At 45.5% G+C, this 72,089-nt stretch overlaps 4 protein-coding genes and 1 pseudogene across 4 annotated transcripts; 2 read left to right on the forward strand and 3 right to left on the reverse strand.

Moving 5' to 3' along the window:
- Window positions 1-5,460: 5,460 nt before the first annotated feature.
- Window positions 5,461-11,948, reverse strand: LOC141041505 (protein FAR1-RELATED SEQUENCE 5-like). Its single transcript, XM_073507778.1, has one exon. It carries the CDS (start codon window positions 8,452-8,454, stop codon window positions 6,322-6,324), a length of 2,133 nt encoding a protein of 710 aa, XP_073363879.1. The 5' UTR covers window positions 8,455-11,948; the 3' UTR covers window positions 5,461-6,321.
- LOC141040679 (uncharacterized) lies at window positions 8,725-11,343 on the reverse strand. Its single transcript, XM_073506794.1, has 5 exons — window positions 11,158-11,343; window positions 10,609-10,689; window positions 10,251-10,463; window positions 9,618-9,824; window positions 8,725-9,237 (listed from the first exon to the last, which is right to left on the reverse strand). The coding sequence occupies exons 1-5, from the start codon at window positions 11,341-11,343 to the stop codon at window positions 8,725-8,727; spliced, it is 1,200 nt and encodes a 399-aa protein (XP_073362895.1).
- Window positions 11,949-36,119: 24,171 nt separating the features above from the next.
- Window positions 36,120-37,196, forward strand: LOC141040680 (F-box protein At5g49610-like). Its single transcript, XM_073506795.1, has one exon. It carries the CDS (start codon window positions 36,120-36,122, stop codon window positions 37,194-37,196), a length of 1,077 nt encoding a protein of 358 aa, XP_073362896.1.
- A 12,874-nt stretch (window positions 37,197-50,070) lies between these two features.
- LOC141041506 (uncharacterized) lies at window positions 50,071-50,884 on the forward strand. Its single transcript, XM_073507779.1, has one exon. It carries the CDS (start codon window positions 50,129-50,131, stop codon window positions 50,666-50,668), a length of 540 nt encoding a protein of 179 aa, XP_073363880.1. The 5' UTR covers window positions 50,071-50,128; the 3' UTR covers window positions 50,669-50,884.
- A 5,515-nt stretch (window positions 50,885-56,399) lies between these two features.
- LOC141040681 (protein FAR-RED IMPAIRED RESPONSE 1-like) lies at window positions 56,400-62,282 on the reverse strand (annotated as a pseudogene).
- Window positions 62,283-72,089: the final 9,807 nt, after the last annotated feature.

Consider the following 72,089-nt stretch of genomic DNA (forward strand, 5'->3'; position numbering starts at 1 on the left):
TTTAGGGTTGAATCTTATAGATAAACCAAAGAGATCAGAGCTATAATATGGTACTTACAGGGCTTCCAAACGCGGCCAGCAAGTCATGAACATGACAAACAAACGATTAAGATTACAACGGGGGAACACAAAGTCATTACTACAAGTCATGAACATGACAAACAAACGACATCATACCTGGAGCAACATTATCCAAAAAGCACCCCCAGTAATGAACTCCATATAAGATGAGAAGATAGCATAGTGCACAATGAACAAGAACCACGTAGTGAGCAACCAGCAGGGTCGCACATTCAAATTTAAGGAGAGATTAGGTGTCTGCTGCTGAATGCATCCTGAACTCTGACGGATCAAGGTATGACATATCAGTTCAAGAAACCCCAACATATGAGTTTAGGCCTACCAAGTGCATCACTGTAGCTACAGAGAATTTCTGCATGGCGTATGATATCGAGGGAGCTTCGCAAAAGTTTCTTCATGCCATTCTGTAATGGACTGCAGACTGCACATTACATATCTTAGAGATTACCACAATCTCCACAGAGTTCCGTATCAAATCAAGGAGAGAAAAGATTAATTTCCAGTTTGAGTTCACAAGATTCAGTAAATAACATACTAGAATGAAACATATCAGTTGTTTTCGGTGCTTTCAGTGAATATGGCAAGCAAAACGGATTGCATGAGGATGAGGTTCCCACGTGAAAGCGTACCAGCCCAGGAAACTGTCACAAGATCAGCTTTTTATACTTTCCAAGAAACTAATAACAGAAATTCAGCATGTAAATTCTGGACATGATATGATCTATGGTGGAATTGCGCCTAAAAGGCAGCGAAGCACCACCTTCCGAGGCAGTAAAACAGCACACAGCTACAGATGCTAACCTCGGTTATGACAAATATACCTATGCTGCCATGTGTTCTGCAGTAAGGCTCTAGCTAGATCCACTGACCAACACAGTTGACATTTTTTTTGACCGGAACGGCAGGTGCTCTGCCTTTTCATTTAAGGAGGGGGGGAAACTTTACGGTAGTAGTGAAGCTACTAGTAAAAGCCTAAAAAAGAATAAAAGACCCAGTACAAGCAAGGCCTGCCTCGCTGTACAGTTCAAAAAAACCTATTGCTCCCATGCCTCATCAAAGAGGCTGATCTCATCGTTAATCTTCGAACACACAGGGGGTTCATTTGTTGACTTTTGAAAACTCTTCGATTTCGCTCATTCCAGAGGTTCCATGCATGCCACGTAAGCTGAGAAGATGCAATCATCAGTGCCCTCTCCTTTTTTCCTGAGAGGCAGGATCGTCTCCCACTAGGTCCCAACAGAGGTTGAGCGCAGCGCTGCCTGGCTTGCCAGTGGTCTCGTATTTTGGTATGCAGTCTAGACCTGCTTGGCGAAGGGGCAACCCAAGATCGGGTGGTGAGCAGACTCGAGCACCTGCCAAAAGTGGAGCAAGTATCCTGATGATTCCAGCCTCTCACAAGCAGTCGATCCGCAGTCCAAAGTCTGTTCTGCAGCAGCGTCCAGACAAAGAATCTAATACTTGAAGATGGCAAAACTTGCTCCAAACTTGAGGCAAACCCTCATGCACCTTAACGACTCCGAGCTTTAGATAGCAAAGATGAGTAGGATTTACCAAACTGCACATGAGGGAATTAAAATTAGCAGATGTTGCAGATATCTGTAGGAGATGAAGATTATGTGCCTTTCGGAGCACATCTTGGCGCTTGCTGCCGTGACGCACCTCCCTCCTTTTCCGACGAGAATAGAATCTCATTAAATTCACCAATGACCACCCACAGGAGATTAGATTGAGCATGCAAGTAACATATTAGCTGGTACGTATGATCCTTGTTATCCCAACTCGGCTCCCCATACAATCCCTAAAGCCTTCATTCTCTTCCATTTGATTCCTCCACCATCACATTGATGACACGAAAAGTGGTAGTCCGGGAGTAGATTCTCACCTCCTTCTTCCAGACTAAAAGCAAACCATCTTTCCTTCCATCAAGGCTTGGCGCAACGATTTTGTAATCCATCCTCGTTTTCCTTCTCAAGTTCTCTGCCCTATCCTCATCCAAATGCGTTTCAGACAGAAAAAACGCATCTGGATTATGTCACCTCTGGATGTCCAGAAGCAAAAGAATTTTCGGGGTTCCCAAGAGACCCCGACAGTTCCAACTTATTATTTTATTTGCTCCCAGCGATCCTCCCCGGAGGAGGACGTCGATCGATCGTTTGGTGCATCCAAGGAGGACGCCGATGGAACAACATGGTAGTGTATTACTGGAATCATCTCTTCTGAATTTAATGCAGCATCTTTGAATGGTCCTTCCACACGCACACACACGATCGAACCTTTCGCACTTCGGGTGGGCAGGTGTTTCAGTAACACCCCCATAATCACCCCCATTGCTAGCAGCAAATGACATCGGCAACGTCGCACAATCAGGCGGCTTTGTGGGGAATCTTTATAATAAATCTGATCTTTTTGCAAAAAATAAACCCAGCTCGTGTAAGAAGAACCGAAACGAACAACTTATATAGTTTTTTTCAAAGAACAACTTATGTAGCTTTAGTGGTGTGCACGGGACACACGGGAAAACCACGTTTTGATTAAGTTCGACAACCCCCAGCCCCCCATCAGGTGCACATTCCGTCCCAGGCCAATGATTTTCCTCACATTCCTGAGCCACGGCCTATAGCTTCGGACTCGACGTTCGTGGCTATCTGTGTTTCAGTGTCAAGGGTCACAAGCACGGGCATACAGCCCTCAAAGGTTTTCTAATTACATAGAGTCACGCACAGAGGTTTTCTAATTGTATTCAGAATGAGTCGGTGGAGAGGCATGGTTTATTCTTACCCGGAGTCACGATTGTGCGATTATTACGAAAACCTAATAGAATCGGGCGACTGTCCATATTACAATTGTTTTCGTTGTGAGATTTTAACTCAAATGCACGAACCGCCAAGTGTGTCAGTGTTTCAGGTCAGAGGGCACCTTCGTGTCTTTTTGTGCTCCAAATGCATCCGTTGATCTATCACCAGGAGTGGCACGGTCAAGATGCTCAGGGAGGCATGCTTGTGTTTTACGTGGAGTCACGTTCGTGCATTAATTGTGGAAACCCAATGTTTCGACGGGTGTCTCCTCGCATCCGGGTGTGAACGCCACGTGGCACCGCTCCAGAAACCCAAGGGTCCGACGGGCGTCTCCTCCGGTGACGCCGCTCTGGCTCGTAGACCGAGGCCAGGCTCCGGCTATTTAAGCAGGACGGGGTCTCGAAACCCTAGCCACACCCTCTTCCCCCCTCTGCCTGCCGCCAGGCTATCCATTCCTCTTGCTGCTCTCCATCCTGACCCTCTCCGCCATGGCTGCGCAGGAGGACACTACTGCAGAACCCCGTGCCCAGACACTGGAGGGGATCAAGGATGGCGAGGGTTCCTCATCTGTAAGTTCACTCTGCTTCCGCTTCTTTCCTTTTTTCTTTCTTTCGGCTACTTGATTTAGTTGTGAAACGTGAATAAGCCAGACGGAATCTCGAAACCCTAGCCACACCCCCTTCATCCTTTTATCCGCCTCCAGGCCATCCACTCCTCTTGCTGTTCTCTATCCTGACACTCTCCGCCATGGCTGTGCAGGATGACACTACTCCAGAGAGCCGTGTCCTGACGCAGGAGGAAATCTCGTCTGGCCAGGCTTCCTCATCTGTAAGTTCACTCTGCTTCTGTTTCATTCATTTTTTCTTTCTTTCGGCTACCCGGATTAGTTGTGAAACATGGATCATTGTGGTGAACTTCATCCTAAGTTGATGATAGTGCGTCCTGCCATCAATCTGACACCTTCTCTTTTGTCCAGGTGAAGAACCGGTGGGAGGCTACGGAAGCTCACCTCTTGAAGATCGTGGAGATATCCACGAGGTTGTATGATCTTCTGGATGAGAAGACGAAGGTGAAGCTCAAACTTGAGTACGACAAGCTCACGCTGGAGACATACGTTATGATAAAAGAGGTCAAGGAACTTCGCGCCCAGCGACCCTGATCGCTATATCTGAAGCAATTAAGCAGTGGACTAAAAAGTTTCTTATTTTGTCTTGCGTCACCTCGTAGTCAGTAACTTTCATAACAAACGTGTTTTGGTTTCCTGGGTCAAGTTTATGGGTACAGATGTGAACATTAATGTAATGGCCAATTCGAGAGGCGCTGTTTTGAAAAGCACGGGCGTGAAGTCTCTGCAGCCAAGGTTGTTTGTACCAACTAGAGTCATGTCTTGTGCACACATGAAGGCGTGGACATTCCTACCTTTCTTTGTTTAAGTGTTTCGGGTCACAGGGACGAGCATGAAGCGCTCAAAGGCATGGTCGGTGGTATTACATAGTCACGCTAGCCTGTGACTCTATCAGACGGAGACGCAGGGGCGTTTAGCCCACAGAGGCACGCAATGGCCTATGTGAGGGACGCTGTATTTAAAATCTTATTTCCTTGTATTTAAGAGCACGGACGTGAACTCCCTATGGACACGGTTCCCTATTGAGTTGTGTCACACATCTTTCTTGATGTTCCGTATATTATTTCGATATAAAAGGCGTGGACATTCGTGGCTATCTATATTTCATTGTTTCACAATGAAGCACGGGCACACTTTTAAACAAAGCACAAGCACGTCTCTATTTGCAGAAACAACACTGTCGTGGTTCTACAGGACGCTATGTTCTAGGCTGTGTGCAGCATGTTTCCACCCAAACGTTCACCACAGGGTAACAGACATACACAGAGGAAGTGCCGTGCAGTGATAACAAACGCACAGTCTTACAGATACAAGAGGCACGAGGAGGCATATTAATTAACATCATCAGAAATGAATCATTATATATGCGCACACATATAGAGAGATGCATAAAAAGTGGTATTAACTAATAATAGAACTTAACAACAGGCATACAACATTAGACTCAAACTTATAGTAGAACACACACAGTAACTAGAAGTCCTGATCATGACAGATCGACTGGGTCACTGAAAACTCAAAAGTAGTAACAAGTCAATGCTAGGTGGTTGCTTGAAGCATCAAATAGAGCCACGGCTTTGATGGTACGAGATGCACTGTTGTACTTGCAGACCAGGCACGGGCGTGCCCCTCCATGATTTAATTATTTACCGCACACATTCACAAAGCGTGCCTGTCTTTGTGAATCTGTTCGACGCAGGAAGCACGGTTGTACAGTCATCTTCCCTCTGCAAGCGGCAAAATTTTCCACGGGCACGTTGACAATTAAGTCACTAGAAGATTCAAGGCCCTGCCTCTGCTTTGCAGATGATTCTGCTAAAACGCGGACAAAACCAAGTAAGTGAAGTGATGGCAGAAGCACGACTTTTCAAGAATGAGACACACTGTTCTACATGCCACACAGGCACGACCGTGATTCCATGTGCTTTCGTAGCATGTAAAGACGTGATTCTCTCACAGCAAACGTCATGAACCTACTGCCAGGCCCTATATCCATTTGTGAAACAGAAAAACAAACACAACCGTGACCCGTTCTGTTTGAAATCTTTGCATGACAGAAGCACAGCGTGAAGGCACATGAGGCACGGTTGGACACGCATCGCAAGCACGGTTATTTAAATTACTTACAGACATGCATTCATAACAGAAGAACATGTGTAAGAACAGGCGAGGCACCGTTACCACGAAAGCCACAGTTATGCAGCCCCAGAAGCACGACCCAGATTCTGTGCTTAAAAATGTTTTCGTTCCATAACGGCGGGCGTGACCATGCAACCATGAGAGTCACGGTTGAACACTCACCGGTGGCATGGCCGTGGCTGCCTGTGGCCTTAGGTTATTTTTATCTCTCTGTCACGCAGCAGAGAAGCATGCTTGTATGCTTACAACATCCACGTTCAGAAACCGACGCGGCTGCGGAAAATAACAAGGAAACCTATGCCTTTGATATTTTTCTCCGCTGAGTAAAAAATACATAAAGAAGCAAAAGGCGTTCTTATTTAAATTTGTTTTGTTTCTGCAGCAAATTAACTTACAAGCCGTTCTTATACCCACAACACAAGAAAATAAACAATCGACACCCGCCCGCCCTCCCCACCAATTGCTTGCTATTTCATCGCTCCACGTGCGGCCTTGTTTTTGAATGTTCAGCGATCCATTCTTCCTTCTCGACCCTTGTGCAACCCCACCTTTCTGCGTAGCTATTCAACCTATTTACCTGTAAAATTAATATTCATACATAAAAACAAAGCGAAAGATTGCGGTCGCCACTATTCTTTTGCTTACGTCCTGTTTAAGCTGCATTATTACCTTTTAATTTTTCTATTCGTACAGTTCTCCCGTACCAAAAAGTCTCCACTCAGACCTTTCCTTTCTGAAAATGGACTGTGCAGATTCCGTGCCTTGTCCCGGGCTTCCCTGCACGCATTCTGTGTGCCTGGCTTGTGTGATGTTCGATTCTGGCATAGATGCAAGACTTTGGTGAATGCTCCCTGCTGTCAGTGGGGTCGTTGGAGTTGCTGGCGTATGACGTCTTCCTCCTGGGCTTGGAGTGCATTGTCCTGAGCCGTTTGATGTCCTCGATGGTGTTGTCGGTGTTGTCGGCCATTTCATTGACCTTGCCCTCTTCTCCTCCTGCGATTTCCTCTTCTCCTCTTCAATCCACATCCTCTCCTGGACTTCTGGGTTATCCAGGCAGTTTGTTTTCCTATGACCCTTTACTCTACAACGGCCGCACTTGGATGCAGCTTTGTTGCCTTTTCCTTTCTTCTCAGAACCAGCTTTGATTTGATCTCCTTTTTTCGTGCCCTTTGAGCCACTCATGGGAGGGTTCTTGAGAGTTTTGGCAAGAATGCATGTGTCTGGTTCCTCGGCAAGTGCCGCCATGACTTTTATTTTCATATCTACCATACACTCACGAAGCACACTGTATGCCTTCTCTTTTCTGCAAGCATTTGAACGGATATCCGACAACTCAGCGTAAGCGAGGAAGAATCTCATAGTTTCATCGTCTTGTGCGGTCATGCTATCACCTTGACTTGTAGACAGAACTTTCAGACTCTCTGATAGATTCCTGGTCCATCTGGGGATGACAAAGGATTTTGGAAGTTGATTGATCATGCCTGTTTGGTCCATCACCTTAAGCACATGGCAGCACTGAATGCCATCCCTACTCATTTTCTTGCAGCTGCAACTGTATATTTCTTTTTGCTCATCCACATCTACCCTGAACTCAGACTTGTCAAATTCCTCGCCCGGATATGGTTTCCACACTTTTTCTCCAGGCTCAGTAATCTTTTTAAAAAAATACGCCCTCCCCTTTGTCAGGTCAGAGCACTTGAAGTAAGTCCGGTTCCATAGCTCCATCTGGAATTTCCTAAAAATTTCATTTGTGTATACTTGACTTGCTTGTCTTTCAATCGGAAAACCCGTCTCTAGTGATGGTGCCTTCTCTTCTGTTCGGTGTCTTTTCTTGTCAAGAGTGGCGAGGCAATTTTGCTGAATCATGTGATACGCATCAACAAACCTTTTTATAGTGTCCTTGTGGTCGACGTAATTCTTCCACATTGAATTCGTGCTCTCACTGCGAGTGGTTGTTGACGAGAAAGGATAGAAGCAGTCCTTGAAGTAGGCCGGCACGCAAAAATTTCGGAGTTCCCATAGCATGTTCAGGTGTTTGTTGCCTTCCACCTTGTGCATAGAAATGGCTTCTTTCCAGGCACGATCAAACTCGTCTTGATCTAGTGAGTTTTTGACGATTCGAAATAAATCATCAGACATCCCTGGGTGTTGCGCAAACACTGCTGCATTATTTTCCTTCTGGTTGTTCCTAATATGCCACCAGCAGAACTTGTGCCTCGTTCTCGGAAGAGCTTCCTCTATTGCAGTCTTCATCGCCTGGTCCTGGTCTGTTATTATGTATTTCGGCTCTTTACCTCCCATTGCCTCGACAAACATGCTTAGGAGCCACTTGAATGACCCTATTTTCTCATCCTTCAAAAGACCTACTCCAAACAGGACGGTCGACCCATGGTTGTCGACACCTATAATTGGTGCAAATGGCAAGCCATATATATTCGTAGAGAATGTCGTGTCAAAAGACACGAAATCTCCATATAGATCATAATTCATCTTACACAAGGAGTCTGTCCAGAACAGGCTGCGCACTACATTGTTCTCTGTCTCTTCCACATGGTGGAATCCCGGCCTCCGCCTCTGCATATCGGCAAACAGTTTCATGGTGTCTGCGATATCAGTGCCGCGCTCTGCAGCCCTATCCCGGCATGCAATGTTGCTTATGTCAATCGTGTCGAACATAATTTCTCGCCTCGGTTTCCCCATGGCAGTAAAAATCCGCATAACCTTCCTTGGTTCTAACCTCGCCTTCTGCAGCACTTGTATAAAGAATTTCTCCTGAGGTGTAATCTTCTTATAGCATCTCATGAACTTCAGCATCCAATCAGATGGGTGAAGCTGGTGGTTGTGCTCTAGACGCACGTTCTTCAGATACCATTTCCTCCTATCTGTATCCCTCTTGGCTGTTATTTGGAGTGGGCAGCTTGTCCGGATCAAGCAGTTGTTCCTTCTCTCCTTAACATGTCTCTCAGTTGTTTTATTCTGCCCATCCTTGGTGCACTGAAACACCTGCTTGTCAAGTTGCTGATCATATGTCGATCTTCTGCTCGTTGATCGCTTGGCAGCAAAGCCAGCCTTTCTAGCATATCTTTAGAAAAAGAAAATGCACTCATCCAAAGATCCGAATACCATACCACCTTCTGGTTCGACCGCTTCGGTGACCTCCTGAATCGTTGGGTATATGCCTTCTTTAAACATGTCGTCCATTTCTTTCTCTACAATGGTCGGCGGCGCCATTATGATTCTGTCTACCGTGTCTTCGTTCGTCTGATCGCATTCACTTCTGACGACATCAGTTTCATCGCCAACCACAGGTCCACTTACAGCAGAGCTGCTGCTGCTCTGTTGTTTGTCACACGCAGCAGCGTCGTTTCTGCATGGCACGGTCAAATCCATAAATGAGTCTGCCTCTCCACTGTTGCATTGTGCAATGCTGCTACCTGTTTCTCCGGCACTCATGCAACCAAGGGATTGTGCTGCTTCTACCATGCAATCCGTGCTAGCGCTGTACGATACTTGCTGCTGTGAACGTTGCGTTTCCTTCGAAATGGATGGAGAACTATGATATTTCTTTGCCTCATCTGTTATCCCCTCCGCCAAATCCTGAACACATGGCACGAAACAGAATTAGATGTCCAGAGCAGCATATGCATTTTTTTAATTTCTAAACAAAAGATTTATATGACTCATCAGGGCTCATCTGGTATACCAAAACCAGACCCGTGCCTCTTCACTGAGTATAAGCGGTACACCAGATGCACTGTTCACATTACACCCAGCAGCACGAATGTGACCATGCTACACACACATCTGCACAAAGAGGCACAGATGTGCTTCTGTTTACACCATAACCGGAGAGGCACAACAACATCGTATACAAAAGAACAACTGCAGATACAGCCATCCTCCTGTTTTGCACTTTACCCTGTTCTTCCATAAAACTGTTTGTGTGTTGAATTGAAAAAGCATAGTTCCGACGTCACCTTTGTTTTCCCATGCCTCTCTTGTCCAGCAAAACTTGGCGACAACCTCCGTGCATTGGTGATTTCGCTGACGATTCTGAATGCCATCGGAGATCCTTTGGAAGGACCCCTCGTGTTGAACGCCACAGGTGATCCTTTCAAAGGACCTTGCCTTATGTTTTCATCGATCCGTGGACTACCACGATACTTGCTTCCTTGTTCGTACACCTGCGTGTGGAAGATACTACAATTTAAATATAGCAGACGAAAACAAAGAAAAAATTGCTCACAAAAAAATATACATTTGCTTTAAATGTTGTTGGACGTTTGTATATGCTGTCACCTGTATTGCTGTATGGTAGAGTTTATTGCTCCTATGTTGGATTTTGTCGTTGGGCTCTTCTTGCTTGTGCAAACCGTACCGAATCCTTGAACACCAATGCTTTTGTTGCCAATGATCCTTCTGCTTGCATCAAAGGAAATTCTGTTACCCTGTACCTCTTCATTATGACCGCCTACAAACGCTGGGCCGTCACAACGCCCACTCTGCGCCTTTGTGGGCATCTGTGTCTTCAAACCAAAAAATAATTAGAGGCATGTGCGAGTAAAACTTCCACGTACGTTAAAACCAGCGTTTCAAGTTTTCGCCGTTACCTGCACAATCTGCTTAGTGGAGTCTCTGCTGCTTAGAATGCTCCTCTTCGCAGGTGTCTGTTGCACACCATGCTCCTGGTTGGGACGTTTGCCAAGAACTTGTATCTCACTCTTGACTCCAATTATTCCAGCCCGCATGGCATGTGCGTGTTTGGCAGCATCTGCATCCTTGATCTTCTTCTCGTTTTCTAGTAATTTTTTTCTTCCACCTTTCTATACTCAACTGCAGAGTAGATGCACAGGATAAATAGATATTACATCATTCATCCAGGATATATAAATCATTTTTGTTGTTGTTGACAGCAAACGTCCCAGAAATAAAAGACCAAACACTAATGTTCAACTGCCTTACTATTACCTGCCTCCCATAATCCTTGCTGATGTCGTTCAAAGACCGACCGTCCCTGTTGTCCTGACTAGATGACGCACTCCTGAACATCTGCCCGAAAAAGAGACGAAATAAATATAAAGGTTATAAACCTGCAGTATCAGTGTTGAAACATTTCGAAGTCGATCTCAATCTTTCTTACTAACCTTTTACACTTACAACGCAAGAGAGATATATTTTTAGTTCTATATAAGTGACATATATAAATATATACATATATTAATTTTTAATTAAACTACAACCTCAACCAAAGTGAGATCCTCTGATGCTAATTTGCTTGTGCAACACTTAACACAAAGATAACCATGAAACCTAACGAAAGTCACTTGACTGTCGACGACACTGACAAGTGGGCTCTCAGTTACTAATTCCTCTAAGTCTCTCACTAACTTGTGGGGTCGGCCTTATATGAGTCCTACGAGGAGTACCTCCATCTGGGGTGAGAAAATGTGGTACGTGGACTTCAAACTCATACTGACATGCGGGCTCTCAAATAGTTCCTCCAAGTATTTGACTAACTTGTGGGGCCGTCCACAGATGAGTTCCAGATCTCTCTCCATCTAGCATCGGTGGCGACAGGCGAGGCATATTCTGGCTCTCCAAAGGAAAGCCAATCCTGATCCCTCCGCAGAGTTCGCTCGTCACCGAAAAATTATCGGCCTCCTTCATCTCACTCGCCATGGATCTCCTGTTCAGGTAATCCATTGCATCCTCACCATGATTATGCCACCGATTCAACGTTTGAACAAAATAAATTACTGGTGCTAGCAATTCCGCGGGCTGCGTACACACCGCATGTGCGCAACACAGCAGGTGGGGCGCGATTTGAATATCGGTTCCGGATCCAATTATCTTCAGCTGGTCCGTGCTCAAACTGTTGCGCCGTCTTAACAGCAGAAGGGTTATGGATTTAAAATTAGGACTCAGCTGACCTCACTTTAATCATGCCAACTGCATGCTTGCGCCGTGGTTTTGCTAAGTTGAGTTATATCTCTAGCCATGCAAAACTTAAGCACTCTCGTGACCACAGATTATATTAGTTGTAGAGCTCAATGAAACTGCAGTCAAAATTCACTATTCTGATCCCTAACATGAGGACACATGTAAAATTATTTTTATAGATCCGCAATCTATAGAAGAGATCCAAAGGACTTACACTACAGGAAACAGCTATTTTGCCGTCTGCCACGGCGGACGGCAAAGGCACGAACGGCGGACGGCAAAAGGCTCCGGCAAAGTAGGCTACGGTAAACAGCTGCTTTGCCGTCTGCTTCCTGGCGGCTGACGGCAAAGGCCCTTTGCCGTCTGCGGCGGACGACAAAGAGAGCGGACGGCAAAACTTGTGCTCTCAGTCCGTTAAGTGGATAACGGCAGGCCTTTGCCGTCCGCCAGCGGACGGCAAATTTTCTAGTGTCTTTGCCGTCCACCGTATGATGTCATCTACACGTCACCACATGGCAGGCCTTTGCCGTCTGCCGCTGACGGCAAACTCTTTTACTCTTTGCCGTCTGCCACTGTAGGCAAATTGACTAAATGGGTCAGCTCCCAGGAAGCACAGCTAGATGCCACGTGGCCTCTTTGCCGTCGGTGGCAGACGGCAAAGAGCCCGTTGCCGTCGGTGGCAGATGGCAAAGAGCCTGCATATTGGCTCTTTTTTCTGTTTTTTATTAAATCCAACAATTTTCATCACAAATATATATGACATATACAAATATATTTCACAGCAAACATATAAGATATATATGATGTATATGACATAGTTCCATCACATAGATATCCAACATGCAGAGTTCCATCATACATAGTTCCATCACATATGTTCCATCCAACTACCAAGTTCCATCATACATAGCATAGTTCATCCAACTACCAAGATACATGCATAGTTCAGCGATACAAAAGAAACAGAGAAAGGGATAAGGAGCACTCCATCTATGCAAGCTTTCGTCAAGTGAATGAAATCTGCAAAATGAAAAATAAGAAAGTTATAAATAGGTGACTAGAACAAGAAGAAGACTAGAACAAGAAGAGTATGTTATTTATGGGCTAACTTACGTGAAATGGATCATATATGAGCTAACTAAGTTGAAATGGGTCGTTTATGAGCTAACTAAGGTCAAATGGATCGTTTTTGAGGTAACTAAGGTGAAATGGATCATTTTTTAGCTCACTTAGGTCAAATGGATCATTTATGAGCTAACTTAGTTGAAATGGATCGTTTTTGAGCTAACTTTGTTGAAATGGATCATTTATGAGCTAATTTAGTTGAAATGGATCTTTTTGAGCTAACTTTGTTGAAATGGATCATTTATGAGCTAATTTAGTTGAAATGAATCTTTTTGAGCTAACTTAGGTGAAATGGATCATTTAAGAGCTAATTTAGGTGAAATGGATTGTTTTTTAGCTCACTTAGGTCAAATGGATCATTTATGAGCTAAATTAGTTGAAATGGATCGTTTATGAGATAACCTAGGTAAGATGGGTCATTTTGGAGTTAACCTAGGTGAAATGGGCCATTTTAAAGCTAACGTAGGTAAAATGGATCATTTAGGAGCTAATCTAGGTAAAATGGGTCACTTTTGAGCTAACTTGGATGAACTGCATCATTTATAAGCTAACCTAGGTAAAATGGGTCATTTTGGAGGAAAAGAAGCTAACTCTAGGTCATTATGGTAAGCATATTGGAGGAAATAAAGCTAAGTCTAGGTCTTTATGCATTTGTTAAGCAAAACACTAGAGAAACTTAGTGTGATCAGGGAGGTGTAGGAGCGGGGTGGCTAGTGCCGCTACCTGGAGAAGGATCGTGCGATGCGTTTCTGGAGTTAAGCTGCACCAAAGATCATTTCCAATGTCTCGTTAGCATTATGACACTCAAATGTTAAGACTAGCAAGTAATGTCCATTCAAATTAAACTCACCGTGCTCCCAGGAGCAATCACTGGCATCGGTGGAGCGGGCTGACCGGACTTCTCGCACACAGACTGCACATTTGGTTTTCACAACAGAGTCATACTAGTTAGTAATGAGACTCAAATGTTAAGACTAGCAAGTAATCTGCAGAAGAAACTTACCACAAGGAGCTCGTACATGGCCCTTGCCTGCATGTCATTCCGTGCCCTCTCCTCCTCCATCATCTTCCTCGTCCTCTCCTCCATCTCCCGCTGCCTCTCCGCCGCCTCCGCCAGAAGTTTCTCCGTTCTATCTCTCTCAGTCTGTATAGCAGCCTGCAACACCACTCACATGACCATTTGTAATCATTGATGGAAGCGCACACAATGTAATGGAGAAAGATAACTGAGTACGTATCACTAACCTTGATGGCGAGTTGCACTGGCCGTTCACGAGGCCTTATCTCAGGAGCGGAGCTCGACTGGCGCGCCTTGATCTCCGGGAGAGTGCTAGGACAACGGATAAGTCCATCTCCAATGGCTATGGAGCCATGGGACCTCCCGCCACCAGATATCATCACCAGCTCTGGATCGATGGGACCTTGGCTCGGGTTAAAGTCCTCCCCTTTCCTCGCCTTCCCCTCATCTCTATATCTCACAAGCTTGTTGTGGGAGGAGATGTTGGTGAAGTTGTTTGCATCATCGAGGTCAGACTGAGAGAAAGCCTTGACTTTCTTGAAAGAGGCAGTGTGGGCCATGGCATACAGGTCGTACACCTCTGGCACCTTATCCGCCTTATTGTAGCGTGCCTGAAAGAGAGAAACAATGAAAATTAGTAATTAAAGGGCTCAAGCTAGCATGATGAATGAATTGCATGAATCATGAAGCAAACCACATACCCAGTTGCGCCCGAACTGATATAAGTTGGAGCTGCCTTGATGGTGTGGCACACCTTCCATTTGGGCACGTTTGTCCTTGGCCTCGTTGTGGAGGGCTAGCCATTCTTTTGAGCACCACTCATCGACCAACACCTCCCAACAATCCATCCGATCCGCACACCATCTCGGAGGCGCCTAAGTTAGCAAATAGAAACTTGAGCGCTACGGCTAAGAATTACTAAATGAAGGAACTTAAGTAGAAGGCCTTAAGAATTACCTTCATGTACTGCTCCTTACTCAGGAACTTATCGCGGCACGCCGGCTTGGTCTTCTTGATACCACGCAAGGCGTAGTAGTCTCGAACAGCCTGCACCCGAGCCTCGTGCCGTAAGTTCTGGAGTAGGCGCTTGCAGACGTTCTGGATAACATTTGCCGCGTCCTCCTCGTATCCCTCCTCACACCTGTAGAATGTCTGCAATCAAATGAGACAATATTGATTAGTACAATTAATAACTAGCTAGTTGAAGATTTTTAAATGTGTAAAGGAGAAATTACCCAGAACGTCCTGATCACCATGTCTACCCTCGTGTCGCACACGACACCATCGATAATGACATCCGGCGGGGCCAGGGCAGCCACGTAGTGCTCCCAGCTCAATCCAAGCTCTGGAAGCCGACCCTCACCAGGCAACGTGACAGACCCCGGGAAGTTTTGCCGGCAAAGAACTCCAAGGACGGAGTTGGGCCGGCGGACACTATGATGGTGGTCCCAACCCCTGCAGCATGACAAGGCCAACGCATTAGTTATTTGAAGAAACGTGAATGCAGAAGGTACAAAAATATTAAATGCACTTACGTATCTCTCCCCATCAGGGAAAATCAACCACCTCTGCTCGCGGGTCGCCGGCACGGACGGGAGCCGTGTAGCACCACGCTGGTAGACGGTGCCCCCCTCCTCCTCAAGATCAGTCGGCTCCCCGCCATCATCAGCATGGCCACTCGGCTCCTCGGGCTGATCCGGCCAGGTACCCCATCCGGACGTGTGCTCCTCCGGGGTCTCGTGGGCCGAAGGCCAGTCGACCCGAGGCTCGTGGGCCCAAGACCCGTGGACCGGAGGCTCGTGGACCGGAGTCTGTGTAGCCTCCTCCTCGGACGAGTCCACCCTAGCAGTCACGTGATCGGGTGAAACAGCTGGGGGTGGCGGCGAGGAAGGCGCCGTAGCAGTCACCCTACCTCCTCTCCCGCGACCACGTGCCCCACCTCCTCTCTTCCTACCTCGTCCCCTGCTGGGCACCGCGGTCGACGAAGAAGGGCCTGGCGGTGTGGACATACTGTCCAGCAACGCTCAGCGGAGAGGTGCGTCTGGAATCGAATACCTCAGACCACGCACCGACGAAGAAGGGGCCTTGGCGCGCTCCCGACCAGCGCCCACCATCTTTCAACACCTGCCATGACAAACAGTAAACGAAATTAGTACAACATAAAAAAAAGACCGACATGAATAATAATATGTGTATCACTTAAGTGTATCATCATCAAGTACAACATTAAAAAATTTAATACCTGACACTACTAATAATCTCGATCAGTATCATGAATAAATGCATAATCATCATCATCACTATAATCAGTGACGGGCTCATAGGGTTAAGTGGCATCAACATGTGGAAGGCCACCTTGACGTAATCGGTCAAGCAATGACAGGTCATCCGCAGCAGTAACCTCTTCTTGTTCCGGCTCTTCTTGTTCCTCCTCTGGGGTGATGTCGGATTCACTGTCGCTGTCTACTTCAATGTTTTGGGGGTGAAGTATAGCGGTTCTTGAAACGCTTTTTGGAAAGACGTGTCTCTTGGAAGAATTCTCCTTCATATGTGTCTGGGTTAATGTGAGTTTCATAATCCTCTTCCTTTGGGGGAGATAGTCTAGCACGTGGCGGCACTTCATAAACGACATCCCAACCTTTCAGATTTGGATTAGTTTGGCAGGCCCACGGTAGATAGAATACTTGGGTCGCCTGTTGAGCCGTAATATAGACATCAGCAACATCTAAATGGGTGCTTTGGTTGATTTCAACTAGCCCTATATGTTCATGAGTCCTTCTAGTCTCCTTCGGCTGAAACCAATAACATTTGAAGACTACGACATTCGGTGGGTTTTCACCATAGAATAGAAGTTCATAAATCGCTTCAACTCTCCCATAATACTCGGTACCTCCTTCGCCGATAGCAGATACACAACAATTTGTAGACTTTCGGTCGGCCATAGATAGCTCTTTGCCATAGGTACGGAAGCGATACCCGTTGATGTCGTATTTGTCAAATGAACGGACCTTATAGTCAAAACCATTAGCGACTTGTCTCAATTCGGCGTCCATAGACTCTGAATTAGCCTACAAGTTTAATATGAAAGGATTGTTGCATTACACACAAATTAGCGAATGAAACCGGGATAGCCGCCTACAAATTAGCCTACAAGTCTAATAGAAATTACCGTTTGTTTGAACCAAGAGATGAAACCGGGATAGCCGCCTCCTTGCTTTGCGAGAAGCTCATACTCTTCGACAGAATCCTTTTGGATCACCGCTCCATATGAGAATAAGGCAACGTATCGACTGTATGAAATATCCAGGAATAAGAGCAGTTCAAAGGAAATAGAAGTTGCGAAACTATGTACCGAGAACTTACTCGATGTACGGCCGCACTTCTATCAGGTTGTTGAAGATATACAACGAAATGGTCTGCCATTGTTCGTTATCCAAAGATACTGGATTTGAAACACTGGCTGGTGCGAGATTCCCTTTGAATAGGCTGAGGTTGGATCCACCCTTTTTAGGGTCGTCAGCATTGTACCGAGGCTTCGGATTATGCAAATGATGATTTTTGGCTTCGTAGTGTGCTGTCACGAAGTTTGCCGCCTCCTCAGTGATGAATGCCTCAGCCATCGATGCTTCAATTCTACGTTTATTTTTACATTTTTGTCGAAGCGTCTTCTGCATCCTCTCAGTTGGGTAGCACCAACGATTTTGCACGGGCCCCCCCAATCTTGCCTCGGTCGGGAGATGCAAAATCAAATGTTGCATTGGATTAAAGAAGCCCGGTGGAAAGATCTTCTCTAACTTGCATATCAACTCCGGCGCCAACTCTTCCATTTCTTCTAGCACGCCAGGCGATAGTTCTTTCGCACAAAGAACACGGAAGAAATAGCTGAGTTCTGCCAGTACTAGCCATTCATCCTCAGGGATGAAGCCACGCAACATCACCGGCATTACCCGCTCAATCCATATGTGCCAATCATGACTCTTGAGACCAAATATCTTCAATTTATCAAGACTGGCTCCCCTCTGTAGATTCGCTGCATACCCATCGGGGAACATCAACTGCATTTTCACCCACAAGATAATTTCCCTCATAGCTGGCCTTCCAAGATTGAACCATGCCTTTGGCTTCGTCTAGTTCTGCTTTCCTTTCGGTTCTTTCATGTTTTGTAACGGCCTATCACATAGCGCCTCCAGATCGACTCTAGCCTTAGTATTATCCTTTGACTTCCCATCTATGCCGAACAATGTACCAAAAAGTGCCTCGGCGATATTCTTCTCAGTGTGCATCACGTCGATGTTGTGTGGGCAAAGGAGGTCTTTGAAGTAAGGCAGATCCCATAAGCATGTTTTGTGAGTCCAGGCGTGCTTAGAATTATACCCCTTGAAGTACCCTGGACGCTCTGGATCTGGCTCGAGAGCGTTTAACTGATCCAGGGTCTGTTGGCCTGTCAATGCAGGTGGTGCAGAGTTTTTGACAACTCTACCTCTGATGAAGTTCTTCCTGTCTTTCCTGAACTTATGGCGAGGATTCAGGAACTATCTATGCATGTCGAAGCAAGAAAACTTGCAACCGGCCTGAAGCCAACAAAACTCAAGAGCTCCCTTGCATGTGGGGCACGGGAACCTTCCATGCACACACCAGCCAACGAATAGCGCATACGCCGGCAAGTCATGCGTCGAGTACATGTACCAGACACGCATTATGAAGTTCCGTTTGCTATAGGCATCGTATGTCTTGAACCCATTATCCCAGGCTTCTTGCAATTCGTCCTTAAGCGGTTGCATGTACACATTCATATTTTTCCCCGGATAGTTGGGCCCTGGAATTATCAACGTCAGGAAAATGTTCTTTCTTTGCATAATCTGTCCGGGGGGGAGATTGAGTGGAAAGACAAATACGGGCCAACAACTGTATTGGGCTGCCGTCATACCAAACACACTGAACCCATCCGTGCTGATGCTGACTCGAGGATGCCTCGGATCTGCAGCTTTGTCACCATGTAATTCATCAAAAAATTTCCACGCAACACCATCCGATGTGTGTACAATCATCAGATTCCCATCTGCATCTAGTTCGGTTCTTTTGCCCGTTTTGTGCCATGTCATCTGTCTGGCCGTCTCTTCGACCATGAAAAGACGTTGAAGTCTTGGTACGATTGGCATATACCGAAGAACACTAACGGGGATTTTGGTCTGTGTCTTCTCACCCATACCGTTGTCTACCACAACATACCTGGAAGACTTGCAAATGGGACAATAGTTCAAGTCCGCATAGTCAAGCCTAAACAAGACACATCCTTTCTCACAGGCATGTATCTTATCATAGGGCATCTTTAGTGCACGGAGGATTTTGTCCGACTGGTACAGGTTTGCAGGCATTACATGGCCTTTGGGTAGAAAGCGTCCAAATACTGTCATCATTGCATCGTAGCATTCTCTGCCCAAGTTGAACTGAGCCTTCAGAGCCATTACTTGTGAGATGGCATCCAACTGACAAAGCTCAGTGTGCTCATGGAGCGGACGTTTTGAAGACTCCAACATTTCATTGAAGGCCTTTGCAGATTCCTCCATCTCCTCGTCCGAATCCCGAGCATCATCAAAGTCTTGCACCATGTTTTCCATCCCGGTACCATGCTCGTCGGTGCGACGACGATCCACCTCAGCTCGGTCACATTGGGCAGACTCACCATGAAATGTCCACACCGTATAATCGGGCGTAAAACCACTCTTCTGCAGGTGTTTGCCCATTTCAGCCTCTGTCCTCTTTTCCCAATTGCCGCACCGTAAACAGGGGCACCAGGTTTTCCTCTGGCCATTTGCAAATGCGGCTCGCACAAACCCCTTGGTTTTTGTGAACCATTCAGTGCTCCATTTGTTCTGACCAGTGTGACCGGTGTACATCCACGCACGATCACTCATCTTGACTTTCAGAGCTACTAGACACACAACAAATATATATATATAATTCACCATGTATATATTCATCAGTTGATCTACTTTGTCAATTTTATTACGTCCATGCAACCTACACTCTAATAGGTAATGATAGGTCCTAATCCCACCCGAGTATGTTTAGATTGGGTTCATTTTCCCAGGCTATGCTCCGGATCCTACGCAAAATTTCGGCAGCACCTCCCCGCTGTTCTCCTGATACACGTCTCTGCAATAAACAGAGAGGATGTGTACCCGGAGAACAACAGGGGAGGCACTGACGAAATTTATGCGTCGGATCCGGAGCAAAGCATATGGGAAAACGAACCCAATCTAAACATACTCGGGCTTTCCATGGATAGCGTTGGACAATTCGAAAGAATCAAGGTTATAAATATGCAAATGCATGCATATTTATAACTATGACGCTTTCGAACGGGAGACACATATTGGTTACGCATACTGATGATTCAAGACACATATATAGCTAGCTATCAAGTTTCATCGGAATAGATCAAATAATTAATGGGGGAGGAGGACATGTAATTTGTGCTCACCCACGAACGAAGGGGCAGAGCTCGTCAAACGCACGGCGAGGTCGTCGAACACCAAACCTCGCAGCGACGAAACAACTGCACATTTAAAACTACCCGATCAACACAATTATATATGATGTTTTTCATAACAAAATCGAAAGATATATGACCTAACTAATAATTCACAAATATATGACCCCGTCGGCTTCTGGAAGGCCAAAGAACACCTTTTCGGGAGGTGTCGGGGGTCGGGGTGTCGTGTCGGTCTCGGGGTGCCGTGTCGGGGTCGGGGTCTCGGGTCGGGGTGCCGGGTCGGGGTCGGGGTGCCGTGTCGGTGTCGGGTCAGGCTCGGGGTCGGGGTGTCGGGGTCGGGGTCGGGGTCGGGGTCTCGGGGTCGGGGTGTTGGGGGTGTCGTGTCGGGGGTCGGGGTGTCGTGTTGGTGTCGGGGTGCCGTGTCGGGGCCGGGGTGCTGTTTCGGGGTCGGGATGTCGTGTCGGGGTCAGGGGGTCGGGTGTCGGGGTGGAGTCGGGGTCGGGTGTCGGGGTGTGGTGTCGGGGTTGGGGGGTCAGGGGGTCTTCTCATTCTTCTACTACTTCTACTTCTTCTCATTCTTCTACTTCTTCTCATCCCCCGTCTTATTCTTCTTCTTCTTCTTCTTCTTTCTCCACCTCCTCCTCCTCCTCCTCTTCTTCTTCTTCTTCTTCTTCTTCTTCTTCCCCCTTCTACTTATTCTACTTTTCGTCTTCTTTTTTCATCTTTTTTCACTTCCTTTAATTATGACTATTTAACTAAAACCTAACACTAGTCTAATATAATCCAATCTAATTAATCTAATCTAGCTAACTATATAACCTAAACCTAAACTAAAAACCTAAACTAATTAAAACTAAACTATTTAAACTAATTAAACCTTAACTAATTAAACTAATTAAGCTAAACTAATTAATTCTAAACTGAAAAAACTTAAACTAAAAAACCTTATCTAAACAGAAAAGAAAAACAAAAAAACAGAAAAGAAATGGTAGGGGCTCACCGTGGGGGGCGGCGACGGGTCGGAGAGGGGGCGGCGACGGGGCGGCAGCGAGGCGGCGCAGCGATGGGGAGGGGAGGGGCAGCGATGGGCGGCGCTCCTCGGGGGGCGGTCGACCCGCGGCTGCAGCGGCAGCGGCGGTTGGTCGGGGGTCGGGGGCGGGGACGGGCGCGGCGGTACGGGGACTGGACGGCCGCGGCGCGGCTGGCCGACGTGGAAGGAGCGGCGGGGCAGCGATGGAGGTTGGGGAGGGGTGCGGGGCGGCGGGGAGGCCGGCTACGCCGGACGGGGTCGGCGACGGCGGCACGGGCTGGTGTGGGCGGGGCGATGCGGAAGAGGCGGCGAGGGTGCGGTGCGGTGGAGGTCGGGGCGCCACAGGGGAGGGGTGTGGGGCGGTGGGGCGGCCGGCGGGGTGGCGGCACGGGCTGGTGTGGGCGGGGTCGGCGGCGGCGGCGCGGGTGTGGTGGGGACGAATGGGAGAGTGGGGAGAAGAGACGGGGCGGGACGGCCGTTAACGTAGCCGCCTCTTTGCCGTCTGCCAACGGTCGGCAAATTTTCTTTGCCGTCCGCTTGCGGACGGCAAAGAGGTGGGGCCGGTGGGCTTGAGTTGGTTAAACAATAACTGGACCCACCCACCTCTTTGCCGTCTGCTAGCGGACGGCAAAGATTCTTTGCCGTCAGTTAGCGGACGGCAAAGAACTGGCTGATGGCAAAGACTTCGTTTGCCATCAGCCACATCTTTGTCGTCTGTTTTCTTGTGGCTGACGGCAAAGACCTTCTTTGCCATCAGCCAGCAGACGGCAAAGAGGTGGCAGACGGCAAATAAGTGGATTCCAGTAGTGTTACGTCCGTTTTTGCACAGCAGTTACTAACTCAGAGTTAGAATCCGTCTTAGCTAACCACCCTATTGATGATGGTCTCACATGGACTGCTAACAACTGTCTTACATAGCTGACCTAGTAATGATGACGTCTCATGACCTCTTATGTAGAGTTCGATGAGATGGACTCCACCCCACAGCTGTCGGAGTCTCAGTCTCAGTCTGTCGATGACACGGAGATTGTCACCCAAGATTTCATGGTTCATGACCAACTAGAGACAGAGAGACTAAGGATCGAGTTAAAACGTGCAGCGCACAAAAAGCTTGTTGAGGAGTACAAGACAAAGAAGCAGCTTGCTGCCTCGAAGTAGGTGTTTTTTATCATGCATGTCGCATGTGTCGTTGAAATTTCTTTGGAAATCAGTGCCTCTCATTCTAGCTGCATTTTTAATCACGGCTTAAATATTTGTCTCTGTTTTGCTGACTCGGCATTTATATGTAAGCTTCTGCCAGAAAAGCATGTGGTTCAACAATACATTTGCTAAAGGTCATTTCTTATCTTTGTCCACAGAGCTGTTGCAATGGGTGAATACGAAGAAGAGTTCAGCACAAAACTTAGCTTCCAGAAATTCATTACTGTCTGTGAAAAGCTAACAGAACCACAAAAGTAGCTTGTGAGAGATATTGGTTTTGGATACCTTCTAGATCTGCGCTGTCGTGAGCTTCCAAGGTGTTTCGTTCGTTGGCTTGTTCGCTATTTTGATTGCCCTTCCAGGTGTTTCATACTGCCTAGTGGATACAGATTCCTTATCAACTCATACACCATGCACCGGATCTTAGGAATTCCACTGGGCGGGCAGATTATCCCTAGAAAATGCTCAGAAGCTTTCAAATGTCAGGTTAAGTCTGAAACTCGGTGTGCTGGGCACGCTCCAAACATCAGAGAGTTAACTGATCTCATAACCCCAGAGCTGACAGGAGACGTGTTTCAACGGGTTTTCGTGATGTTTGCAACAGCAGTATTTCTATGCCCAACGACATATGATTGCGTTAGCCCCGACTACTTAGCCGCTCTAGAAGGACCAGCAAGTAACATATCATCATATGATTGGTCCAATGCTGTCACAGAGAAACTGGTGACATCGCTCCAGACCTTCAAGGACAAAGGATTCGCACGCGCCCTGTGTGGCTGCCTCCTGATTCCAGTGGTTCTTTCACTAACTTGTACACTTCTTTATACCCACAAGCAGCTACAAGAACATGATTAATTTTTACCTCTTCCCCACTTGCAGATAACGTATTTTGAGTACCTGGATACGAAGATTATGGACCGGGAACCTGACACTCCTGCAAGACTTGTCATGTGGGACACAGAGGCCATTAAGAATTATTCTAACATAGACAGCCTGTCAACAGAGGACGGAATTTTTGGGAAACACACGGTGAGTCAACTTTTCATCATTTTCCTTTGGCGAAGTTTTCGACTCAACATAATGACTTAGCTGCCATGTATTAATTTGACTTGACTGTAATTGTTTCCTTCCACATGGCAGCTGAAAGACATTAGGCGCATGCCTTTCCAACCACCGCCTGGCTTTCAGGCGCCATTTTTCCAAATGAGTCCCAGACTAGAAGCCTACATAGAAGAATTTGTGCCTCAAGAAAAACATTGTTCCGTAAGTGATTTCCAGCTTCTGCACCTGATTTTATGTTTGAAATGATGTTCCCTAAGCTCTTACGAAACAGATACATGTCCTATTGTGTTCATCCAGACAGTTTCGTATAGTACTTTAGCTGTGCTTTTGTGTTAAAACTAGAAGTGCTTCATATAGGACGTTAGCTGTCCTTTCATGGTCATCCAGACAGTCTCCTATAGTACCTTAGCTGTGCTTTTGTGTTAAAACCAGAAGTGCTTCCTATAGGACGTTAGCTGTGCTTTTGTGTTAAAACCATAAGTGCTTCCTATAGTACGTTAGCTGTGCTTTTGTGTTAAAACTAGAAGTGCTTCCTATAGGACGTTATCTGTGCTTTTGTGTTAAAACCAGAAGTGCTTCCTACAAGACGTTAGCTGTGCCTTTGTGTTAAATATAGAAGTGCTTTGAATAGGACGTTAGCTGTGCTTTTGTGTTAAACATAGAAGTGCTTCGTATAGTACGTTAGATGTGCTTTTGTGTTAAATATAAAAGTGCTTCCTATAGTACGTTAACTGTGCCTTTGTGTTAAATATACAAGTGCCTCCTATAGTACGTTAGATGTGCTTTTGTGTTAAAACTAGAAGTGCTTCATATAATACGTTAGCTGTGCCTTTGCGTTAAAACTAACAGTGCTTCCTATAGTACGTTAGGTGTGCCTTTGCGTTAAATATAGAAGTGCTTCCTATAGTACGTTAGCTGTGCTTTTGTGTTAAATATAGCACTGCTTCCCTGCGGCGGTAGATCAACCATGCTTCGTAAGGTACGTCGGGTGTGCTCTTTCAAGGAATGTGTTCACCACGATTCATGGACTTTGTTACCCGCGCTTCCCGCAGCACATCATGTGTCCTTCTGCGCACATTATTCCATGCCCTTTCTGCAATTATTGACAGAACATACAGTAGTTCACAAGATATTTTTCATTTTCGGTATTAATAACTTCTTTTCATTCTCGGCATTAATAATTTCTGATGGTTTTTGTTTCAGTTCCAGGCCAAGGCGAAAATTGCCAAAGTTATCAATGAAATGTACACAGAACTTTTCTCGCGGTTTCAACCAGTTCTCGAGCAGAAATTGGAGAAGCTCCTTTCACCTGGTAGGGATCTTAGTGCAAAAGAAACCAAGACCAGAGACCGGGGCGTTTATTTTAACTTGCAACAGGACAACTCAAATGAAAAAGAAACTTTTTCATCACTCCCTCCAACATATTCTACGCTTCCAAGTTCTAGCACAACAAGCAGTCAAAGTTCTTCCAGCAGTGGCTCGACCAGTGTCCTTCACGCCACATCATACTCCCGGGAAAATTTAAAGGGTTGCTGCGATACCCCTGACCCAGAATCCCAGAATCCGTACGACAAAGAACAGTCCCAAATTCATCTATCTTCACGCCTAAAATCATCAACCCAGATTAAGTTGCTACTGGAGGTGAACAGGATCGACCACAACAAAGAGGACATTGATGAACAAGCCAAGATTCATTTGGACAAAGTGCATAACCATCTGCACAACTGCCTTGATGGCTTGCCGGTTCATGAGCCCTTTGTGTCAACAACTGAGATGCTAGAGAGCGGGGCAATTATAATGACAGGTGAAAATTCGTCTGAGTGTTCTGCACCGATTGAAACCCAAAATTCTGCTGGAGGATCTGCAGACCACAACTCTCTGACAAGCCCAATGGAAAAACTCTTGGAGGAAACAACAAAACCTACTGCAACAGAAACATCAGCCTCGCACTCTGCGGTTGACAAACAATTACTGACTGATCCAATCTCAACAGATACACTTGGAGCACCTGTTTATCACATTGGGAAAACGTCAGCAGCTACTGCACGGTCCAACGGTGTGTGGGGTGAACGTATGTTGATGTGTTGTCAACGAGAGTGAACTTACATTATTGATAAAAAATGAATTATTATTCAAATTAATGAGCGGCATCAAATGCATGGTGTAAATAGCACTGTCATCCCTGAAAATTGAGAGCATTAATGTCTGTGAATAGAAGGTGAACAGTAGATATGGGATGTGTAGTGGAACAAAAAGATGCATGGTTTAAATGAGGCAGAGCTACAGTTAAAAGAAACTTACTCTCTGTCTGAGTTACATACACTTTGCACAGGTTTGACATGAAAGGAGGCCATGGTGTGAGGATAGTTGTTGTAAGCAGAATGGTAAGCTCTCTTGAAGTTTTCGATGACAATGTCTGAGTGTTCCTTTATACCGTCGCAATTGATATAAGGACACAGAATTTCGAAGCGACGCATTGCAAGATTCGCGATGATGAGGTAGATAAAATGTGGATCCTTTCTCACAGGTATTAAGATCTAAAACAATTAACATGCAATAATATCATTGTAACGAGAAAAACTACTGCAACAGAAGCATCAATGGCGTGTGGGGTCGGGAAGACAACAAGGATGCATCATGTCCCTCATAGACAGAACTCGGCGGTAGAGCTCGTAGCTGACATACCCATCCGAAAACAAAAAGCGGATGAGAATGAAGATATACGTAAAGGGGAAAAAGTACTATTGTTGCAATAAAACAAAAATATAAAGACAGAAAATCATAAAAAATGAATTTTTCACTTACAATTGCCGCATATTTCAGGTGTTCAAGGGAAAGCGGCTTCCATTTCCAGTAGTCATGCAGACCTTGTGGAAAAGACAACTTCATACTCAAGTAAGATTTGTTTATGACGGCTCCTGCCAAATCTGCCATGGAATCCCTTAGATTGCCTCCTTTGATCATGAGCTCCTCTTGAAGGTCGATGTGACACTCTCTTGGGATTTTGAGGTAACTGTTTGCAAGAAGATCCCTATCGTTCCTGACGTCGACACTAGCAAAAATTATACCTTTATTCTGAAGGAAATCCTTCAGAGCAGCGCACTCCCTCCTGGCCTTGCACAAGTGATAGACAAGAACATGCTTGCGCATCGCCAGTTGCATAACGGCAACTTTTCTACTACGATCAAAATAATCCTCTCGTGTGTACTCCAGATCAAGACCAACAAACTTGTACCTGTCCTCACACAGCCATTCCTCATAGAGAGTAAGAATCTCCTCCACCTTATAGGGCTCGTTGGTGTATAACACCTCGAGCTTGGTATTACCATCGGCATCTATAAAGAGGCGCTCAGTAGTGTTCCTGAAGTCGTCCATGGAAGCGAGGGTGAGACGACAATGGAGTTTGACTGTGCTTCTCGTACGAGGCGAGGATGACGGGAGCTAACTGCACTTCTCTGCAGAGAATAAGAAGCGATACACTCCCGCAATAGACCACTACTTAACCTTGGGGAGAGACGACTTGGATACCATGCGCCCATTAAATTGCATCGGGAACGGTGTGAATGGACGCTTTTGCTTCTGCAGCTTATGAAACCATGCACTTCAAAAGTCACGGCTGCCACGTTGTAATCGAGGAGCCTCTAGATTAACTCTAGAACGGTATCTGGCACAATGAATACTAACAATAAATAGTCATCCCATCGGTCACCAGCACATCTTTTGACCGAGAGAACAATGAGAGGAAGCAAACAAGATGACCCCGTCGTACAAATACTACACGGGGACTGAACAAAAATAGAAGCACGGTTCGGCCAGCACAAAAGCCACACGCGTGCCTCCACTTTGCTTAAAGACAAACCTCGGTAAATCAACGGACCTGCATCTCTATGTCTGCATAGCACCGAAAACATTGCCAAAACAAAAGCACGTCCATGCTTCTCACATACAAATAACTGTGCGCTATCATACATATTCCCGCCTGAACCCAATGTACATAAAAACAGTGGCTCCCTGGTTCAACGACTGCTTGAAAAAAATTGCAATAACAGAGTCACGAACCGTGACTCCATTCCAGATACAAAAGTGCCTCTCATTAGGAACCATCATGCCTCTCCTCAATTTGCCTCCCCCGACGTATCGACCATGCCTCTCCTGCTACAACGACCGTGCATCTAATAACATCATCACCGTTCCTCTCCTAAAGACACACCCAACCATATCTGATTAAACATGTGATTAAAAAATTAAAACACAGAAGCACGAGTATGCTTTTCAGTATGTATAACCGTGCCTCACAAAAAGTATGTGAGGCAGGATAGGCACGTAAAAGACTCCACTGGGAGGCAGCACAGCTGGACAACTATAATGGGAGGCAGCTGGACGAGTCAAACATCTCGTGTCGCTACAACACCTCGGAATGCACGCACACCATTCGCAGAATAAAAAATAAAACAAGAAGCACTCATTACTACTCTTGCTCTCTCCCGTCTCCTTTATATTTCAATAAGCTCCGAATCCCTCAGCCACATCACAACTCATTTGCCTTCTCCGTCGCCTGCTTCTAGGGTTCGTGCTTCTAACCCGCACACAATCGATTAATTTCTAAGCCATGCTTCTCTCGTAGATTGATGGCCGTGGGTGCTTGCCCTAAGCTTCCCATCACAACCCATCTGCCATACCCGTCCGCCTACTTCTAGGGTTCGTGCTTCTTCCCCGCACATAGTCTCATTTCAAACAAGTTATTGTAGAGTTTTTATTGGGTCTCTTGATTAACTTCTAAGCCGTGCTTCTCTCGTAGATTTGCTAGCCGTGTGTGCTTGCCCTAAGCTTCCCCTACCCCAATCTCCGTTCGTCAACCCTCGTTCTTCTTCTCTCCCAGGTAAAAAGCATATGCGTAAGCAGCATGCTCCGATCCGTATTTACGTTTTACGTTTAGGTTTTTCATTTGATAGTTATTGAAGCATCATATCCGGTAGAACGACTTCATTCTCTAAAGGAATATAAAAACCATCTGAAAATCTAAACAAGTGTTATAAACTCTGTCATACTGCTTTTCTGGAAGGAGTAGATGAGAAGATTTCTGGTAAATTTGTAGTTGTTGCCTGCCTTCAATATGACTAACATAGTTGAAGCTAGTCATTGTCTACCTTCGACGTTGAAGCTTGTTTTCAAATTGTTATGATATTCTTGTTTTCTTAACATAGTTGTTCTGAATTATTTAGGTATTATTTGCCGTACCTGCCGCCAACCAGGTGGCCCTTGCGAACCACACCCTGAAGTTCTCCAGGAGTTTGAGATTATTCTTGATGAAAATTGCTGGAGCCGCATGGTTAGTAAGCATCACTAACATATTAGTTGCTTACAACACAGTAGAAATCGTCACTGTCACTCATACCCCCTTGCACCTACACTAGGTTCCCCTGCTGCCACTTCTTCGCACCTGCCTTGTGTTTTCATTTTCCATTAGTTTGCCTGCCTATGCCCTGATTAATATAGTCCATTAGTTTTGCCTGCCTATGCCTTGATTACTATAATGCATCTTCAGTTCTAATTAAACTTAGTCAACATATGCCAAAAATCTGTATCCATTAATTTATAATACAACTATGTTGTTATCTGTAATTCTTATCAAAAATTCATATCCAATTTAAGAAAACTTTTAACATTAATAGTACGCGAGTTCAAATTTATACTTACAGGTTGTTATTTGCACTATTTTTTCCAGTATGTACCTTGTAATATCAGAGCTTTTCTCGCTGAATACATTGAAGAGAGGAAGAAAGAAGCAAGAAAATTGCGTAAACAGCAGGTAGAGCCAGCCCTTCTTACACATGAAGGAAGGTCTTACAATGCTTTGTTTAAGCATAGGGCGAACTACACAAAGTTCTGCGGGCTAAGTGGAACATCTTTGCGGCTGATTATGAACTTCGTGCTGGAGACCGCATAGAATTTGAACTACCAGGCGAGGGTCTCAATCTCGAATTACAAACATATCGGGATGACAAAAGGCTGCTTCCTTTACCCCACGTTGGTAGGTATTTTATATTAGAAACTTATCTTCTTTCACTGTAATTTTATATGCATGAATCGAACTGAATAATATTAACCCCGTGTTGGATATAACTTTATCTAATTAACTTTAAAATCTTTTTCTTTTTCTAGCTCTCGACGATCTTTCTTCTGACGATTTCGACCATGTTCACTGCTGTGTCTACTCTAAGGATATTGAGCTTACCTATGATGAGACACGATTCTTTCTACAACACCTTTTCGGAGATACTTTCATCCGTTGCCGTCCATTTGTCCACGTATTGACTCCCACTAACACCAAAGACTGCGTCATGGTTGGTTACAACTGTCCTTGTTAAAATACCAAACGTATTTTGCTCATATGTAAAATTATAAAGAACCTATTTATTCAAACCTAAAACAACAAAACTTTTGCTGTTCTCTTAATTTGTTGTTTTATCTGTTTACACACAAACCTGAACATGCCAGGAATTATATTACTTTCAATATGGAATTTCTTAATGTTTGTGCACTCACCATATTCAGCCATTCTTTTATTGTCCAAGTGACAAATCAACGATTTTAATTTCTATTTAATTTCGATTTCTTCTAGAAAATTCCGGGGAGCATTGTCTCGACACTGAAGAGATGGGTGGACATGCCAACCAATGGCAGGGTGACCCTTGAAGCTCCTGATGAACCTACCCATGTCATCACTCCTTCGTCGTACTACATCTCCAAAAATGACGGCAGGATGGTAATAGAAAAGTCTTCTTTCAGAGACTTCATATCAGCTGCATCCTTTGTTGAAAAGAACGTTGTTCTAATCACTTTCAAAGAGCGCCATGACCGTACTGTGTCCATCATCATTCAGCGCATTCTGTAGATTCCGTCGGAACCAGCACCTAAAATGGAAGCAAGCAGTGTATCTCCTAGGATGTCAGCGCTCATTTCATGATGATGCCTCCAGCAGTAAAACGCTGGTTACTATAAGTTTGCTAGTTAGGATGGTAGAGTAATGTAACTATTATGGACCATGTGCTTGCTTGAACTATCAGAATGATCTTTTGCAACTTATGTTGCTCTTACGGACACTCAACTTGTTGTTTCAACCATCGGAATGATCCTTTGCAACAAATACTATTTGAACTATCGGAATGATTCATGCGAAAAAATCATAATTCAAAAAACCAAAAAACTGAAAGAATCATTTTCAAAAATCAAACGAAACAAGAATCAGTTTTTGATTCAAAACCTATAGCAATACCATGTTATCAAACTTATTCAAACCATCTAGTGAAACATATCTCAATTCAAAACCAAACAGGACTCCGTTTTCAAGTCCAAACTATATTTACTTCAACTTTTCCTAAACACACACTTGTGCACCGAATAATATAACAACAGTGCCTCCCGAACCAAGGAAGATTGTTAATTGAAAAAAATGTTTTCACAACAAAGGCACGACCATGCATCTGCTGAGTGTTCTACCGTTTACAGGACTACTTTCATAGCCAAAGATGGAATACGCACGCAGCACCCAACGAATAAAAAAATTCAACGAACAAGATAAGTGAAAATCTTAAAAAAACCCAGATAAAACAAATCCATGTTTCCGAAAATCTACGCCTGGAACCGCCGGGTGACTAGCAACTGCTCTTTGGTGGTTTCCTTTTTTGCACGACAAAACATCCCTTTCCCTTTTCTGACTCCATTTGCATCCTCTTCCTCGAAAGTTTCTCGCCGGCCGCAGTTCACCACCGCACACCTCCTGCCATGGACGATGGGAAACTAACAACACTCACCGAACACATCTCCACTAAGGATAATTTTGACCGCTGTCCAGTGATCTACTCCTAGATCACTATTGAACTCCGTTGCCAAACTCAGTGGTAGGGTATACAATAGATCTGGTACACAGCATGACATACTTTGTAGAACCTATCGCATAGGGAATGACTTTCCTTCTCTTTCTATCTTCTGCTGTGGTCGGGCTTTGAGTCTTACTCAATTTCACACCTTGTAACACAGGCAAGAACTCTTTCTTTGACTGTTCCATTCTGAACTACTTCAAAATCTTATTAAGGGATGTACTCATTGAAAAAACTTATCAAGCGTCTTGATCTATCTCTATAGATCTTGATGCTCAATTTGTAAGCATCTTCACCGAGGTCTTTCTTTGAAAAACTCCTTTCAAACACTTCTTTATGCTTTGCAGAATAATTCTACATTATTTCCAATCAACAATATGTCATTCACATATACTTATCAGAAATGTTGTAGTGCTCCCACTCACTTTCTTGTAAATACAGGCTTCACCGCAAGTCTGTATAAAACTATATCCTTTGATCAACTTATCAAAGCGTATATTCCAACTCCGAGATGCTTGCACCAGTCCATAGATGGATCGCTGGAGCTTGCATATTCTGTTAGCACCTTTAGGATTGACAAAACCTTCTGGTTGCATCATATACAACTCTTCTTTAATAAATCCATTAAGGAATGCAGTTTTGTTTATCCATTTTCCAGATTTCATAAAATGGGGTAATTGCTAATATGATTCGGACAGACTTAAGCATAGATACGAGTGAGAAACTCTCATCGTAGTCAACACCTTGAACTTGTCGAAAACCTTTTTGCGACAATTCTAGCTTTGTAGATAGTAACACTACTATCAACATCCGTCTTCCTCTTGAAGATCCATTTAATCTCAATGGCTCGCCGATCATTGGGCAAGTCAATCAAAGTCCATACTTTGTTCTCATACATGGATCTCATCTCAGATTTCATGGCCTCAAGCCATTTCGCGGAATCTAGGCTCATCATCGCTTCCTCATAGTTCGTAGGTTCGTCATGGTCAAGTAACATGACCTCCAGAACAGGATTACCGTACCACTGTGGTGTGGATCTCACTCTGGTTTACCTACGAGGTTCGGTAGTAACTTGATCTGAAGTTACATGATCATCATCATTAGCTTCCTCACTAATTGGTGTAGGAGTCACAGGAACAAATTTCTGTGATGAACTACTTTCCAATAAAGGAGCAGGTACAGTTACCTGATCAAGTTCTACTTTCCTCCCACTCACTTCTTTCAAGAGAAACTCCTTCTCTAGAAAGGATCCATTCTCAGCAATGAATATCTTGCCTTCATATCTGTGATAGAAGGTGTACCCAATTGTCTCCTCTGGATATCCTATGAAGACACATTTCTCTGATTTGAGTTTGAGCTTATCAGGATGAAACTTTTTCTTATAAGCATCGCAACCCCAAACTTTAAGAAACAACAACTTTGGTTTCTTGCCAAACCACAGTTCATAAGGTGTCGTCTCAAACGGACTTAGATGGTGCCCTTTTTTTTACGTGAATGCGGCTGTCTCTAATGCATAACCCCAAAACTATAGTGGTGAATCCGTAAGAAACATCATAGATTGTACTATATCCAATAAAGTACGGTTATGACGTTCGGACACACCATTATGCTGTGGTGTTCCAGGTGGCACGAATTTGTGAAACTATTCCACATTGTTTTAATTGAAGACCAAACTCGTAACTCAAATATTTGTCTCCGCGATCAAATCGTAGAAACCTTATTTTCTTGTCACGATGATTTTCCACTTCACTCTGAAATTCTTTGAACTTTTCAAATGTTTGAGACCTATGTTTCATCAAGTAGATATACCCATATCTGCTCAAATCATCTGTTTAGGTCAGAAAATAACGATACCTGCCGCGAGCCTCAACACTCATCGGATCGCATACATCAGTATGTATTATTTCTAATAAGTCAGTTGCTCGCTCCATTGTTCCGGAGAACGGAGTCTTAGTCATCTTGCCCATGAGGCATGGTTCACAAGTATCAAGTGATTCATAATCAAGTGATTCCAAAAGTCCATCAGTATGGAATTTCTTCATGCGCTTTACACCAATATGACCTAAACGGCAGTGCCACAAATAAGTTGCACTATAATTATTAACCTTTCATCTTTTGGCTTCAATATTATGAAAATGTGTATCACCACGATCGAGAACCAACAAACCATTTTCATTGGGTGTATGACCATAGAAGGTTTTATTCATGTAAACAGAACAACAATTATTCTCTAACTTACATGAATAACCGTATTGCAATAAACATGATCCAATCATATTCATGCTCAACGCAAACACTAAATAACATTTATTTTAGGTTCAACACTAATTCCGAAAGTATAGGGAGTGTGCGATGATGATCATATCAATCTTGGAACCACTTCCAATACACATCGTCACTTCACCCTTAACTAGTCTCTGTTCATTCTGCAACTCCCGTTTCGAGTTACTACTCTTAGCAACTGAACCAGTATCAAATACTGAGGGGTTGCTATAAACACTAGTAAAGTACACATCAATAACATGTATATCAAATATAGCTTTGTTCACTTTGCCATCCTTCCTATCCACCAAATACTTGGGGCAGTTCCACTTCCAGTGACCAGTCCCTTTGAAGTAGAAGCACTTAGTCTCAGGCTTAGGTCCAGACTTGGGCTTCTTCACTTGAGCAGCAACTCGCTTGCCGTTCTACTTGAAGTTCCCCTTCTTCCCTTTGCCCTTTTCTTGAAACTAGTGGTCTTGTCAACCATCAACACTTGATGTTTTTCTTGATGTCTACCTTCGTCGATTTCAGCATCACGAAGAGCTTGGGAATCGTTTCCGTTGTCCCTTGCATATTATAGTTCATCACGAAGTTCTAGTAACTTGGTGATATTGACCAGAGAACTCTGCCAATCACTGTCTTATCTGGAAGATTAACTCCCACTTGATTCAAGTGATTGTAGTACCCAGACAATCTGAGCACATGCTCACTGCTTGAGCTATTCTCCTCCATCTTTTAGCTATAGAACTTGTTGGAGACTTCATATCTCTCAACTCGGGTATTTGCTTGAAATATTAACTTCAACTCCTGGACCATCTGATATGGTCCATGACGTTCAAAGCATCTTTGAAGTCCCGATACTAAGCCGTTAAGCATGGTGCACTAAACTATCAAGTAGTCATCATACCGAGCTTTTGTCAAAACGTTCATAACGTCTGCATCTGCTCCTACGTCTTATGCCTTGACGGGGAACACGTTTGAACCTTTTATACGCCGACACACCATCCACCAAGCTGTAATGGAGTAGTTTCCCTCATAATTTAGATTTTGACATGGCAAAAGGGAATGATCGTGACAAGATCTAACTATTGACTCAAAAAATGCTAGACACACGGACTAAACCAATGGAACTTTACGAAAGCTGACTTGTCCAGATTTAATTGGGCTAAATAACCTACTCCTAATTAACCGCCCCCTTCCCCTCTGAATTTAACTGGTGGGCTGGGCACCCAGCCTGTAAACCCTATGTAAATTGCCAATTGTTGTAGCAAAGCTCCTATTGACTGGGTTTGGTTCGGATTCAGGTTCCAAACTGAATTTGGGGCAAAACTCATATTGTGAAGGAAGTTGTATTCCTTACATACAACCTATGCAACATTATTTTATAAAGGCCAAGTTACTTTTATGGTGAATTTAGAGGATCTCTTGCCCTTTCCAAAGACTTTAGCTCCTCAAATTTGAGGGTCAAACCTTCTATGATACTTTCCCTCAAAAAAGAAAAAACCTTCTATGATACCAATTGTTTCATCGTCAAATCGGTACTTTAACATCCATCTTATGAAGGCCAAATTCCCTCTATTGTAGCATGCTCATCAACAAGTTTTGTATGAACATTATCAGCGTAGCTTTGAGGGCACATCATAGAGCTCATTATTTTTCCCAATATTCTTAGTGGAAATTTTACCATCTCGGTCATCTTCATGGAACCTTCTTAGCTTGATGACCTTGGATGAAGGCGATGTTTTTTTTTCAGTTTGTCTGCCGGGCTCCGATCCTACTTGAGTTCGTCCGTCTGTATGTAGTTGACAGAGCTTCAGCGTAGATTCATGTCGTCTCCTTGGGGCCATAAGGTTGGGGTCTCTTGTCGTGTGGTGAAATTTTTTGCCGGTTGCTTCAGATATATGCAAGGGTTTAACGGCGACGACTGCGGCTTTAGGACGCCGGTCCTTAGGGGCATGTGCACGAAAACTTCCCGGCTGGCATCGACAAGGTCAAGCCGGCTCCTATAGGAGAGTGCGTCGGCGACTCGTTCTGGCGACAGTAGTGGTTTATCGGTGGTCTCAGTGTAAACTTTATTATGTTTGAGATGCTTTATATGAACTTTTACTTTTTAAAAAAAAGGTGTATGAATTAAGCACAACTTTGTTTATATTGACTTTGTTCACCCTTCTCCTTCCTGCCCTCCTCGCCCGTCCGTGTCTCCGAATTCCCCGTGTGGATTCGGCGAAGCCGCGGGGAGATCCCGAGCGCGGCTGTACGGACCGTGAGCACCCTCCGGCGATCCCCCCACCCCGTCCGCGGCAGCGGCCCCCGCCGTTCCTGAGAGCCGGGAGGAGCCCCTTCCGGTTCTTGACCCATCTGCGGCAGGTCGGATGCGGGGTGGCCAAGAGGAGGAGGAAGGAGATTCAGAAGCTAAAGCAGCAGCGGCGGCCTGCGGCGAGTCTCCCCGCCGACCTTCTCGCGAAGATGGTCCTGCCGCGGGTGCCGTACAGATCGCTCTGCCGCTTCAGGTGCGTGTCGAGGTCGTGGCGCGCGCTCTGCTCCGACCGCCGCGTCCTCCGCAGGTCGCCGCAGACCCTCTCCGGCTTCTTCTGCCACTCCCGCGACGCGCGCCGCCGCGGCTCCGTTTGCCACAGCCGCGACGGCCATCTCCTCGTCTTTCGCAATCTGTCCGGGAGAGGCCGGCCCCTCATCGACCCATGCCTGCCCTTTCTGCGCCAGCGCGGCTATAGAAGCGTCACGCTCATCCACTGCTGCAACGGCATCCTACTCTGCTCCGCCCACCGGGAGAGGCCGCCGTCTCCGGCGGAGTACATTGTGTGCGACCCTGCGACTGAGGAGATCTGGGCGGTGCTGCCCGTGCCCGCCTCACACGGCGACCAACGGGATAGCAACATCTGTCTCTGTTTCGATCCTGCAATAGTTCCATCCTACTTTGCGGTGTTTGTGAAACCATCGGAGAGCGGCGGAGTCGAGGTTTACTCGTCAGAAACTGGACGCTGGGCATCCCTGCTGAGCGAGTGTGGTCACCTTGGTTTTGCCGGTGACGATTTAGGGTATGTCTTCTTCAATGGCACTTTGCATTTGAGTGCCTACTACTCTTCTTTGATCGTCACGCTGGACACCAAGCGACAGACATGGGGGGAAATCCCAATGCCGGAGGACAATAAACCTGCTGCCATAGGGCTGTCTCAGGGGCGCTTACACCTTGTATGCATAGACTATGACAATGATTGGCAACTATCTGTTTGGGTTCTCGAGGAATATGCCAGTGGTCAGTGGACCTTGAAGCACACCGCGGACTTTCCGGGTCTGCTAGGAACGCCTCGTCGCATACCCACCGAGATCTACCAGTCGGTTGCAATCCATCCGGAATATAATCTGGTTTTCTTTATCGGTGGGGAGGAGAGGTCATGGTCGCTCATGTCGTACGACATGGATACCCGGAAAGTGCAGCATATCAGCAGTCTTGAAAGTCGCCGTTATCTCCCGTGTCTGCCTTACGTCCCCTGCTTCGTGAAATGGTCCTCGGATGGTCACTAAATCAGGCGACCAGACCCACTTTTGAGGCGGTGGCCTGGACAAGTTGTGTGCCTGGGTCAATTTGCTTATCTGTTGGTGTTCAGGTGCATGTCGTTGATTAACCGAGGAGATTTTGTGAGGTAGCTACTGTCTAGTTATTTGGACAGACCTACACAGTAAACCTATTTGCTCTCATTTACTGATAGTTGTTCACACTTGTTAACTGGATGTGATAGAACACATTATCTCTGTTTGAAATCATTTGCATTTTCAAATCTTTCTGTGCATCCATCTATCTATTCAAAAGTTTTAACTCAGAAAACAGGGTACTCCAAGGATGCGATTATCGCCTGCATTCTGTATGCAGACACGGCGGACCTGCACATATCGGTGCTTTGTAGCTTCTATATACAAAGATTGATGGTGTGAAGGTGTTTGTTGAAATGTCTTTGGGAGTTGTGTGAGGTGAACCAGTTCAGCAGCAGGTATGCATACTTCTCCTGAATTGTCATCTCACTAGATCACTTTGAAAAGTCAAATGACATTGCCCACACAAGTTCCCTTTGTACCACGCTACCAGGCATAGCAAGTAGCAACGGTTGTGGATTTCAAATGTTCAAGTTTCCTTTTTCCAGCCATAACAGTTGTGGTAGATTTGAAAAAAAATCAATGTTGTTTCGAAGACTAAAGCTATCTGTCTCAGTGCATTCACAGCTGCTTTGCACATAGGGATATACCATTATTTGCAACCAAAATGTTCAGTATGAAGTTTTAATACTTTGCCCATAACTAAAAAAACCTACTCCCTCCGTAAAGAAATGTAAGAGCGTTTAGATTACTAGAGTAGTGATCTAAACACTCTTATATTTATTTACAGAGGGAGTATGTTATACCTGAGTTCTTTGATTGCATCATTTTGATAGTATTTGATGAACTTCACAAGGTGAACAAATGCTAGGTGTATCATGTATGCTTACACAGGTGACATGACAATGGGTTAAAGAAATGATACTGGACCATCCATCACTTATAGAAACATGAGGACAAAGCTATAAATTCTTATAGAAATGATTAGTTCACTGGTAGAAAAAGAGGCTTCCATACGCCCCAATTAGTCCCCAAAACAATCGAACCGCGACAAAAGGGGTCTTTAGTCGCGGTTCGGGAGGAGACCCGCGACCAACTATCTGGGCCCAGCGCGCTCGGTCGACAACTGGCGGACGGGAGGGGCTTTAGTCCCGGTTGGCCTGGCCAACCGGGACTAAAGGTCCCCGAAGGCCTTTAGTTGCGGTTGGCCAGGCCAACCGGGACTAAAGGCCCATCCCTATATATAGGACTCAGCTCACTTCACAATTTTCAAAAGGGGGTGGTGGGTTTGCTTTTGGTTCCTCCTATGCACACAAAGTGTTCGATGAAATGCCCGAGAGCCTGAAACAAACATGATATGAAGTGTCCGAGCCACACTTGAGCTTTCTCATTTATTTTTCCTCCGCGATCGCGGTTAGCAACTTGAACCTTTCATGTGTCATTGATAAAATATGCATGTGTGTAGTTCATTGTTTAATTTGTATTATTTCTAGCTAGTTAGTTTAACAAATGCATGATGGTTAATTATATACTTTATATAATAATAATGCAGATGAATCGGCAATGGATGTACGGTCCCCGACTCTCCGGCGAGTTCACTACGGGTTTGAAAGATTTCCTCGTAGTGGCAAATGCGAACAAGCAGCAAGGTTTTATTATCTGTCCATGTGCTGTCTGTAAGAATCAGAAGGGTTACTCCTCCTCAAGAGACGTTCACATGCACCTGCTTCGGCACGGTTTCATGCCAAGCTATAATTGTTGGACCAAGCATGGAGAAAGAGGGGTTAGAATGGAAGAAGATGAAGAAGGGGATGATATCGATGACAACTATCATGATCATTTCGGTGATACTTTCATGGAGGATGATGCTGAAGGTGGGGAAGGGTTAGGTGAAGGTGAAGAAGAGGCACATGATGAGCCCGCTGATGATCTTGGTCGGACCATTGCTGATGCACGGAGACGCTGCGAAACTGACAAGGAGAGGGAGAATTTGGATCGCATGTTAGAGGATCACAAAAAGTCGTTGTATCCAGGATGCGATAATAGTCTGAAAAAGCTGGGCTGCACACTGGATTTGCTAAAATGGAAGGCACGGGAAGGTGTAGGTGACTCATCATTTGAAAATTTACTGAAAATGTTGAAGAATATGTTTCCGAAGAATAACGAGTTGCCCGCCAGTACGTACGAAGCAAAGAAGGTTGTCTGCCCTCTAGGTTTAGAGGTTCTGAAGATACATGCATGCATTAACGACTGCATCCTCTACCGCGGTGAATACGAGAATTTGAATGAATGCCCTGTATGCACTGCATTGCATTATAAGATCAGAGGCGATGACCCTGGTGACGATGTTGAGGGCGAGAAACCCAGGAAGAGGGTTCCCGCCAAGGTGATGTGGTATGCTCCTATAATACCACGGTTGAAATGTCTGTTCATGAACAAAAAGCATGCCAAGTCGTTGCGATGGCACAAAGAGGACCGTAAGTCCGACGGGGAGTTGAGACACCCCGCTGATGGAACGCAATGGAGAAAGATCGACAGAGTGTTCAAAGATTTTCCAGCTGACGCAAGGAACATAAGATTTGGTCTAAGTACTGATGGCATGAATCCTTTTGGCGAGCAGAGCTCCAGCCATAGCACCTGGCCCGTGACTCTATGCATCTACAACCTTCCTCCTTGGTTGTGCATGAAGCGGAAGTTCATTATGATGCCAATTCTCATCCAAGGCCCTAAGCAACCCGGCAACGACATCGATGTGTACCTAAGGCCATTAGTTGAAGAACTTTTACAGTTGTGGGCCAGACCTGGTGTACGTGTCTGGGATGAGCACAAAGGAGAGGAATTTGACCTACGAGCGTTGCTTTTTGTAACCATCAACGATTGGCCTGCTCTCAGTAACCTTTCGGGACAGACAAATAAGGGATACAATGCATGCACACACTGCTTACATGAGACTGAAAGTGTACGTTTGGTTAATTGTAAGAAGAACGTGTACCTGGGTCATCGTCGATTTCTTCCCCTAAATCATAACGTAAGAAAGAAAGGCAAGCATTTCAACGGCAAGGCAGATCACTGGCCGAAGCCTGCGGAACGTACTGGTGCTGAGATATTTGATATGGTCAAGGATTTGAAAGTCATCTTTGGAAAGGGTCCTGGCGGACAATCAGTTCCGCGGGGAGTTGACGGGCACGCACCCATGTGGAAGAAGAAATCTATATTTTGGGAGCTAGAATATTGGAAAGTCCTAGATGTCCGCTCTGCAATCGACGTGATGCATGTTACGAAGAATATTTGCGTGAACCTGCTAAGCTTCTTGGGCGTGTATGGGAAGACAAATGATACAAAGGAAGCACGGCAGGACCAGCAACTTTTGAAAGACCCAGATGACCGGCATCCGGAATGGTTTCAAGGTCGTGCCAGCTACGCTCTTACCAAAGAAGAGAAGGTCATTTTTTTTAATGCCTGAGCAGTATGAAGGTCCCGTCTGGCTTCTCGTCGAATATAAAGGGAATAATAAACATGGCGGAGAAAAAGTTCCAAAACCTGAAGTCTCACGACTGCCACGTGATTATGACGCAATTGCTTCCGATTGCTTTGAGGGGGCTCCTACCGGAAAATGTTCGAGTAGCCATTGTGAAGCTATGTGCATTCCTCAATGCAATCTCTCAGAAGGTAATCAATCCAGAAGATCTACCACGGTTACAGAACGATGTGGTCCAATGCCTTGTCAGTTTCGAGTTGGTGTTCCCACCATCCTTCTTCGATATTATGACGCACCTCCTGCTCCACCTAGTCGAAGATATTTTCATTCTCGGTCCTGTATTTCTACACAATATGTTCCCCTTTGAGAGGTTCATGGGAGTATTAAAGAAATATGTTCGTAACCGTGCTAGGCCAGAAGGAAGCATCGTCAAGGGCTATGGAAATGAGGAGGTAATTGAGTTCTGTATTGACTATGTTCCTGACCTTAAGCCGATTGGTATTCCTCAATCGCGGCACGAGGGGAGACTAAGTGGAAAAGGCAAGATCGGAAGGGAATCCACGATATGTATGGACGGTCATTCTATGACTGAAGCACACCACACAGTTCTGCAAAATTCCAGCTTGGTGGCTCCGTACTTCGAGCAACACAAGAATATTTTACGCTCGGACAACCCGGGGAAACCTGAATCCTGGATTAGAAAGGCCCACATGGAGACTTTTGGCAGTTGGTTGCGAAAACATTTAATGAATGACAATGATGTTGGAGATCAGTTGTACATGTTGGCCAAGAAACCATCTTCGACTATAACGACTTTCCAAGGGTACGAGATAAATGGGAATACATTTTACACCATCGCCCAAGATAAAAAGAGCACCAACCAAAACAGTGGTGTCCGCTTTGATGCAGCAACCGAGAATGGGCAAAACGTCACATATTATGGTTACATAGAGGAGATATGGGAACTTGACTATGGACCCTCCTTTAAGGTCCCTTTGTTCCGGTGCAAATGGTTCAAGCTAACAGGAGGTGGGGTAAAGGTGGACGAGCAATACGGAATGACAATGGTGGATTTCAACAATCTTGGTTACCTTGACGAACCATTCGTCCTTGCCAAAGATGTCGCTCGGGTTTTTTACTTGAAGGACATGAGTAGCAAACCGAGGAAACGGAAAGATAAGAAAACGATCAGTACATCATGCGATGATCCAAAGCGGCACATTGTTCTTTCAGGGAAAAGAAACATCGTGGGAGTGGAGGACAAGACAGACATGTCAGAAGATTATAATATGTTTGGTGAAATTCCGCCCTTCAAAGTGAACACTGACCCAAGCATTAAGTTAAATGATGAGGATGCTCCATGGATACGGCACAATCGTAAGCAAGCAGGGACACAAGGGAAGAATTGATGTGTAATAATTTATTGTACCAAACTTTGTATTTGGTCGATGAACTGAATGATGTATCAAACCTTTTGTCAAACCTTCAAGGGATTTTAAAATGAATTAGTTTTATTTTTCTGATTTTTTTGATATATAATTGTATTTTTAAGATTTTAAAATGAATTAGTTTTATTTTTCTGATTTTTTTGATATATTATTTGTATTTTTAAGAATTTAAAATGAATTAGTTTTATTTTCTGATTTTTTTTGATATATAATTGTATTTTTAAGATTTTAAAATGAATTAGAAACAAAATAATATAAACTTTAATAAATTTTAATAACATAAATAAAATTGATTCAACTAAAATTATCGAAGTATTTTCTGTTCAAAATCATTGAAAGCTAAAAGAATTTTCATAAAGAACTTTTTTTGTTAGAAACTTTAATAGCAAAAATAATTATCATAAAGTAAAATAAATAAGTAATTAGAAACAAAATAAAATAAAATAAATAAGTTTTTTGTTGTAAGTAGAAACAAAACAAAATAAATAAAGCAAAAAAGAAAACAAAAAACAGGCAAAAAATAAAAAATATGCCACCTACTGGTCCACCATGGCCTGAATACGACTAGAAACCCATCAATGAGCCAGGATTCAGGCCCGCAGAAGGCCCAGTAGGCCCACAAGCACATAGTGACAGAATAGGCCCGTAAGCCTGCATTTGAGAGGAGCTCGAAGTGGTGAGCGCAGCCGCGCTTATAAACCACTGTCGAAGCCTCTCGGCTAGCGAGGTGGGACTAAACATCCCACCGCACCGCGCCAGTTCCAGCACAGACCTTTAGTCCCGGTTGGGCAGGAGGACCGCGACTAAAGGGTACCCTTTAGTCGCGATTGTTGTCCCCAACCGCGACTAAAGGGTCTTTCTGCGCGGGAACGAAAGCGGCGCCAAAACCCTTTAGTCCCGGTTGGGGAGGCGGACCGCGACTAAAGGGTACCCTTTAGTCGCGGTTGGTGTGGCCAGCCGCCACTAAAGGGTACCTTTAGTCGCGGTCCGCCTCCCCAACCGGGACTAAAGGTGCGTCTATAAATACTGCACTTAGCAGTTTCCGCCACTTCCCATTCTTCCTCTCTCGACGCCGAAGCCCTGCCCCGACGCCGATCGATGCCGAAGCCCTGCCCCGACGCCGACGCCGACGCCGAAGCCCTGCGCGCCGCCGCCCCCGTCCCCAGTGAGCGCCGCCTCCGCCCGTGCCCTGCCCTTGCCCGCCGCCCGCCGCCCGCTGACCCTGCCTGCCGTCCTCCGCGCGCCGGCAGAAGAAGAAGAAGGAAGAAGAAAAAGGAAGAAGAAGAAGAAGAAAGAAAAAGGAAAAAGGAAGAAGAAAACAAAAGAAAAACAGAAGAAAAACAAGAATAAGGAAGAAAAAAGGGAAAAGGAAGAAAAAAAAGAAAACAAAAGAAAAAGGAAGAAAACAACAGAAGAAAAACAAAGGAAGAAGAAAAAAAGAAAGAAGAAAAAAAGGAAAACACAAGAAAAACAAACAGAAGAAAAAAACAAAAGAAAACAAAAAACAGAAGAAAAACAAAGGAAGAAGAAAAAACAAAAGAAAACAAAAAAACAAACAGAAGAAAAAAACAAAAAAAAGGAAAACACAAGAAAAAAGAAAAAGGAAAAAGAAAGAAAAAAGAAAACAAAAGAAAACACAAGAAAAACAAACAGAAGAAAAAAACAGAAGAAAAAAGGAAAAAGGAAAAAAGGAAGGAAAAAACAGAAGAAAAACAAAGGAAGAAGAAAAAAAGAAAGAAGAAAAAAAAGGAGGAAGAAGAAAAAAGGAAGAAGAAAAAAAGAAAGAAGAAAAACAAAGGAAGAAGAAAAACAAAGGAAGAAGAAAAACAAAGGAAGAAGAAAAAAAGAAAGAAGAAAAAAAGAAAGAAGAAAAACAAAGGAGGAAGAAAAAAAGGAAGAAGAAAAACAAAGGAAGAAGAAAAACAAAGGAAGAAGAAAAAAAGAAAGAAGAAAAAAAAAGGAAGAAGAAAAAAAGAAAGAAGAAAGAAAGAAGAAAAAGGAAGAAGAAAAAAAGGAAGAAGAAAAAAAGAAAGAAGAAAGCAAGAAGAAAGAAAAAGGAAGAAGAAAAAACAAGAAAGAAAAAGGAAGAAGAAAAAAATGAAAACCAAATGAAAACCAAAAGAAAGAAGAAAGAAAAAGGAAGAAGAAAAAAAGAAGAAGAAAGGAAGAAGAAAGGAAGAAGAAGAAAGAAAGAAAAAAGAAAAAGGAAGAAGAAGAAAGAAAGAAAGAAGAAAGAGGAAGAAGAAAGGAAGAAGAAGAAGAAAAAAAGAATTTTTACTTAAAGAATCTTATTTTTTAATTCCTCCTCCTCTATGTCCCCTTAATCTTATTTTTTAATTCCTTTATACTTAAAGAATTTTTACTACATGCAGGAGTGACATATGGCGGACGATAGAACCGAGCCGCTTAGGGATCCGGAGGCTGAACGTTATTTAATGGGCATCATCAACAACGAGATTCCTTATGTGCCGGGCTCAGAATATGAGCAACAAGAGGATGTAGTCTCTTCTTTTCTGAACCTTGACGGTGGAACAAAGATTGTCGATGATCAAGAAGGTGAAGGAACGGACATTGTCGACGGAGGTCAACCGTCAACAACCGACGATCTCGAATTGCAAGTAGCAACCACCTCCGGCGAGGTATATATATACATTGAGCCTCTGGTGATACAAACTTACTGAAATGTGAATACATATGTATTAACGCGCGCGACTCTCTTTCTTTTTTTAGCCCTCCGGATCGAGTACGACAAAGCGTGGCAAATCCAAGGCGATGAAAACAGGAGAAACATATGCCATTGAGTTTGTCAGTGAAACCGGCAAGCCCCTACAGCACACCTCAAAGTTTATCAACCAATGCGGAGTCGTTGTTAGAGACAACGTCCCGATCACCGTCCAGGAATGGAAGGAGCCAAAGAAGGCACGTCTTGGTTTCAGTTTTGTCGACAAGAGAACGAAAAAGGATTGCGGGAGAAAGCTTATGGAACATTTCATTCTACCTCTGGAATACAACAAAGTCGATGAATTCGGTAACGAGGTTCCGGGTGGACGTCAGAGGAGGAGGCTAGTTAAAGAGTTCGCTCTTCAGAAGATGGGCGAAGCATTCCGGAACTTCAAGAAAAATTTAACCCGTGACTATGTCAACAAGGGCAAGACTCCGGATTTCAATGGACAACATGAGAAACTGAAAGATGATTGGCCAGAATTTGTGAGGCAAAAGCAATCGGAGCATTTCAAGGAAATATCGAAAAAAATAAGGATAATGCGAGTAAGAAAAAGTTCCATCATATTATGGGGCCAGGAGGATACCGCCTTTCGGAGCCTAGGTGCAGAAGATGGAGGAGGACCTGAGGGTGCGAGGAATCCCTCTAGGTACAGAGGGATGGGACCCAAGGGCCAAAAGCTGGTGGTACGGGCATGGGGGATCACTAGACCCGGAGACAGGGGTGTGTGTTCACCGGCAGAGACAGTTTGCTCCCACCCAAGCCCTTATTGACGCAATGACCCAAGCTCAAGAGGGCTTGATCAAGTTTAACAGAGAGAAAGACGCACTGACAACAGCCCTCGGGAATGATGAACACGGAGGACGTGTACGAGGCAAAGGCAAAGTTCCGTGGAAAGTAGGGTTTTCCCAAGACAATGACCCGTACTGTTACAGAAGCCGTAAGAGAAAGACGGACCGGGATGCAGATCTTATGACGAAGTTTGCATCGGAACTCCATGAGTTGAAGAAGACCGTGCATGAACTAGTGAATGAAAAATCGGCTGCAGGGCCGCATGAAGATCATGAAGCGGATCGCGGAAGCCAGCAGCGGAGAAGCAGCGTGGCTTCCACGGATGCCCCGCCTGGTGCTAGTGCACCGATGATCGAGATTCGTGCACCGGAGCCTCACTACCCCGTGGATGATGTAAAGGAGATGAAAGAATGTGATCTGCATTATCCCGTGGGGAACGTTTCCACGAAGGTAGCTAGCGGCAGTGCTTTACCCTGTACACCTGGAGCACTCCACCACAACAACCCCATTGCATATGGCTATGCTCGTGTCACGGTGGAAGACATAGTCCAAGGGTTTGAGGACCTGGAGATTGACAAACCTACACCCGAAGGGGAGAGAAGACTTGGAGATGTCAAGCGCCAGTTCATTCTATGGAAAAAGAAGTACATAGTGTTTCCAGGCGAGGCGCCAAGGCTAGCAAGTCCACCCCCCTCCGATGGTGGTGGTGGTGGTGGTGGCGGTGGTGGCGGTGGTGGTGGTCGTGGTGGTTCACCTACACCTCCTTCACGCCATTCGACGCCGTCCCCCGATCCACAACCTCCGGCGGGTACGACGCCCCCCAATCCTCCTCCGGCGGGTACGACGCCCCCCAATCCACCTCCGGCGAAGAAGCAGAAGCAGGCGGACAGCAAGGAAACCCGCTCCTGGACTATTAACCCGGACCCTTATGTACCTAAGACCACAAGGGTACCAGAGCCATCACTGAAGCCTCTCCTCCCAAGGCCTGGGGAACTTAGTGAAGCTGAAACCAAATTGGCCGCGTCTGCTGATTATGAGAAATGGAAGGCGGATATGAAGGCGAAAAAAGAGCCTGAGCCCAAGCAAGTATTCACTGAGAAGCAAAAGAAGTGGGCTAAGGATTTTTTGACGACACCGTCCCAAGCCGAGCTGAATATGCCTGACGACTATGGACATGAACTTCGTAGGCAAGCAAAAATATTGAAGGAGGAGAAAGAAGAAAGTAAAAAAAGCGGGAAACAAGTTGACCAGCTCGGGATGCAGAAGAAACAATCGATCCCCCTGCTCATAGTGAAAGCCGGTCCGGAAGAGGACCCCGAGATCATAGCAGCTGCGGCAGCACTTGGATTGACTATAGCGAGTGCCATGAAACAAGCGTCCGAGATGGGTTTGACTCTTCGTGCCTTCTTAGGCCTTGAGGATGCGCCAGTATGTGAGATAGCATTACAATATGTGCGGAATGGGCCTCTCGTCGAGCCTGCGCGGGAAAAGAGTCTACCACCACAAATGCGAAATCTGCTACGTTGGTACAAGCAATTCATAACATGGGCCGACAAAGAATATATTTATGCGGATGTTACAGATGAGCATCACACCAAACGGTACTCTGTAGAAGTTCATATGAGTGAATTGTTCCAGCTGTTCAATCTGTGCGACCTCGACAAATCTATGCTGAGTTGCTACGTTCTGTAAGTGATTTATTTCTACCTCATCTCGTTCTTCATTGCCTGCACTATATATATATATATATATTGTCCTAACTATATTGTTGCGTACGCTATTATGCAGATTGAAGATTTGGGAATGCAAAATAAGAAACATCCATGATGTTGGGTTCATTGACCCACATATCGTTAATGGACATGTGTTACAACATCACCCCGAAGACGTGGAGAAAGACTTGTACAAGTTTCTTAGAAAGCATCAACTCAAAAGTCATATTCTATTTCCTTACCATTTTGGGTGAGTGTTTCTCTCTTGTGCCCATTCTCTTTTGTTTACTCTTTGCATGGTATGTCTAATCGATGAGTTATGCATGACTGTGCATGCAACGTGTCCACAGGTTCCACTGGATTCTGCTAAATATTGAACTTCACACCTTCAGAGTTCTAATCATGGACTCTATGGATTCGGATCCAAAGCGTTGGGCCGACATGAGAAAAATGCTGCAAAAGTAATTATTTTCAATCATTTGAGCTCTATATCGATTGGTCTCTTTCGTTCATTTCCTAATATCAAGTAACTAATAACTCCCTTGTTCATTTAATTTTCTTTGCCCTGTAGGGTTTGGAGACGGTTCTCAGAAGAAATTGTCGGTGAATTCAAACATGAGCTAGATTTCAGAAGGTTAGTTAATGTGGATAAGCAGCCACCGGGGACCAATCTATGTGGATACTATGTTTGTGAGAACATCCGGAGACACACCTCTGAGCGGAAGGCATCGGATAGCGTGCGGAACGCGACGGATAACTTGCGGAGGAGGCTTAGTCCAGAAGCTCGCTTCCGACCAATTCAAGAAGAATTAGCAGGATTTTTCATGAGGGAAGTCATCAATCCTAAAGGATAACACTATACCGAGGACGAAGAAATTTATATGCATACCCGAGATTGAAACTTGTACGAAGTTGTATATGGTCATCCATCCTAATTGTGTATGGAAACTTGTTCGAAGTTGTATATGGTCACCCGAGATTGAATATATATTATATATTCCTCTTGAATTCTTCTTGTTTGAAATTTCATATGCATGTATATAGTAGCGTAGAATATGTGTACTGAAACTTTATCAAAATTAAAATAAAACACAAAATATAATATAAAAGAAATAAAACACTCCAAACTAAAAAGAAACCAGGTTTAGGGGGGCTAAAACCCTAAACCTGCGGAGGAGGCCTTTAGTCCCGGTTGGCCACAAGAACCGGGACTAAAGGTCCTCCGCCCCGACGGACCACGGGCGCCCACGTGGACGGGCCTTTAGTCCCGGTCAGCCACAAGAACCGGGACTAAAGCCTTTAGTCGCGGTCCGTAAGAGGCGCGACTAAGGGGGAGGGGGGTCTTTAGTCACGCATATTTAGTCCCGGTTGCACAGCCAGGACTAAAGGCTGTTGCGAACCGGGACTAAAGGGCTTTTTTCTACCAGTGGCCGGTGAAGGTTTCCCCGCTATGTACAAGTCCATGTGCATTTTAAACAGTCCATCTTGGGATTGCAAGCCAGCGTTTTATTCTATCACTACTAAGGTGCTAATCTGTTGTATATATTGGTCTTTATGAGACAGGCAGAGCTCTATTCATCGTTCATTGGGGTATGAGTAGACATCTAAAACATATATATATTTATAAATATGGAATTGTTCGTGCTGCGAATTATTTTCTGGAGTGATAACAACCTTCATACAATGATGCCTTATCACCCTGAAGAGAGTGAACATCGTCTATCGAATATACACCTTCGGCTCGCTCCAGTGTTTGTAGTCGTCGCTAGGTGGTCAACGGACCTGGATGTATTTTTTATTTTTGATGATCTTTGTAATACTTTGACAGTTGATAAATAGATTGAAATTTTTCTCGCACACACACAACTATGTTCCGGTTTTCCTTGTAAGGGCAAACTATGACACTTGTAAACACAGAGGTAAATCCGTGACCCTTCAGACATTGGTGTCAATTGTCACCTATGTTGATCAGCGGATCAAGAGCCTTGATCAGATTGATATACTGCAGGACATATATGCAGCAAAAGTATATTTGTCCTCACCGGTCCATGCTGCTTTACTGCCTCGGAATGAGGTACCTTGCTACATTTTTAGGCACAATTCTACCATGGATCCTGTTTATGTGCAGAGACCAGAGATAACGTACGCCACGATATGTCGTCGTTCCCTCGATATGCCGGGTTTCCTGAACTCATGCCATACCTGGAACAGAGTGATGAGGCAGCAGAGCATAACAGAGTGAGTGGAGGCAACCATCTCGATCGACGTGGTATATATCCAAGGAGCAAGCGATGGACATGTTGTGAACTTGCTGACCGACCTGAGGGTGCAAGCATAATGCCAGCTGAGGGACGCGATCGACCACCGCACGAGTCGACCACCAACCGAGTAACTGGCCAATGACGTGGATCAAATCGACGGTCGACGCATGCATGCATGCAGTGCATGGCGTGATCAGCCGACGGAGTTTTAATTCGCCATCTGCAAATTCGGCGCGCCAAATGAGCCGGTCTCTCCTTGTCTCGCTTCACTGCGCCGATCGACGGCCGACCACCACCACCAATGGAGCATTCAACCAGATCATCCATCGAGCTGTGCCGTGCCGACCAATGCGGAGCGGAGGCCTATATAAGTCATGCGTCGCCAGTTGCATCCATCCATCGAGCTGCTACTTCACGCCAGCAGGCAGCTCAGTTCATAGAGGAGACTCAAACATGGCAGCTCCGAGAGCATTCTTCCTCGGCGTCTGCGCCGTGCTGCTGGCGGCCACCGTCGCCAACGCCGAGGCGGCGTCCATGGTGGTCGGCCTGGCCAAGTGCGCCGGCTGCACCAGGAAGGACATGAAGGCCGAGGAAGCCTTCAAGCGTCTCCGGGTGGCGATCAAGTGCAGGAACGTCCACGGCGAGTACGAGAGCAAGGCGGTGGGCGGCCTCGACCGCACCGGCGCCTTCAGCGTGCCCCTGGCCACCGACCTCCACGGCGCCGACTGCGTCGCGCAGCTCCACAGCGCCGCCTCCAACGCGCCGTGCCCCGGCCAGGAGCCGTCCAAGATCGTGCCGCTGTCCGAGGGCACCACCACCTTCGGCGTCGTCGCCGGCGCCAAGACCACCGCCACGCCGTCGGTGGCGTCCCCGGAGTGCGCGTCGGCCTTCTGCCCCTCGACCACGCACAACATCGGGAAGAAGCCCCGCGGCGGCGGCCACCACAAGAAGAAGCACAACCCGCACAAGCCGGAGACCAAGGCCCTGCCGTAAACAGAACTCCATCCGACTCCATTGAAATCCCCATGATTTCGTTCTGTCACCGTGTGCTATTTACGATTTCAGTGTCTGCAGAACTCAGCAGAGTTCAGAATAACACGATTATAAGAAGGACAGACGGATCTGCGTGTGTCACGGTGTATCCTTCTTACCAGTGTTTGTAATATCAGTGTGATTTTTCTACGGGAAACAAGAAGTTATCGTAATAAATCAAGTAATATATCCGGTTTTGATGGTTCAGGGTTGAAACTTAGCCGGTTTAGAGTTTAGGGTTGAATCTTATAGATAAACCAAAGAGATCAGAGCTATAATATGGTACTTACAGGGCTTCCAAACGCGGCCAGCAAGTCATGAACATGACAAACAAACGATTAAGATTACAACGGGGGAACACAAAGTCATTACTACAAGTCATGAACATGACAAACAAACGACATCATACCTGGAGCAACATTATCCAAAAAGCACCCCCAGTAATGAACTCCATATAAGATGAGAAGATAGCATAGTGCACAATGAACAAGAACCACGTAGTGAGCAACCAGCAGGGTCGCACATTCAAATTTAAGGAGAGATTAGGTGTCTGCTGCTGAATGCATCCTGAACTCTGACGGATCAAGGTATGACATATCAGTTCAAGAAACCCCAACATATGAGTTTAGGCCTACCAAGTGCATCACTGTAGCTACAGAGAATTTCTGCATGGCGTATGATATCGAGGGAGCTTCGCAAAAGTTTCTTCATGCCATTCTGTAATGGACTGCAGACTGCACATTACATATCTTAGAGATTACCACAATCTCCACAGAGTTCCGTATCAAATCAAGGAGAGAAAAGATTAATTTCCAGTTTGAGTTCACAAGATTCAGTAAATAACATACTAGAATGAAACATATCAGTTGTTTTCGGTGCTTTCAGTGAATATGGCAAGCAAAACGGATTGCATGAGGATGAGGTTCCCACGTGAAAGCGTACCAGCCCAGGAAACTGTCACAAGATCAGCTTTTTATACTTTCCAAGAAACTAATAACAGAAATTCAGCATGTAAATTCTGGACATGATATGATCTATGGTGGAATTGCGCCTAAAAGGCAGCGAAGCACCACCTTCCGAGGCAGTAAAACAGCACACAGCTACAGATGCTAACCTCGGTTATGACAAATATACCTATGCTGCCATGTGTTCTGCAGTAAGGCTCTAGCTAGATCCACTGACCAACACAGTTGACATTTTTTTTGACCGGAACGGCAGGTGCTCTGCCTTTTCATTTAAGGAGGGGGGGAAACTTTACGGTAGTAGTGAAGCTACTAGTAAAAGCCTAAAAAAGAATAAAAGACCCAGTACAAGCAAGGCCTGCCTCGCTGTACAGTTCAAAAAAACCTATTGCTCCCATGCCTCATCAAAGAGGCTGATCTCATCGTTAATCTTCGAACACACAGGGGGTTCATTTGTTGACTTTTGAAAACTCTTCGATTTCGCTCATTCCAGAGGTTCCATGCATGCCACGTAAGCTGAGAAGATGCAATCATCAGTGCCCTCTCCTTTTTTCCTGAGAGGCAGGATCGTCTCCCACTAGGTCCCAACAGAGGTTGAGCGCAGCGCTGCCTGGCTTGCCAGTGGTCTCGTATTTTGGTATGCAGTCTAGACCTGCTTGGCGAAGGGGCAACCCAAGATCGGGTGGTGAGCAGACTCGAGCACCTGCCAAAAGTGGAGCAAGTATCCTGATGATTCCAGCCTCTCACAAGCAGTCGATCCGCAGTCCAAAGTCTGTTCTGCAGCAGCGTCCAGACAAAGAATCTAATACTTGAAGATGGCAAAACTTGCTCCAAACTTGAGGCAAACCCTCATGCACCTTAACGACTCCGAGCTTTAGATAGCAAAGATGAGTAGGATTTACCAAACTGCACATGAGGGAATTAAAATTAGCAGATGTTGCAGATATCTGTAGGAGATGAAGATTATGTGCCTTTCGGAGCACATCTTGGCGCTTGCTGCCGTGACGCACCTCCCTCCTTTTCCGACGAGAATAGAATCTCATTAAATTCACCAATGACCACCCACAGGAGATTAGATTGAGCATGCAAGTAACATATTAGCTGGTACGTATGATCCTTGTTATCCCAACTCGGCTCCCCATACAATCCCTAAAGCCTTCATTCTCTTCCATTTGATTCCTCCACCATCACATTGATGACACGAAAAGTGGTAGTCCGGGAGTAGATTCTCACCTCCTTCTTCCAGACTAAAAGCAAACCATCTTTCCTTCCATCAAGGCTTGGCGCAACGATTTTGTAATCCATCCTCGTTTTCCTTCTCAAGTTCTCTGCCCTATCCTCATCCAAATGCGTTTCAGACAGAAAAAACGCATCTGGATTATGTCACCTCTGGATGTCCAGAAGCAAAAGAATTTTCGGGGTTCCCAAGAGACCCCGACAGTTCCAACTTATTATTTTATTTGCTCCCAGCGATCCTCCCCGGAGGAGGACGTCGATCGATCGTTTGGTGCATCCAAGGAGGACGCCGATGGAACAACATGGTAGTGTATTACTGGAATCATCTCTTCTGAATTTAATGCAGCATCTTTGAATGGTCCTTCCACACGCACACACACGATCGAACCTTTCGCACTTCGGGTGGGCAGGTGTTTCAGTAACACCCCCATAATCACCCCCATTGCTAGCAGCAAATGACATCGGCAACGTCGCACAATCAGGCGGCTTTGTGGGGAATCTTTATAATAAATCTGATCTTTTTGCAAAAAATAAACCCAGCTCGTGTAAGAAGAACCGAAACGAACAACTTATATAGTTTTTTTCGAAGAACAACTTATGTAGCTTTAGTGGTGTGCACGGGACACACGGGAAAACCACGTTTTGATTAAGTTCGACAACCCCCAGCCCCCCATCAGGTGCACATTCCGTCCCAGGCCAATGATTTTCCTCACATTCCTGAGCCACGGCCTATAGCTTCGGACTCGACGTTCGTGGCTATCTGTGTTTCAGTGTCAAGGGTCACAAGCACGGGCATACAGCCCTCAAAGGTTTTCTAATTACATAGAGTCACGCACAGAGGTTTTCTAATTGTATTCAGAATGAGTCGGTGGAGAGGCATGGTTTATTCTTACCCGGAGTCACGATTGTGCGATTATTACGAAAACCTAATAGAATCGGGCGACTGTCCATATTACAATTGTTTTCGTTATGAGATTTTAACTCAAATGCACGAACCGCCAAGTGTGTCAGTGTTTCAGGTCAGAGGGCACCTTCGTGTCTTTTTGTGCTCCAAATGCATCCGTTGATCTATCACCAGGAGTGGCACGGTCAAGATGCTCAGGGAGGCATGCTTGTGTTTTACGTGGAGTCACGTTCGTGCATTAATTGTGGAAACCCAATGTTTCGACGGGTGTCTCCTCGCATCCGGGTGTGAACGCCACGTGGCACCGCTCCAGAAACCCAAGGGTCCGACGGGCGTCTCCTCCGGTGACGCCGCTCTGGCTCGTAGACCGAGGCCAGGCTCCGGCTATTTAAGCAGGACGGGGTCTCGAAACCCTAGCCACACCCTCTTCCCCCCTCTGCCTGCCGCCAGGCTATCCATTCCTCTTGCTGCTCTCCATCCTGACCCTCTCCGCCATGGCTGCGCAGGAGGACACTACTGCAGAACCCCGTGCCCAGACACTGGAGGGGATCAAGGATGGCGAGGGTTCCTCATCTGTAAGTTCACTCTGCTTCCGCTTCTTTCCTTTTTTCTTTCTTTCGGCTACTTGATTTAGTTGTGAAACGTGAATAAGCCAGACGGAATCTCGAAACCCTAGCCACACCCCCTTCATCCTTTTATCCGCCTCCAGGCCATCCACTCCTCTTGCTGTTCTCTATCCTGACACTCTCCGCCATGGCTGTGCAGGATGACACTACTCCAGAGAGCCGTGTCCTGACGCAGGAGGAAATCTCGTCTGGCCAGGCTTCCTCATCTGTAAGTTCACTCTGCTTCTGTTTCATTCATTTTTTCTTTCTTTCGGCTACCCGGATTAGTTGTGAAACATGGATCATTGTGGTGAACTTCATCCTAAGTTGATGATAGTGCGTCCTGCCATCAATCTGACACCTTCTCTTTTGTCCAGGTGAAGAACCGGTGGGAGGCTACGGAAGCTCACCTCTTGAAGATCGTGGAGATATCCACGAGGTTGTATGATCTTCTGGATGAGAAGACGAAGGTGAAGCTCAAACTTGAGTACGACAAGCTCACGCTGGAGACATACGTTATGATAAAAGAGGTCAAGGAACTTCGCGCCCAGCGACCCTGATCGCTATATCTGAAGCAATTAAGCAGTGGACTAAAAAGTTTCTTATTTTGTCTTGCGTCACCTCGTAGTCAGTAACTTTCATAACAAACGTGTTTTGGTTTCCTGGGTCAAGTTTATGGGTACAGATGTGAACATTAATGTAATGGCCAATTCGAGAGGCGCTGTTTTGAAAAGCACGGGCGTGAAGTCTCTGCAGCCAAGGTTGTTTGTACCAACTAGAGTCATGTCTTGTGCACACATGAAGGCGTGGACATTCCTACCTTTCTTTGTTTAAGTGTTTCGGGTCACAGGAACGAGCATGAAGCGCTCAAAGGCATGGTCGGTGGTATTACATAGTCACGCTAGCCTGTGACTCTATCAGACGGAGACGCAGGGGCGTTTAGCCCACAGAGGCATGCAATGGCCTATGTGAGGGATGCTGTATTTAAAATCTTATTTCCTTGTATTTAAGAGCACGGACGTGAACTCCCTATGGACACGGTTCCCTATTGAGTTGTGTCACACATCTTTCTTGATGTTCCGTATATTATTTCGATATAAAAGGCGTGGACATTCGTGGCTATCTATATTTCATTGTTTCACAATGAAGCACGGGCACACTTTTAAACAAAGCACAAGCACGTCTCTATTTGCAGAAACAACACTGTCGTGGTTCTACAGGACGCTATGTTCTAGGCTGTGTGCAGCATGTTTCCACCCAAACGTTCACCACAGGGTAACAGACATACACAGAGGAAGTGCCGTGCAGTGATAACAAACGCACAGTCTTACAGATACAAGAGGCACGAGGAGGCATATTAATTAACATCATCAGAAATGAATCATTATATATGCGCACACATATAGAGAGATGCATAAAAAGTGGTATTAACTAATAATAGAACTTAACAACAGGCATACAACATTAGACTCAAACTTATAGTAGAACACACACAGTAACTAGAAGTCCTGATCATGACAGATCGACTGGGTCACTGAAAACTCAAAAGTAGTAACAAGTCAATGCTAGGTGGTTGCTTGAAGCATCAAATAGAGCCACGGCTTTGATGGTACGAGATGCACTGTTGTACTTGCAGACCAGGCACGGGCGTGCCCCTCCATGATTTAATTATTTACCGCACACATTCACAAAGCGTGCCTGTCTTTGTGAATCTGTTCGACGCAGGAAGCACGGTTGTACAGTCATCTTCCCTCTGCAAGCGGCAAAATTTTCCACGGGCACGTTGACAATTAAGTCACTAGAAGATTCAAGGCCCTGCCTCTGCTTTGCAGATGATTCTGCTAAAACGCGGACAAAACCAAGTAAGTGAAGTGATGGCAGAAGCACGACTTTTCAAGAATGAGACACACTGTTCTACATGCCACACAGGCACGACCGTGATTCCATGTGCTTTCGTAGCATGTAAAGACGTGATTCTCTCACAGCAAACGTCATGAACCTACTGCCAGGCCCTATATCCATTTGTGAAACAGAAAAACAAACACAACCGTGACCCGTTCTGTTTGAAATCTTTGCATGACAGAAGCACAGCGTGAAGGCACATGAGGCACGGTTGGACACGCATCGCAAGCACGGTTATTTAAATTACTTACAGACATGCATTCATAACAGAAGAACATGTGTAAGAACAGGCGAGGCACCGTTACCACGAAAGCCACAGTTATGCAGCCCCAGAAGCACGACCCAGATTCTGTGCTTAAAAATGTTTTCGTTCCATAACGGCGGGCGTGACCATGCAACCATGAGAGTCACGGTTGAACACTCACCGGTGGCATGGCCGTGGCTGCCTGTGGCCTTAGGTTATTTTTATCTCTCTGTCACGCAGCAGAGAAGCATGCTTGTATGCTTACAACATCCACGTTCAGAAACCGACGCGGCTGCAGAAAATAACAAGGAAACCTATGCCTTTGATATTTTTCTCCGCTGAGTAAAAAATACATAAAGAAGCAAAAGGCGTTCTTATTTAAATTTGTTTTGTTTCTGCAGCAAATTAACTTACAAGCCGTTCTTATACCCACAACACAAGAAAATAAACAATCGACACCCGCCCGCCCTCCCCACCAATTGCTTGCTATTTCATCGCTCCACGTGCGGCCTTGTTTTTGAATGTTCAGCGATCCATTCTTCCTTCTCGACCCTTGTGCAACCCCACCTTTCTGCGTAGCTATTCAACCTATTTACCTGTAAAATTAATATTCATACATAAAAACAAAGCGAAAGATTGCGGTCGCCACTATTCTTTTGCTTACGTCCTGTTTAAGCTGCATTATTACCTTTTAATTTTTCTATTCGTACAGTTCTCCCGTACCAAAAAGTCTCCACTCAGACCTTTCCTTTCTGAAAATGGACTGTGCAGATTCCGTGCCTTGTCCCGGGCTTCCCTGCACGCATTCTGTGTGCCTGGCTTGTGTGATGTTCGATTCTGGCATAGATGCAAGACTTTGGTGAATGCTCCCTGCTGTCAGTGGGGTCGTTGGAGTTGCTGGCGTATGACGTCTTCCTCCTGGGCTTGGAGTGCATTGTCCTGAGCCGTTTGATGTCCTCGATGGTGTTGTCGGTGTTGTCGGCCATTTCATTGACCTTGCCCTCTTCTCCTCCTGCGATTTCCTCTTCTCCTCTTCAATCCACATCCTCTCCTGGACTTCTGGGTTATCCAGGCAGTTTGTTTTCCTATGACCCTTTACTCTACAACGGCCGCACTTGGATGCAGCTTTGTTGCCTTTTCCTTTCTTCTCAGAACCAGCTTTGATTTGATCTCCTTTTTTCGTGCCCTTTGAGCCACTCATGGGAGGGTTCTTGAGAGTTTTGGCAAGAATGCATGTGTCTGGTTCCTCGGCAAGTGCCGCCATGACTTTTATTTTCATATCTACCATACACTCACGAAGCACACTGTATGCCTTCTCTTTTCTGCAAGCATTTGAACGGATATCCGACAACTCAGCGTAAGCGAGGAAGAATCTCATAGTTTCATCGTCTTGTGCGGTCATGCTATCACCTTGACTTGTAGACAGAACTTTCAGACTCTCTGATAGATTCCTGGTCCATCTGGGGATGACAAAGGATTTTGGAAGTTGATTGATCATGCCTGTTTGGTCCATCACCTTAAGCACATGGCAGCACTGAATGCCATCCCTACTCATTTTCTTGCAGCTGCAACTGTATATTTCTTTTTGCTCATCCACATCTACCCTGAACTCAGACTTGTCAAATTCCTCGCCCGGATATGGTTTCCACACTTTTTCTCCAGGCTCAGTAATCTTTTTAAAAAAATACGCCCTCCCCTTTGTCAGGTCAGAGCACTTGAAGTAAGTCCGGTTCCATAGCTCCATCTGGAATTTCCTAAAAATTTCATTTGTGTATACTTGACTTGCTTGTCTTTCAATCGGAAAACCCGTCTCTAGTGATGGTGCCTTCTCTTCTGTTCGGTGTCTTTTCTTGTCAAGAGTGGCGAGGCAATTTTGCTGAATCATGTGATACGCATCAACAAACCTTTTTATAGTGTCCTTGTGGTCGACGTAATTCTTCCACATTGAATTCGTGCTCTCACTGCGAGTGGTTGTTGACGAGAAAGGATAGAAGCAGTCCTTGAAGTAGGCCGGCACGCAAAAATTTCGGAGTTCCCATAGCATGTTCAGGTGTTTGTTGCCTTCCACCTTGTGCATAGAAATGGCTTCTTTCCAGGCACGATCAAACTCGTCTTGATCTAGTGAGTTTTTGACGATTCGAAATAAATCATCAGACATCCCTGGGTGTTGCGCAAACACTGCTGCATTATTTTCCTTCTGGTTGTTCCTAATATGCCACCAGCAGAACTTGTGCCTCGTTCTCGGAAGAGCTTCCTCTATTGCAGTCTTCATCGCCTGGTCCTGGTCTGTTATTATGTATTTCGGCTCTTTACCTCCCATTGCCTCGACAAACATGCTTAGGAGCCACTTGAATGACCCTATTTTCTCATCCTTCAAAAGACCTACTCCAAACAGGACGGTCGACCCATGGTTGTCGACACCTATAATTGGTGCAAATGGCAAGCCATATATATTCGTAGAGAATGTCGTGTCAAAAGACACGAAATCTCCATATAGATCATAATTCATCTTACACAAGGAGTCTGTCCAGAACAGGCTGCGCACTACATTGTTCTCTGTCTCTTCCACATGGTGGAATCCCGGCCTCCGCCTCTGCATATCGGCAAACAGTTTCATGGTGTCTGCGATATCAGTGCCGCGCTCTGCAGCCCTATCCCGGCATGCAATGTTGCTTATGTCAATCGTGTCGAACATAATTTCTCGCCTCGGTTTCCCCATGGCAGTAAAAATCCGCATAACCTTCCTTGGTTCTAACCTCGCCTTCTGCAGCACTTGTATAAAGAATTTCTCCTGAGGTGTAATCTTCTTATAGCATCTCATGAACTTCAGCATCCAATCAGATGGGTGAAGCTGGTGGTTGTGCTCTAGACGCACGTTCTTCAGATACCATTTCCTCCTATCTGTATCCCTCTTGGCTGTTATTTGGAGTGGGCAGCTTGTCCGGATCAAGCAGTTGTTCCTTCTCTCCTTAACATGTCTCTCAGTTGTTTTATTCTGCCCATCCTTGGTGCACTGAAACACCTGCTTGTCAAGTTGCTGATCATATGTCGATCTTCTGCTCGTTGATCGCTTGGCAGCAAAGCCAGCCTTTCTAGCATATCTTTAGAAAAAGAAAATGCACTCATCCAAAGATCCGAATACCATACCACCTTCTGGTTCGACCGCTTCGGTGACCTCCTGAATCGTTGGGTATATGCCTTCTTTAAACATGTCATCCATTTCTTTCTCTACAATGGTCGGCGGCGCCATTATGATTCTGTCTACCGTGTCTTCGTTCGTCTGATCGCATTCACTTCTGACGACATCAGTTTCATCGCCAACCACAGGTCCACTTACAGCAGAGCTGCTGCTGCTCTGTTGTTTGTCACACGCAGCAGCGTCGTTTCTGCATGGCACGGTCAAATCCATAAATGAGTCTGCCTCTCCACTGTTGCATTGTGCAATGCTGCTACCTGTTTCTCCGGCACTCATGCAACCAAGGGATTGTGCTGCTTCTACCATGCAATCCGTGCTAGCGCTGTACGATACTTGCTGCTGTGAACGTTGCGTTTCCTTCGAAATGGATGGAGAACTATGATATTTCTTTGCCTCATCTGTTATCCCCTCCGCCAAATCCTGAACACATGGCACGAAACAGAATTAGATGTCCAGAGCAGCATATGCATTTTTTTAATTTCTAAACAAAAGATTTATATGACTCATCAGGGCTCATCTGGTATACCAAAACCAGACCCGTGCCTCTTCACTGAGTATAAGCGGTACACCAGATGCACTGTTCACATTACACCCAGCAGCACGAATGTGACCATGCTACACACACATCTGCACAAAGAGGCACAGATGTGCTTCTGTTTACACCATAACCGGAGAGGCACAACAACATCGTATACAAAAGAACAACTGCAGATACAGCCATCCTCCTGTTTTGCACTTTACCCTGTTCTTCCATAAAACTGTTTGTGTGTTGAATTGAAAAAGCATAGTTCCGACGTCACCTTTGTTTTCCCATGCCTCTCTTGTCCAGCAAAACTTGGCGACAACCTCCGTGCATTGGTGATTTCGCTGACGATTCTGAATGCCATCGGAGATCCTTTGGAAGGACCCCTCGTGTTGAACGCCACAGGTGATCCTTTCAAAGGACCTTGCCTTATGTTTTCATCGATCCGTGGACTACCACGATACTTGCTTCCTTGTTCGTACACCTGCGTGTGGAAGATACTACAATTTAAATATAGCAGACGAAAACAAAGAAAAAATTGCTCACAAAAAAATATACATTTGCTTTAAATGTTGTTGGACGTTTGTATATGCTGTCACCTGTATTGCTGTATGGTAGAGTTTATTGCTCCTATGTTGGATTTTGTCGTTGGGCTCTTCTTGCTTGTGCAAACCGTACCGAATCCTTGAACACCAATGCTTTTGTTGCCAATGATCCTTCTGCTTGCATCAAAGGAAATTCTGTTACCCTGTACCTCTTCATTATGACCGCCTACAAACGCTGGGCCGTCACAACGCCCACTCTGCGCCTTTGTGGGCATCTGTGTCTTCAAACCAAAAAATAATTAGAGGCATGTGCGAGTAAAACTTCCACGTACGTTAAAACCAGCGTTTCAAGTTTTCGCCGTTACCTGCACAATCTGCTTAGTGGAGTCTCTGCTGCTTAGAATGCTCCTCTTCGCAGGTGTCTGTTGCACACCATGCTCCTGGTTGGGACGTTTGCCAAGAACTTGTATCTCACTCTTGACTCCAATTATTCCAGCCCGCATGGCATGTGCGTGTTTGGCAGCATCTGCATCCTTGATCTTCTTCTCGTTTTCTAGTAATTTTTTTCTTCCACCTTTCTATACTCAACTGCAGAGTAGATGCACAGGATAAATAGATATTACATCATTCATCCAGGATATATAAATCATTTTTGTTGTTGTTGACAGCAAACGTCCCAGAAATAAAAGACCAAACACTAATGTTCAACTGCCTTACTATTACCTGCCTCCCATAATCCTTGCTGATGTCGTTCAAAGACCGACCGTCCCTGTTGTCCTGACTAGATGACGCACTCCTGAACATCTGCCCGAAAAAGAGACGAAATAAATATAAAGGTTATAAACCTGCAGTATCAGTGTTGAAACATTTCGAAGTCGATCTCAATCTTTCTTACTAACCTTTTACACTTACAACGCAAGAGAGATATATTTTTAGTTCTATATAAGTGACATATATAAATATATACATATATTAATTTTTAATTAAACTACAACCTCAACCAAAGTGAGATCCTCTGATGCTAATTTGCTTGTGCAACACTTAACACAAAGATAACCATGAAACCTAACGAAAGTCACTTGACTGTCGACGACACTGACAAGTGGGCTCTCAGTTACTAATTCCTCTAAGTCTCTCACTAACTTGTGGGGTCGGCCTTATATGAGTCCTACGAGGAGTACCTCCATCTGGGGTGAGAAAATGTGGTACGTGGACTTCAAACTCATACTGACATGCGGGCTCTCAAATAGTTCCTCCAAGTATTTGACTAACTTGTGGGGCCGTCCACAGATGAGTTCCAGATCTCTCTCCATCTAGCATCGGTGGCGACAGGCGAGGCATATTCTGGCTCTCCAAAGGAAAGCCAATCCTGATCCCTCCGCAGAGTTCGCTCGTCACCGAAAAATTATCGGCCTCCTTCATCTCACTCGCCATGGATCTCCTGTTCAGGTAATCCATTGCATCCTCACCATGATTATGCCACCGATTCAACGTTTGAACAAAATAAATTACTGGTGCTAGCAATTCCGCGGGCTGCGTACACACCGCATGTGCGCAACACAGCAGGTGGGGCGCGATTTGAATATCGGTTCCGGATCCAATTATCTTCAGCTGGTCCGTGCTCAAACTGTTGCGCCGTCTTAACAGCAGAAGGGTTATGGATTTAAAATTAGGACTCAGCTGACCTCACTTTAATCATGCCAACTGCATGCTTGCGCCGTGGTTTTGCTAAGTTGAGTTATATCTCTAGCCATGCAAAACTTAAGCACTCTCGTGACCACAGATTATATTAGTTGTAGAGCTCAATGAAACTGCAGTCAAAATTCACTATTCTGATCCCTAACATGAGGACACATGTAAAATTATTTTTATAGATCCGCAATCTATAGAAGAGATCCAAAGGACTTACACTACAGGAAACAGCTATTTTGCCGTCTGCCACGGCGGACGGCAAAGGCACGAACGGCGGACGGCAAAAGGCTCCGGCAAAGTAGGCTACGGTAAACAGCTGCTTTGCCGTCTGCTTCCTGGCGGCTGACGGCAAAGGCCCTTTGCCGTCTGCGGCGGACGACAAAGAGAGCGGACGGCAAAACTTGTGCTCTCAGTCCGTTAAGTGGATAACGGCAGGCCTTTGCCGTCCGCCAGCGGACGGCAAATTTTCTAGTGTCTTTGCCGTCCACCGTATGATGTCATCTACACGTCACCACATGGCAGGCCTTTGCCGTCTGCCGCTGACGGCAAACTCTTTTACTCTTTGCCGTCTGCCACTGTAGGCAAATTGACTAAATGGGTCAGCTCCCAGGAAGCACAGCTAGATGCCACGTGGCCTCTTTGCCGTCGGTGGCAGACGGCAAAGAGCCCGTTGCCGTCGGTGGCAGATGGCAAAGAGCCTGCATATTGGCTCTTTTTTCTGTTTTTTATTAAATCCAACAATTTTCATCACAAATATATATGACATATACAAATATATTTCACAGCAAACATATAAGATATATATGATGTATATGACATAGTTCCATCACATAGATATCCAACATGCAGAGTTCCATCATACATAGTTCCATCACATATGTTCCATCCAACTACCAAGTTCCATCATACATAGCATAGTTCATCCAACTACCAAGATACATGCATAGTTCAGCGATACAAAAGAAACAGAGAAAGGGATAAGGAGCACTCCATCTATGCAAGCTTTCGTCAAGTGAATGAAATCTGCAAAATGAAAAATAAGAAAGTTATAAATAGGTGACTAGAACAAGAAGAAGACTAGAACAAGAAGAGTATGTTATTTATGGGCTAACTTACGTGAAATGGATCATATATGAGCTAACTAAGTTGAAATGGGTCGTTTATGAGCTAACTAAGGTCAAATGGATCGTTTTTGAGGTAACTAAGGTGAAATGGATCGTTTTTTAGCTCACTTAGGTCAAATGGATCATTTATGAGCTAACTTAGTTGAAATGGATCGTTTTTGAGCTAACTTTGTTGAAATGGATCATTTATGAGCTAATTTAGTTGAAATGGATCTTTTTGAGCTAACTTTGTTGAAATGGATCATTTATGAGCTAATTTAGTTGAAATGAATCTTTTTGAGCTAACTTAGGTGAAATGGATCATTTAAGAGCTAATTTAGGTGAAATGGATTGTTTTTTAGCTCACTTAGGTCAAATGGATCATTTATGAGCTAAATTAGTTGAAATGGATCGTTTATGAGATAACCTAGGTAAGATGGGTCATTTTGGAGTTAACCTAGGTGAAATGGGCCATTTTAAAGCTAACGTAGGTAAAATGGATCATTTAGGAGCTAATCTAGGTAAAATGGGTCACTTTTGAGCTAACTTGGATGAACTGCATCATTTATAAGCTAACCTAGGTAAAATGGGTCATTTTGGAGGAAAAGAAGCTAACTCTAGGTCATTATGGTAAGCATATTGGAGGAAATAAAGCTAAGTCTAGGTCTTTATGCATTTGTTAAGCAAAACACTAGAGAAACTTAGTGTGATCAGGGAGGTGTAGGAGCGGGGTGGCTAGTGCCGCTACCTGGAGAAGGATCGTGCGATGCGTTTCTGGAGTTAAGCTGCACCAAAGATCATTTCCAATGTCTCGTTAGCATTATGACACTCAAATGTTAAGACTAGCAAGTAATGTCCATTCAAATTAAACTCACCGTGCTCCCAGGAGCAACCACTGGCATCGGTGGAGCGGGCTGACCGGACTTCTCGCACACAGACTGCACATTTGGTTTTCACAACAGAGTCATACTAGTTAGTAATGAGACTCAAATGTTAAGACTAGCAAGTAATCTGCAGAAGAAACTTACCACAAGGAGCTCGTACATGGCCCTTGCCTGCATGTCATTCCGTGCCCTCTCCTCCTCCATCATCTTCCTCGTCCTCTCCTCCATCTCCCGCTGCCTCTCCGCCGCCTCCGCCAGAAGTTTCTCCGTTCTATCTCTCTCAGTCTGTATAGCAGCCTGCAACACCACTCACATGACCATTTGTAATCATTGATGGAAGCGCACACAATGTAATGGAGAAAGATAACTGAGTACGTATCACTAACCTTGATGGCGAGTTGCACTGGCCGTTCACGAGGCCTTATCTCAGGAGCGGAGCTCGACTGGCGCGCCTTGATCTCCGGGAGAGTGCTAGGACAACGGATAAGTCCATCTCCAATGGCTATGGAGCCATGGGACCTCCCGCCACCAGATATCATCACCAGCTCTGGATCGATGGGACCTTGGCTCGGGTTAAAGTCCTCCCCTTTCCTCGCCTTCCCCTCATCTCTATATCTCACAAGCTTGTTGTGGGAGGAGATGTTGGTGAAGTTGTTTGCATCATCGAGGTCAGACTGAGAGAAAGCCTTGACTTTCTTGAAAGAGGCAGTGTGGGCCATGGCATACAGGTCGTACACCTCTGGCACCTTATCCGCCTTATTGTAGCGTGCCTGAAAGAGAGAAACAATGAAAATTAGTAATTAAAGGGCTCAAGCTAGCATGATGAATGAATTGCATGAATCATGAAGCAAACCACATACCCAGTTGCGCCCGAACTGATATAAGTTGGAGCTGCCTTGATGGTGTGGCACACCTTCCATTTGGGCACGTTTGTCCTTGGCCTCGTTGTGGAGGGCTAGCCATTCTTTTGAGCACCACTCATCGACCAACACCTCCCAACAATCCATCCGATCCGCACACCATCTCGGAGGCGCCTAAGTTAGCAAATAGAAACTTGAGCGCTACGGCTAAGAATTACTAAATGAAGGAACTTAAGTAGAAGGCCTTAAGAATTACCTTCATGTACTGCTCCTTACTCAGGAACTTATCGCGGCACGCCGGCTTGGTCTTCTTGATACCACGCAAGGCGTAGTAGTCTCGAACAGCCTGCACCCGAGCCTCGTGCCGTAAGTTCTGGAGTAGGCGCTTGCAGACGTTCTGGATAACATTTGCCGCGTCCTCCTCGTATCCCTCCTCACACCTGTAGAATGTCTGCAATCAAATGAGACAATATTGATTAGTACAATTAATAACTAGCTAGTTGAAGATTTTTAAATGTGTAAAGGAGAAATTACCCAGAACGTCCTGATCACCATGTCTACCCTCGTGTCGCACACGACACCATCGATAATGACATCCGGCGGGGCCAGGGCAGCCACGTAGTGCTCCCAGCTCAATCCAAGCTCTGGAAGCCGACCCTCACCAGGCAACGTGACAGACCCCGGGAAGTTTTGCCGGCAAAGAACTCCAAGGACGGAGTTGGGCCGGCGGACACTATGATGGTGGTCCCAACCCCTGCAGCATGACAAGGCCAACGCATTAGTTATTTGAAGAAACGTGAATGCAGAAGGTACAAAAATATTAAATGCACTTACGTATCTCTCCCCATCAGGGAAAATCAACCACCTCTGCTCGCGGGTCGCCGGCACGGACGGGAGCCGTGTAGCACCACGCTGGTAGACGGTGCCCCCCTCCTCCTCAAGATCAGTCGGCTCCCCGCCATCATCAGCATGGCCACTCGGCTCCTCGGGCTGATCCGGCCAGGTACCCCATCCGGACGTGTGCTCCTCCGGGGTCTCGTGGGCCGAAGGCCAGTCGACCCGAGGCTCGTGGGCCCAAGACCCGTGGACCGGAGGCTCGTGGACCGGAGTCTGTGTAGCCTCCTCCTCGGACGAGTCCACCCTAGCAGTCACGTGATCGGGTGAAACAGCTGGGGGTGGCGGCGAGGAAGGCGCCGTAGCAGTCACCCTACCTCCTCTCCCGCGACCACGTGCCCCACCTCCTCTCTTCCTACCTCGTCCCCTGCTGGGCACCGCGGTCGACGAAGAAGGGCCCGGCGGTGTGGACATACTGTCCAGCAACGCTCAGCGGAGAGGTGCGTCTGGAATCGAATACCTCAGACCACGCACCGACGAAGAAGGGGCCTTGGCGCGCTCCCGACCAGCGCCCACCATCTTTCAACACCTGCCATGACAAACAGTAAACGAAATTAGTACAACATAAAAAAAAGACCGACATGAATAATAATATGTGTATCACTTAAGTGTATCATCATCAAGTACAACATTAAAAAATTTAATACCTGACACTACTAATAATCTCGATCAGTATCATGAATAAATGCATAATCATCATCATCACTATAATCAGTGACGGGCTCATAGGGTTAAGTGGCATCAACATGTGGAAGGCCACCTTGACGTAATCGGTCAAGCAATGACAGGTCATCCGCAGCAGTAACCTCTTCTTGTTCCGGCTCTTCTTGTTCCTCCTCTGGGGTGATGTCGGATTCACTGTCGCTGTCTACTTCAATGTTTTGGGGGTGAAGTATAGCGGTTCTTGAAACGCTTTTTGGAAAGACGTGTCTCTTGGAAGAATTCTCCTTCATATGTGTCTGGGTTAATGTGAGTTTCATAATCCTCTTCCTTTGGGGGAGATAGTCTAGCACGTGGCGGCACTTCATAAACGACATCCCAACCTTTCAGATTTGGATTAGTTTGGCAGGCCCACGGTAGATAGAATACTTGGGTCGCCTGTTGAGCCGTAATATAGACATCAGCAACATCTAAATGGGTGCTTTGGTTGATTTCAACTAGCCCTATATGTTCATGAGTCCTTCTAGTCTCCTTCGGCTGAAACCAATAACATTTGAAGACTACGACATTCGGTGGGTTTTCACCATAGAATAGAAGTTCATAAATCGCTTCAACTCTCCCATAATACTCGGTACCTCCTTCGCCGATAGCAGATACACAACAATTTGTAGACTTTCGGTCGGCCATAGATAGCTCTTTGCCATAGGTACGGAAGCGATACCCGTTGATGTCGTATTTGTCAAATGAACGGACCTTATAGTCAAAACCATTAGCGACTTGTCTCAATTCGGCGTCCATAGACTCTGAATTAGCCTACAAGTTTAATATGAAAGGATTGTTGCATTACACACAAATTAGCGAATGAAACCGGGATAGCCGCCTACAAATTAGCCTACAAGTCTAATAGAAATTACCGTTTGTTTGAACCAAGAGATGAAACCGGGATAGCCGCCTCCTTGCTTTGCGAGAAGCTCATACTCTTCGACAGAATCCTTTTGGATCACCGCTCCATACGAGAATAAGGCAACGTATCGACTGTATGAAATATCCAGGAATAAGAGCAGTTCAAAGGAAATAGAAGTTGCGAAACTATGTACCGAGAACTTACTCGATGTACGGCCGCACTTCTATCAGGTTGTTGAAGATATACAACGAAATGGTCTGCCATTGTTCGTTATCCAAAGATACTGGATTTGAAACACTGGCTGGTGCGAGATTCCCTTTGAATAGGCTGAGGTTGGATCCACCCTTTTTAGGGTCGTCAGCATTGTACCGAGGCTTCGGATTATGCAAATGATGATTTTTGGCTTCGTAGTGTGCTGTCACGAAGTTTGCCGCCTCCTCAGTGATGAATGCCTCAGCCATCGATGCTTCAATTCTACGTTTATTTTTACATTTTTGTCGAAGCGTCTTCTGCATCCTCTCAGTTGGGTAGCACCAACGATTTTGCACGGGCCCCCCCAATCTTGCCTCGGTCGGGAGATGCAAAATCAAATGTTGCATTGGATTAAAGAAGCCCGGTGGAAAGATCTTCTCTAACTTGCATATCAACTCCGGCGCCAACTCTTCCATTTCTTCTAGCACGCCAGGCGATAGTTCTTTCGCACAAAGAACACGGAAGAAATAGCTGAGTTCTGCCAGTACTAGCCATTCATCCTCAGGGATGAAGCCACGCAACATCACCGGCATTACCCGCTCAATCCATATGTGCCAATCATGACTCTTGAGACCAAATATCTTCAATTTATCAAGACTGGCTCCCCTCTGTAGATTCGCTGCATACCCATCGGGGAACATCAACTGCATTTTCACCCACAAGATAATTTCCCTCATAGCTGGCCTTCCAAGATTGAACCATGCCTTTGGCTTCGTCTAGTTCTGCTTTCCTTTCGGTTCTTTCATGTTTTGTAACGGCCTATCACATAGCGCCTCCAGATCGACTCTAGCCTTAGTATTATCCTTTGACTTCCCATCTATGCCGAACAATGTACCAAAAAGTGCCTCGGCGATATTCTTCTCAGTGTGCATCACGTCGATGTTGTGTGGGCAAAGGAGGTCTTTGAAGTAAGGCAGATCCCATAAGCATGTTTTGTGAGTCCAGGCGTGCTTAGAATTATACCCCTTGAAGTACCCTGGACGCTCTGGATCTGGCTCGAGAGCGTTTAACTGATCCAGGGTCTGTTGGCCTGTCAATGCAGGTGGTGCAGAGTTTTTGACAACTCTACCTCTGATGAAGTTCTTCCTGTCTTTCCTGAACTTATGGCGAGGATTCAGGAACTATCTATGCATGTCGAAGCAAGAAAACTTGCAACCGGCCTGAAGCCAACAAAACTCAAGAGCTCCCTTGCATGTGGGGCACGGGAACCTTCCATGCACACACCAGCCAACGAATAGCGCATACGCCGGCAAGTCATGCGTCGAGTACATGTACCAGACACGCATTATGAAGTTCCGTTTGCTATAGGCATCGTATGTCTTGAACCCATTATCCCAGGCTTCTTGCAATTCGTCCTTAAGCGGTTGCATGTACACATTCATATTTTTCCCCGGATAGTTGGGCCCTGGAATTATCAACGTCAGGAAAATGTTCTTTCTTTGCATAATCTGTCCGGGGGGGAGATTGAGTGGAAAGACAAATACGGGCCAACAACTGTATTGGGCTGCCGTCATACCAAACACACTGAACCCATCCGTGCTGATGCTGACTCGAGGATGCCTCGGATCTGCAGCTTTGTCACCATGTAATTCATCAAAAAATTTCCACGCAACACCATCCGATGTGTGTACAATCATCAGATTCCCATCTGCATCTAGTTCGGTTCTTTTGCCCGTTTTGTGCCATGTCATCTGTCTGGCCGTCTCTTCGACCATGAAAAGACGTTGAAGTCTTGGTACGATTGGCATATACCGAAGAACACTAACGGGGATTTTGGTCTGTGTCTTCTCACCCATACCGTTGTCTACCACAACATACCTGGAAGACTTGCAAATGGGACAATAGTTCAAGTCCGCATAGTCAAGCCTAAACAAGACACATCCTTTCTCACAGGCATGTATCTTATCATAGGGCATCTTTAGTGCACGGAGGATTTTGTCCGACTGGTACAGGTTTGCAGGCATTACATGGCCTTTGGGTAGAAAGCGTCCAAATACTGTCATCATTGCATCGTAGCATTCTCTGCCCAAGTTGAACTGAGCCTTCAGAGCCATTACTTGTGAGATGGCATCCAACTGACAAAGCTCAGTGTGCTCATGGAGCGGACGTTTTGAAGACTCCAACATTTCATTGAAGGCCTTTGCAGATTCCTCCATCTCCTCGTCCGAATCCCGAGCATCATCAAAGTCTTGCACCATGTTTTCCATCCCGGTACCATGCTCGTCGGTGCGACGACGATCCACCTCAGCTCGGTCACATTGGGCAGACTCACCATGAAATGTCCACACCGTATAATCGGGCGTAAAACCACTCTTCTACAGGTGTTTGCCCATTTCAGCCTCTGTCCTCTTTTCCCAATTGCCGCACCGTAAACAGGGGCACCAGGTTTTCCTCTGGCCATTTGCAAATGCGGCTCGCACAAACCCCTTGGTTTTTGTGAACCATTCAGTGCTCCATTTGTTCTGACCAGTGTGACCGGTGTACATCCACGCACGATCACTCATCTTGACTTTCAGAGCTACTAGACACACAACAAATATATATATATAATTCACCATGTATATATTCATCAGTTGATCTACTTTGTCAATTTTATTACGTCCATGCAACCTACACTCTAATAGGTAATGATAGGTCCTAATCCCACCCGAGTATGTTTAGATTGGGTTCATTTTCCCAGGCTATGCTCCGGATCCTACGCAAAATTTCGGCAGCACCTCCCCGCTGTTCTCCTGATACACGTCTCTGCAATAAACAGAGAGGATGTGTACCCGGAGAACAACAGGGGAGGCACTGACGAAATTTATGCGTCGGATCCGGAGCAAAGCATATGGGAAAACGAACCCAATCTAAACATACTCGGGCTTTCCATGGATAGCGTTGGACAATTCGAAAGAATCAAGGTTATAAATATGCAAATGCATGCATATTTATAACTATGACGCTTTCGAACGGGAGACACATATTGGTTACGCATACTGATGATTCAAGACACATATATAGCTAGCTATCAAGTTTCATCGGAATAGATCAAATAATTAATGGGGGAGGAGGACATGTAATTTGTGCTCACCCACGAACGAAGGGGCAGAGCTCGTCAAACGCACGGCGAGGTCGTCGAACACCAAACCTTGCAGCGACGAAACAACTGCACATTTAAAACTACCCGATCAACACAATTATATATGATGTTTTTCATAACAAAATCGAAAGATATATGACCTAACTAATAATTCACAAATATATGACCCCGTCGGCTTCTGGAAGGCCAAAGAACACCTTTTCGGGAGGTGTCGGGGGTCGGGGTGTCGTGTCGGTCTCGGGGTGCCGTGTCGGGGTCGGGGTCTCGGGTCGGGGTGCCGGGTCGGGGTCGGGGTGCCGTGTCGGTGTCGGGTCAGGCTCGGGGTCGGGGTGTCGGGGTCGGGGTCGGGGTCGGGGTCTCGGGGTCGGGGTGTTGGGGGTGTCGTGTCGGGGGTCGGGGTGTCGTGTTGGTGTCGGGGTGCCGTGTCGGGGCCGGGGTGCTGTTTCGGGGTCGGGATGTCGTGTCGGGGTCAGGGGGTCGGGTGTCGGGGTGGAGTCGGGGTCGGGTGTCGGGGTGTGGTGTCGGGGTTGGGGGGTCAGGGGGTCTTCTCATTCTTCTACTACTTCTACTTCTTCTCATTCTTCTACTTCTTCTCATCCCCCGTCTTATTCTTCTTCTTCTTCTTCTTCTTTCTCCACCTCCTCCTCCTCCTCCTCTTCTTCTTCTTCTTCTTCTTCTTCTTCCCCCTTCTACTTATTCTACTTTTCGTCTTCTTTTTTCATCTTTTTTCACTTCCTTTAATTATGACTATTTAACTAAAACCTAACACTAGTCTAATATAATCCAATCTAATTAATCTAATCTAGCTAACTATATAACCTAAACCTAAACTAAAAACCTAAACTAATTAAAACTAAACTATTTAAACTAATTAAACCTTAACTAATTAAACTAATTAAGCTAAACTAATTAATTCTAAACTGAAAAAACTTAA

This window comes from Aegilops tauschii, chromosome 2 (assembly GCF_002575655.3).
Source record: "Aegilops tauschii subsp. strangulata cultivar AL8/78 chromosome 2, Aet v6.0, whole genome shotgun sequence".
NCBI lineage: Eukaryota > Viridiplantae > Streptophyta > Magnoliopsida > Poales > Poaceae > Aegilops > Aegilops tauschii.

Excerpts from the sequence above, each read along its gene's own strand:
- LOC141040679 (XM_073506794.1), bottom strand. The coding sequence starts at position 11,343 with ATGGATTACCTGAACAGGAGATCCATGGCGAGTGAGATGAAGGAGGCC. Across the intron at positions 10,464-10,608 it reads GCAAGGATTATGGGAGGCAG|AAAGGTGGAAGAAAAAAATT; the intron begins GTAATAGTAAGG and ends AGTTGAGTATAG. Across the intron at positions 9,825-10,250 it reads CCACTAAGCAGATTGTGCAG|GTGTACGAACAAGGAAGCAA; the intron begins GTAACGGCGAAA and ends TTCCACACGCAG.
- LOC141040680 (XM_073506795.1), top strand. The coding sequence starts at position 36,120 with ATGGTCCTGCCGCGGGTGCCGTACAGATCGCTCTGCCGCTTCAGGTGC.
- LOC141041505 (XM_073507778.1), bottom strand. The coding sequence starts at position 8,454 with ATGCTGAAGTTCATGAGATGCTATAAGAAGATTACACCTCAGGAGAAA.
- LOC141041506 (XM_073507779.1), top strand. The coding sequence starts at position 50,129 with ATGGCAGCTCCGAGAGCATTCTTCCTCGGCGTCTGCGCCGTGCTGCTG.